The sequence below is a fragment of the Rhea americana genome, unplaced genomic scaffold (genome assembly GCF_003343005.1).
Source record: "Rhea americana isolate MKP2758 unplaced genomic scaffold, rheAme1 scaffold_30, whole genome shotgun sequence".
Classification (NCBI taxonomy): Eukaryota; Metazoa; Chordata; class Aves; order Rheiformes; family Rheidae; genus Rhea; species Rhea americana.
Window position 1 is genome coordinate 3,980,511 of NW_028186424.1, and position 72,089 is coordinate 4,052,599.

A 72,089-nucleotide genomic window follows, 5' to 3' on the forward strand; every position below is an offset into this window, starting at 1 on the left:
TCAGTGAAAGAAAGAAGAAAAGGCTTTTGGTACGTTTATAGTCCCACTGTATAACTTTACCAAAATATAGAGACTGAAATTGTAAGAGATACATTTGGCACCAAATATTTTTCTAGTCTTATCCTTAGTATAACCCTGAATTGTGAATTACAGAAACGTTCCTCATTTCTGTATGCATTTGTTACCTTTATTGCTCTGTGATGTTCATCATAGGAAAGACTCATGTTTTTATGTTATAAAGGTTACCAAAGAATATACACATGAAGCTTTTATCTAAGAAGAAATGACAGAAACACAGAATTGCTGGACAGYTCTGGAAAAAGATTTGTTAGGCTAAAGCTAGAAGCAATATGTGTTCTCTGTAAGTTAGAAGTCAAAACCATTAAGTTTACACTGGAATTGGAAGAAACTGAAGTAGTCACCAGAACACCTGGAATAGATATATTTCCTAGGACACTTTATTCCTATTTTAAATGGTCAAGTCATCAGTCTGGAGTGTTACTATGTAAAAAYGTCCAGTGGATTTGGCTGCCAATCTGCACAAAACATTTAAAAGACTCAGTAATAATTTAAGGGTCCTTAGCCCTGAAATGCTGTGAGAATTAGTGGAAAACTAAATTCTCAATAGTGATGAGGGGTATTGGAACAGTCATTTTAACTTAGTACAATAAAAACTGAAGGTAGTTCTATATGTATCACAGACTCCAACAAAAATGGCATGTTAATATACTCAATTAGAAATGGAATCTTTGGCCTCAGTCCATAGATTTAAAAAGCTTCATTTCTATATTTATAGGAGGCTCATTTTAGCAGAAAATGRCTATTAAGCATATATTACCATTGTCAACTGAGATAAATATCCACTAGAATATAAACATTTTTCTCTTCAGTTCCAATTATACAWTTTATAAATTAAATACATATCCACTAAGATCAATAATGCTATATGGTGGCTAMTTATTAACCACGGTTTACGATCATCCCAGTTTCTCAAATAAAACAAATATAAGGTGGCCTATGTCTTTGATGCTTCTTAAATTTGTATACTGATGATTAGATTGATGTGATCCTGTTATTTTATTTGTTTCATGTCTACAGTATTCTGTAGACACAAAGCCTGACTCAAAAGTCTATTTTAAATGTCCCACTTACACATTGTAAGATCTGAAAAATAGGTGTTTGGCTTCTTGCAAGGTSTTTCAGATCCTGAGACTCCTCTGACTCCGGAGGAAGGAGAACKCAGGGAACGCAGCCTGGGTGAGGCAGCGCGCTACCTTGGCCAAGCTGCTAGAAAACACCAGGTAGCAAAGATGGGGCAACGCTGGGCTACTCACCTGCAGCCTTCCTCACATGGGCCTTGCAAGACCTAACCATCTTCTGAAGGCAAATGCACGACTGAGCAGGATGATGTACTTTTGAAATGAAGCTGGCTCCGTTTCTTGGATACAAAGTTTGGCAGCTTCTGAAGTCAGCTTCAACACTGGTTCAGACGGTAGCTTCTCCAAGGAGTTTTTTGCTGCCTCAGGTTTCGTAGCAACCCTGAGCTCAGGGGTGTCATGTGTCACATTCTGTCACTGCAGCAGGAGTGTCCAGTCCTCATCCATCAAAGCTAGTGTTTTCATTTCCCTGSGATAAGAAGTACCAAACACATGAGCGCTAAAAAAAGAAGTGTGAGAATGTTGTGACAGAGGTGAATCTCAGTTAGTAAGAACAGAAAAGCAGGTACACAGCCACTGCGTGTGATTTTCTCCACTTCTAGGAAATGGGATGAAACAACTAGCTTACCTGTTCTCAGCTTGTGTGTTTAACATGTTAGCAGTCGTCACATATTTGGTGGCTTGTTTGGGATATATCAGCTTAGACTAGAAATGCCTTTAATTACTTGCGAATGGGGAACGCAGAGCTATAACGAACTGCATCATGGAAATGTGTACAACTTGGGCATCAACTGCATCAACAGTGTAGGGGAGGTGAAGCACCCCAGCATCCTGGCTCTGGGCGAGCAGGTGGGATCCCATCACCACACACACACATCTGCTTGCGCCTCCACTCTCCTGATCATGAGCAAGGAAGGAGAGAAGAAAACTGGAGCAGAAGCCCCTTGTACACTGCTGGGGGCGGCACAGGAATAAAAAACATTTAAAGTCTACCTCATTTTTTTCCAGGTGAAATCTCTTCCCTCTCCACTCAGAAAARATGACTTCTAGATCCTTGCACTTCCAGATCCTGAAGCTCAGCATGGTCATAAAGTTCAGAAGAAGTTCAGTTCTAAAGATGATTTTAGCATGCAAAATTAGTGCAATATTTAATGTGAACATCACAAGTGTAAAGCTATTACAGTTCTAAAATTTTGGTGGGTGTTTTTTTTTCACTTTGTGGACATGCCTATCTCAAAGTTTGAAGATTCCTACCTTATTTTTTCTGAATATTGATGACTTCAGCTACTTAATTAGTTTCTGCCTAAAAGTCTTGGCTTGAGTATGTACATTATATAGCTGTATTTAAACTATKGCCAGAGAAATGAGATTCCTTACATTTAATTTCCAGTATTTTGAACTGAGGTAAGCAAACAGCAAAATCTATCAAAAAGAAAAAAAAATCAGCACTCTAATGCTCATCTTATTTAACAGATAGCAGTAACTATCTTGAAAGTGATTGGCTTATTATGGATACTTTAAGTCTCTACCAAGAGCAGCTTTCCAAGCCCAGGGTAAGGTCATTAGTGAGGGAGGAAGGGAGAGAGTTAGCTGATACCACGGAAGTCTTTTCTACACAGACACTGAGCTGGAAGCTCCACATTTTCGCAGATTTCCCTCAAAATAAAGATTCTTGGCACTTTAAGGAAAGAAATGTTACTTGAAGGGGAAACAAAAGCAAGGCAAAATCCTAGCATTGAAGAACTGGTTAAATTTAGAGCCATGCATGTGTGGATTTAGCTCCCAATGCAAGAAGTTCAAAGAGATATATTGCTACTATGTATGACAGCAAAAGTAATATTGCCACTATGCTCCATTATCATTCTGTACAAAATCAATATCAAAACAACCCAAGTCTAGACACATAAATGTCAAACTATTTAACAAGAAGCAGTTAGTGCAGAAAAAAACACTTAAATGGCAATTGAGGTAGTCTGATGGGTCTTAAAGTAGCTTACCAGGATTTATGTAAGATAAAAACAGTTTAACTAAGCATGTAGAACAAAGCCTGAGGGCTTATGGCTAAGAACAATATCAGAAGAACATCTAAGCTCTTTATCGTACCTGTCAGGTTCTAGTATTCGGCTGTTTTGTCAAAGATGGAAGGCCCTTTAAATCTCCTAATTTCCTTCTTGTTTTTAAGTTTTAGGCTACTTAATAAAATTACCATTCACAACATAGAATACTTATTTATTATTAAAAAAGGGGGGGATTGGGTTATTCCTGCTACTCATACAAAATAATCTCTATCATTTTCAGAGTTCTTTCTCCACTTTTTGCATTTAATTTCCTTTTTGAGATTAACAATGATGTTGCTGGCAAATAATATATCCTGAGAAATGGTATTTTGGACAAGCAACTGAAATTAACAGTGAATTAAAACACTAAACTCAGAAACTCATTTCAGCCAGASACACAGGTGGGCTGAAAGAATTAAAAAAATACAGTCATTTTCACAATGAAACATTCACCTTAAAAATTACCAAATATTTGGGTCTTTGTATTTTAATGATCATCTTTTAATTTGCAGGTGGGTTTTTTTTGCTTCCAAACGACCTAAAATAAAATGAAGAAATGAAAAACAATTAGAGCTTATGTTGAGCACAACAATTTTACTTGGTTCATAATTCATTGCTGCTCTATGTGGAACCAAAAGTCATCTTAATTCTGACATGAACCAATTTTATTTTGGTGTGGTCACAAAACAAAACAAAAAAGCTATCATTTACCCATCTGTAATAGAACAAATCTGGGGTATTACAGATCTGAAAAACCAAGATGAGACATCCCTTCAATGCAAATAGAARTAAAGAGATTTCATTATTTAAGACATCTTTGTTTTCACAGCCCTCCGCAGGAGACATTAACAGGCGTGAGGCAGTACAATGAACTCCGTGCAGAAATTTGCTGCTGATTTCCCCAAGTACAGGAGAGGACCTAGGCTTTGCATAGGAAAATTCACCTAGTAACTAGAATAAATATGTACCTCAGGAGACAGCTGTGACAACCTCAACACTGGATTATGTATTCTTTGAGTAGTGTGCATAATTAAAGGCAATTAAGACAATTTACAATATTCAACTTAAATGTTTAAAGTATTCAACTTACCAAAAAGTAGGATGGAGTAACTCCTGAAATGGCTGTTTCTGGACCAGCACGATACCAGTACCTCATGATAGTGTTGCTATAACCTGCCCTTGCAGAGGAGATGTAGAGCTATAGTGGAAAAAAACAAATTGTTAGAAATTCAGAAGTATATTAAACCTGACGCTGGGCTAGTGCTCATATGGCCAGCTGTAAGAGCACCACAGGTCGCTGCAGATGAGAAATGGAAGGCTACCAGGTGTGATATGGTTGACGTAACTCCTCTCTGCATGTCATCTCTACAAGTAGATATTTCATATCCATACTCGGATGAGCTACTTGGCCTTGTGGCTGATTTAGGCCTTTTATGTCTGTTGGACTTTTATTTCCCTCAAACCCTACTACACTGCAAAAAAGACAATTTCATATAAAATATAGTAGATTTTTTTAAGAGTAACTACTAACTGTGGTGTCTATTCTAAGCAAAGGTCATGAAGATAACAGAAATCCCATTAGGTACGTGGAGTAATTACAGGCTTAATCTTAGGCAAAGATTTAAAGATTTTGCAATCACTGTATGGTTTCTGGTGTATGTTCTCACTGCTTAGGATGTTCTGGCATGTTGASATCCAAGTTACTAAATATGACCGAACTCTAGACTGTCAATCAGCTGGTATGACTACTGTTGGCGAGTGATTTTAGGKGGGAAAACAGCTCATTTTTAAATGAGATATACTTATCCAGAGAACAGGATTTGAGTGTTATGGTGGCTGCGTTTATATTGCTCAGGTGACAACTTACACCTGGACAAACAGGCTTCTAACTTCATGACAAGTCCTCTAAAAAACTGCAGTGTTCAATCCCTAAAGACAACTGCCCTGTATGAGAAATTTTGTTAATTTGAGGGGGATGTTGCAAGTCACTAGAAAAGAGCTAGTTTGCAGCTTTGCAATTCTTGGGTGGAAAAAGGCCTGTGTGTAAGAAAAACTGTAATCTTTTCCTACTGCTTTTGCTAATGTCCTTCCGTTAGGGTTCAGTCCATGTCTTGTACCACAGAGACAGAAGTGACACTGAAGGGAACAACAGAGAAGGTAATRCGATTCATTCAGAAAGCCATCACCAATCCTTCCTGCTCATCCCTTGGAAAATTTATGYGGGTAATCAGCACAGACTGTGTTTGATGCTTCCTCCTCTACCCCATACCCTCAATTATTTCTACAAATAAGCAGGATCTCAGCTCAGGCAGAAATCCATTAGAGCAAGGAAGCGGGCTCCCCATCTGTCTCCTGCACAAACCTGGCATGAATTCTTCCAGAGCTGGGTGGCTGGCGGCAGAGTATTCAAGTAGTACAAGTATTACCACTCTGCTGGAGAAATGCTGAAACAGCGAGCTGCTAAATGATACCCATCTTCATCATACTGTGTTCAGATTGGGATTTTCAATTCTACCCATCAAATGGGGGAATAATCTTAATTCCTATCAGTTATTTTTTTTTTAATGTTAATCTTGATTAATCACAGGTATTTATTAGTAGACCAAAGCTGTAACTTGCTTTAAACAGTAGTCTCTGCTTGCACCCTCTGCACTTCTGTAAAAGCTTAGTAGCAGGCAGCTTAAGGTGGCACCATCTTCTGTGCCATGGCTTTGCATTACTATTTGCTTTGATCATAAGCCCCTTTGGGTAAAACCTTAGTAAAAGGTTATAACTGACTGTAAGAAGTTGCGGTGTTACAACATGGATGCACTTAATGTCATCTAGAAGCAGAGTTTGCTAAAGCCAGAAGTTTGGAATTAGCACTGAAAGTTAAATGTACTGAATATTTCTAAGTGAAACCAATCCTCTAAGCACTTACGAACATGCTTAATTTTCAGCATATGCCACAGACTTCAAAGGAAGGTCAAAGTCCAATAGTCTGAAGTAATGACAAGCAAGAAAAGCTCTGGAATATTGGCTAAAGAAGAAACTACTATTATGGCAAACGTTTCTAGGTGATACTTTTACATTTAGTCTTCTCGGTTTTTAGCACATGTGTAAATTCAATTCAAGAAGACATGTCAYACCCCTTTTACAGAGTCTGGAAAAAGGTTGAGGACTCTGGTATTTGTTATGTCCTTTCTTCTTTGATTAAATATTAATAATTGAGATAATTATTTTCTGACAAATAAACATGGGTGTTACGCAAATATTCCTTAAMGAAAGGATTGCCCAAAGTGTTGTTTTACCACTTCCAGGCCTGGTTTATATGTGTAAACAAAACAATTTATACTTAGAAAATCCCCAGACATTGTGTCACTGGTTTCTCCTTCCCTGCAAAGCTGACTTACAGAGCCTCAGGCTTATGCTATTGCTCTGTGCAAAGACATTTTTGTCAGAATGGGATATTTGTGTCAGAAGGGGCAATGATACATTGTCATTACTGTAAATGTAAGTCAGAATAAAAGCAACAGAAAAAGTAAAAACGAGTTCAAATGTCTTCCTTTCTGTACCAGGCAGTCATATTTTTACATATAGGAGAGAAACAGGCATGACTGGAATAGCTAAGGAAAGGTCAAGGATTACACAAAATCAYTTCATGAGGTCACTGATTTGTAACACATGCATCATATTCGCTCTATGTTTGTGGTCGGGTCTGTGCTTTTATATATCTTTATGTTTTATCATTTATTTGGTGCAAGATCTTGAGTCAGAGAGTTGGGCAGATGAAAGGAGATTGAAGGAAGATGTGAACAAAGCAAAGGCAGGATGAGATGAAAAATTGAAATAGCTCAAGGAAGCAACCTGAGCCTTGTCATAACCTTGTGGAAGTGCTTGAAAGAATATGGCAAGAGGATGGAGAAGTGATGACTCTGGAAATATCTTTTGTATGAGGGATCCATCACTCTGAAATATCACTCTGGGTCACCTCTATTTTCTGTATTAAAATCATGCCTTTTAATCCCAAACAYATTTTGTAAATGACTTTGACCTTGACAGAAACCTTAGAAAGAAAGAGAGAGAGAGAGAAAATCAGATCTCCTGTACTTTTTTTCCTGAGCTGACAGCATCCTGAATTACAATCATTTTTCTTTGCAATATTTTTTCTTGGGTAAATAGTCCATTTTAGCCTGTTCCTTTTACTCCTAAAAGACTGGAGACAAATTCCATATCAAATTAGTAAAAATTGCAGTATATTTCTTATGAAAAGTTACGAACAAAATATATCAAAAAACAAAGTACRAATTATTAACCAAATCTCCTATTTCCTGCCAAACCATACCTTCCTTGCCATAACCCCTGAAATGTGAACAACAGATTAGAGGTCTTTGATTCAGGAATATTGTCAATAGAGTTGTTTGTCAATCAACAAAGCAGAAAAAAAACCAAAAAAACAAAAACCAGGAACCTCAAAAGTCATCAGAGAGATCTTGCTTAGGACTCTCTTCATATCAGTCATAGTCTCAGTGTCCTCTCAATGAGGGAATAAAATGCTGGGATATTTCACCTTTCCAGATGACCGGACCCCTTTACTTTCAAGAATGTCTAAGTGAGAATATATTGCAGCTGGTTGCACTATTGAGAACAGTTGGGTAATCTTTCATTCTCAAGCATTGACAGAGTAGCTTCAAAGCATTCTCTTTCTATCTCTCATCCTTGTATGTCAGATCGTGCTGTAGATGAAGTGACAGCTGAACAAATGCGGCAGAGGTAAGAACATAGATGGCAGAAATTGGGTTCTGTCTCAATGAATTTCCGCACAGATTTGTGAATACTCGTACATACATACACATACACACACGTTTTTCAAAGTCATGAGCGTTTTGAAGAAATAGAAAGCATTCCTCTGTTGTTCCAACCACAAATGTTATAAGGAAAGATAGAGTTTTTAAACTTCTTTCCTTAAATCTTTGGTTCTGTATGGGCTATTCTGACATTCACAAGATTTTCTGATTTTGAAACCATGRTTTCTTTGTTTAGATCAATTTAGTTGTGAGCTGCAAGGGTAACTCCTGACTTAAAACTTCAGGAGTTACCTGGCCCAGGTAAATCCTGAAGTTTTAAGGTCTAAATGAATTCTAGTCTGTGTGAGTAGCATTTGACATCTGTGTGAGTTCAATGAGTTGAGCCTCCCTCAACTCTGGACATCTGTTGAGCAGGAGGAAGAGAGGGCATGGGTGGATCCAACTCTAGGATACCATTGCTTCTGATTTTTGCATGTTCACAAATAGAAATAATACAATAACATCCTACCAGAGCAAGGTGAAAACAAGTTCCTAAGAAACTGTATGTAAGACCAAGTTCCTTTTAGGAATACCCCTGCAATAATAGCAATACTTCAAGAGTGTTTCTAAATAAAAGAGACTATTTTTGCTAACTCGGAAGCCCTGTCAAATTATTCTTGGTATCTGCTATTCACAAGACTGATCTTGGTTTCTAAAGATGGACCTCTTTTAGACATCAGTGAATCAGATTAGCTCTACTAATACTCATGAACTTCCTTCAGACTCACACGGATGAAAAGGAGATTAGAACCTGGCATCACTTTCTTTATCTCATAATACTTTCCCCTTGCAGAATTCCAGTGATTCGGTGGTGGTATCTCACTGTATCTCAGATGTATAAAGAATAATGCAAAAAAAAAAAGGTAATGCTGCACTCCCTGTAATTACTCATAGTATGTGCAAAAAGACCTCCATTAATTCTTGTGCTTCATACTATTTCTGCCTTTGTAAGAAGCTGGATATGATTTTTTTCATCAGTAATAGCTGAAAATGTGGTGGTCATGGCATATATGCTAGAAAGTTCCCAATATACTTTCTGGAGTGCAACAAAACAAAACGAAATTCATGACGGATTCAGAGATTCAGCTTGAGGGTCTGTTCAAATACACAACATAAACAGCTCTCTGTACTGCCAGTACAGTTACCACAACAATCCTAGCACACCTTTCACCCATATGTTGTCAGGCTACACCATTTTGAATGTACTATTAAAAAAAAAAAANAAAAAAAAAAAAAAAAAAAAAAAAAAAAAAAAAAAAACATTTCTGAAACAGTGCTCTCATTTTGAAGTGTTACAAGGAAATATTACTTCTTCAAAAACACCCTTTAAAATTGTTTAGCTATCTCAGGAACCCAGGACAAGAGTCAGTCACACACGACAGCAGATCTGCTCAGTGGATGTTCTAGCTTAGGGGCAAGCAAAAGGATTGACTCCAGACTACAAGAATTTCTATGACCACTTATAGGGTCATACTAGGGTGTCTTTGCACTAAGGTGTGAACACGGCCTCTTAAAAATAAAAAATAACCTATGATGAAAGTTAGTGTGGTTATGTGAGGACTGTGGAGAGATAATGTGCTGTGCTTGATGCTGTGCTAGGGAGGACTGGGGAGAAGGAGGTGCAGAGGCACGTGGGTCAGGTGCAGAGCCAAGAACTTCTAAAGTTTTCTGGACCATGAAAATAGGCAGGACACTCAGTACGGAAGTGGCAACTCTGGGACATTTGGTCAAAGGAAAAGGGATCAGAGTCTGAAAAAAATTACTGAGGCAGTACAGCTACAGCCAAGGAAATTTAGCTAAACTGCACAAACTCACTGTTGGGTTGGGCAAAGTGCATGTAGGGGAATAGGGATGCTGGTTTTGCTGATATGCAGTAATTTAAGCTGGTGAAACAATACTGACATTAATCAAGTGCCTGTAGCATCTATTTACTTTAGTATTCCTATTCATTTTTTCCAGTTTACTGGAAAATCCTTTACTTCTTCATAGGAAATTATTGCTAATCTGCCACTTATCTGAATAAACCCACAAAAGCTGATCTCAGAAAAGTTTACTATTTGTATTTTGAACAGATGATAATGTTACACTTGAATTACATTTAGGGAAGTCAGAATACTGAGATAAACTGAACTACTAGTGTGAAACAAAAGCTTCTTTTGCCACAAAAGTCTAGTGTATCCTTCACTGCTTTGTCTAGTCTAATTTCTGAAGTCCCAGGTGATGGGTTCTCCATTTTCCTTAGAACTTTCCGCAGTTTAATATATTACTTTTGCTTAGATTAAGCTATCTTTTTCCTTTTCTCTATACGGAGTTTAGAGAATGTTATAAAAATGGGCTGGCTAACCTTTTTTAATTCAACGTATCTGATCCTTCCTTGTATATTCACATTCCACAAATGTTATACCAAACAAGAACTTTTAAATTAATTATATATATAAAATAATTAGATACATAATAGTTAGTTATAATAATAATTAGATAATATTGTAATTAGAATATTAGCAAATACTACATATCATTAGGAAAATGTTGATTCTATCTCTGAATCATACTGAAGGAATGATATCAAAAGTTTCTCCTGACAATCCAGAAGGAAGAACAATACTGTGATTTATATGTCCAATGTGATAAACTCTTCAATTATTTTGTTATTCCATCTGGATAAAGAGGAAAAAAGTGTTATTTTTGTTATATTTTATCACTGATAGAAAGGTAGGGAGTGAAGCTACTTTTAAAATGACTTTTTTAACTTTCCTTTTTCGCTTGTAAATGGAAAAAGAGGAAACAAGAGAACAGCAATAATTCCTCTCACTTCTATGCTTTCAGGGTAATAAAAATAAATAGGAAAAAATTGTAGAATTCCAACAATACAATCATTTGACATAATTGGCTTGTTTTTGGACTGCTCATGAATAGAAAAATAAGGAAAATTTGTTCTTACAAGTGATTCATACAATCCATCCTTTATCTTGCAATATCGTAACCACCAAGTTCTCTGGAAATACAGACAACTATTTTCCATTGTAATACTTATTCAACTAGCTACTTTGTATAGCTAAAAGTTGTTTATAAAAATGTTCACAAGCATCTACTTCAAAAAAGAATGAGGGATAAGACTAGATTAAGATTTTGCATACCAGAATAGAGTGCTCCAGTGAAGGAAAGAAATTAGAAGGTTAATAAAAATCCTGGCAGATTGAGGGAAATTAGGGCTAACCAGACAAAACAGGAAGTGAAGGAGCCTTCCAAGAGAGGGATTGCTATGTATTGGCATTAGTTCCTCCAGTCCGTGTCAAAAAGTCATGTTCTTATTCCTATCTTCTCCATAGGGAATACCTCTGGCTCAGAAATACCCCAAGCTCCAAATTACTGGAGGCTGAGTGGGTGTTCAGAGGAGCCTCACTGTGCTTTCCTCCTCTCTTACTCTTCTGTAGGCATCTGTTTTGGATCTTTCCCCTATAAATAGATTTTATTGCTCTGAACACTTGTGCAAGCACTTCTTGACCCTCTGCAAAGAATGAGAGGGCAGGAACTTGGTGTTCACCCTAGAAGGCCAGGTCCTGAGACCTGGCCCTGTCTCTCCATCCCCCTGGTGAGGACAGAACACGCATGGGCACTCATGCACAGCTGGTAAAGTGAGGAGATATCAGGACCAGTAATGGAGCAGGTTGCTCAAGACAGAGGAGGAAGCATTCAGGTCAGGAGCATGGAGCTCCGCAAGTGCCACAGCTGGACCACCTCCTCTCACAGTCTTTGCCCAGCCTGTTTGTTGATTTTGATGAAAGTTCAGTCCCACCTCCTGCAGGTCACTGTTGTCCCTCAGCAGATGCAGATGTCTTGCACTGCCCAGTGTTCCTGCACAACCCTTCCAGAAAAGGCCACTTTGTGGCAGAAAAACTCTGTAGTAGGACTTCAGCTTGTCTGTTCCTAAGAATTCAGATCCCTGTCTTCTCTGACACCAAGAGGAATGGGAAAAGTAATCTCCAGCCCAGAAAAGAGTTGCCATGTCTCACTGGCCAGGGCTGCTGGGCCCTGAATGGGCTGGACCTTCCTGGAGCAATCTGGGACAGGGCCTGTCCAGTAGCAGGATAGTCCTACAGCAACCACTCTTGGTGCTCTTTGGAACAGGCAGGGGACCCTCAACTCCAGGAAATCCAGTGCAGCTGAGGGTATCCAGGCTCCATCTCACTGAACATCTCTTAGGTAATGGAAGAACTTTTCAAAACCTAAAATATTTCATGAAAATTAATTCTGTTAGGACTGGACCAAAATCCAAAGTCACTCCAAATCCAAAACCACAGCCCCAAAATACCCCAGTATTTGCCACAGTCATCTTTGTCCTGAGCAATGCCCCTAAAGAAAGGCCTCTCCCTTTCTTCTAGGGAAGTAGAAAAAGTCCATGAACAGGTAACAAAACCTCACTAAACACAAATTAAATGGACTCTTGGTCTGAAACTCATCCCAGTCCTAATTAAGGTCTTACACCTTGCTCACATAAAATTGCCTTTGGCAGGTCTGTCCTCTTTCCTCCAGGAAGTGCTTCACAACCCCACGGCACACGATTGCTCCCTTCCCTTCTCTGGGCTCACTATCTGCTTCTTCTCCACATCTCTTTTCCCTGTTGGGAGACTAGCACTGCCTCCCTACCAACATCTGCCCAGCAGCCAGTCTGCAGGGGCCACAGGCAGGAGTTGCAGTGCTCTGCAGCCCCAGCCCTCTGGGCACGGAGCCCATCGAGGCAGCACATGAACATCACGAGGGGAGAGTGACAGATGCCAGGTGTATTTGTGCGTTCATATATCATGTGAAACATTCCCTTCCACCTTGTTTCTTTCTTTTTTTTTTTTTCCTTTTTTTTTTGTACCCATTGCTCAGACAGTAGTAATGATGCTTGGTTTTGTTACATCTGCAGCGTTGAGCTCTTCCGCCCCATCAGAGCCAGGTGCCAATCGGTATTTACAATATGCAGGCTGTCCTAACCTCTGCCTCACAAACACAGAACATGGTTATAAGAGTTCGCAAGAAAATCTGGAAARTGCCCAGAGGAATAGGAAGATGTTGTTATACTAATCTCTTTTGCTTTCAAGTGAAATTAAACAGCATTTGGGAATTTTGTAGGGCTGAAAGGATATTTTTCTGTGTGTTACTTAATGCTTTTTAAAACTTTCTTTAAAGACATGTCCATGTCTTGTTTCTAGACTTCAGCTTCACGACACTGCATACACTTCTGCTGATTGATTGCTTAGAAAAACTACAGCAGCACCCGTCTTTCTTTCCCTCCTTTGAATTATACAGACCTAATTCATGAGCTGTCTAAAACCAGGGAGGTCTTTGCCAAAAAGCTTAAAGTGTTTGCCAGATTTCTCAAAGTGCTCTGATGCCAGCATTGCACGGACAGTGCCCTGACAACTGATATTGACCACACTTGTTAACCAGGTATGAAAAACTGGAGCATTCCCGTTGATTTCACTGAGGCTGGGATTTCTCCCCCAGACATGAATGTGCCCAGATGAGAACTATTACACACAGAGCATCTTTGAGATTATTAACTCTATGCTGTGTGAAGTGTGGGTTGGGACGCTAACACAGCAGTATGGGACATAATAAGCAACTCAGAGTAAACCCGGCTTGCAAGTGGGAACTCTTTCCATCATTGTCAAAACATTCAGGAGACCCAAGTTCCCATCTCAGAATGAGTGACTTCCTAGACAAAACTCCTGCTTAAGATCTAATGATGAATTTATCTTGGGGAGCCAAGTGTGGAGTGGATGCAAGCAGAAAGTCCCCTCTTTGCACCAGTGTTTCCGACAGAGCACTTGCAGCAGGTTGGCAGCTTGCATAAGCAGTCACAGTTCAGCAGCTCTTACTGCAGAAGCAGAAGTTTACCACCAGCTGTGGATGTGCTCTTTGGTGGATAGAGGTTGGTATTTGTCTACAGAGAAAATTCTGCCTGATAGAGCGCTAAATTTCAGAAGAAAATTTGCTTTGCAAATACTACAGAGCACCTGCAAAATACTGTTAAGGGCTCCCTTTAATACAATCTGTAAATATTTTTTTGTTACTTTTAGAATTTTCCTGCCTATTTAGAAATAGCTTCAATTGTCAGAAGAGTTATTTGCCTCCTAGAAGCACAAAAACATTGATTCTAGCCACTCTTAGGGAGTTAGAAAGTATTATCTTTACATCATGGGTACAAATCTGAAGTACAGGAATAACAACTAAATCAATCGTGTTCATATGATAAGTCTGAGAGAAACAATGAGAATTCATTACAGATTTCCTGAATATCAGTCCCCGAAATTAAATGTCATTGCAGCTGTAGACAAGCAGGTGGGCAGAAATCTTYACTTTAGAAAATGCAACTCAAGAAAATGTAACCTGATCCGTCCAAGGAATTGTGTGTAGGCTTCAGAAGTCATATGAGAGAGAAAGAATGTGAGTTCACCTCACTGCTCTGCCCTCTTCTGCCTCAAGCATGAATTGAAAACATTAGGTATGTAGAAGACCAACTAGGTAAGAGAAAGGAACTCTAWGACCTAATGACCAGAGAAGAGTCTGTGCAGGTGTTGGAAACCTATGTTCAAATCCCTGCTCCAACGAATGCTTATTCACACAAACAGAACTCTAAGAAAGASTCCAGAATAAACGTTAGCCCTAGGACAAACCTCTGGCCGTGGAATTGTAAAGTTTAGGACTGCGCCGCAGATGAGCCTGAGAAGATGTGATCTTSGTCTTCCCCTATCCCACAGGGACAATGTGACCAGTGGGCCACTAACTCATTGGCAGCCACTTTCTGGACCTGAGAACACTTCCACCACTGTGGAGGCTGACGTTTCCCTAGAGGTTATATCAGAATCTGGTTCCTCTTGCATACTGCATCAAAACTTCAGGAAAGTCCCTAGGGAAAAGTAATTTYAGGCCAAGTCTTCAGTAACTCTGTGTATTTTTGCTGATAATATCAACTATCCTGCATTCTACCATTGCCTTCTCGTGCCCGATCTCACATGAACATCAATTTTTTTTGCTGTCTCTTAAACAAGCACTTACTTTTCATGTTTTATTGGTTCAGCGAGCAGATGAAGAGAGTTTTCTGGGCCTAGCAGGACCATCGATGGGCAGAGGGCTCATTGTAGGTTGGGTTAAGAGATCCATAGGCCTATTTACTCCTAACGCCTTCCATTCATTGTTACAGAAGTAGCTGCAATTTTCCATTCCTGATTATAAATATTCCTCTCTCAAAGTCATCTTCCTACAGACTTCCTACAGAAAGAAATATAAGAAATACATTCTGTTTTTAAGAATATACTCCAAATATCACCCAATTACCAAGACAATGGTCTTTGACAGTTTAAGTGAAGGTGTCTTAACATTCAAAAACAATTTTTATGGGATATATATAGTTTTTGGATAAATCAAGGGAATAACAAAGAYGACTGTTTTTCATTTCACACATTCAGTAAATTGAGCTTATATGATAACTTTCATAGGATAAATGTTAGTTTAAATTATCTGCATTTGACCTTTAAGCTAGTATTAAAACGCTAAACCAATTTATGCTGTTAAAATGCATTGAACAAATTATATGACAATAACTCTTATACAATGTGAAGCAATTTTGATGATCTTTAAAGATAGTGGATGGTATTTATGATAACAGCTCTAAGCGCCTTTATATCACAGCTGTGGTGAGGCTTAATGTGGCAGGAACTGTCAGACTGGATCAATACATGCTTTTCAGGCTTCTTTTGGTGCCATAATCCAGCCCCTGCAAGAAGTGACCTCATGAGCTGCCTAAGCTCTTGTTGTTCTTGTTCTGTTTTGTTAATTGAAGAATATCTAGGCTTATGAAAATGACAAAGCTGAGCAAAAGCTAATTATGAAAGAAAAACAATAAAGCCAGGGGTGAGTCTAGGTCAGCTTTCAGTGGGAGTCCAGTGTCTACTATATTTTTTCTGCCATCTGTCTACTGGTGTTTGAGAGAAGAAACTAACATTTCTTGCATAATAAATTAGTGAGCAAAATCAGAAGAACTGTTTCAGTTTTTGCAGGGAGGTCCTTGTTCCTCTACAGTGAAAGCCTTCAGCTYCCTAAGAAGTAGCTTTAGGAGATAATGAGCAAGTTTCAGACATTAAACCATTCACCCATTCCATCTATTTACCTCTCATTTTACCTGCAGTSCCCTCTGACCACTCAGCTCCCCTGCCGATTTGCATTGCAGGCGTAAGGGCTGTGGGACTGGGCCCTTCCGCAACGTGAAGTCACTGCCACCTTGACTCATTCGGTCTAGCAAGGGCTGTTAGGATAACAAAAAGAAAAGCTTTTAACGTGAAGGCGGAAACATCCTCAGCAGTGAGAGTGAACAGTGTTAGAAATCTCAAGGGAAAACATAACCCTGCTGTTAAAATGAATTTTTACTTTAATTTAAAAGCTTTTGTATGAAAGCAGTAGGGCAGACAGCTTAGCACATTCATCTGCTCAGGATTCAGTTGACTGTAAGCAAAAATATGATAGATCCCTAAGCCAGTTGGTAAAAGGTTGTCTAATACCTGCCTAGAGTCACCAAGTGGCAGCTGCAAATAATTAGTTGCGCCTTTTCTTAAGCATTTTAGCAATACACTATGGGTTGTTAGCCATAAAAAAGCTCTCACTAGGACCCCAGTCCTCATGCAAGTCCTAATACTCTAGCAAGAATCCCTTCCTTCCTTTGGGTCTCAAGTTTAATTATCACAGCAATTTCTCTGCCTTTGGGAAAGCTCTGCTACACCAAAGCCAGATGTATTTCTTATTGGATAATAGCTCCTTTCTCATTTCATAGAAAATATTGTGCCGAGTCCAGCTGTACATTATACATTTGATATGCAGGCACTAAATTAGAATATAAATGGACTATGCAAGTGACATGTGGTTGATGTTAATGTTAAAAAAAACTAGAAATGAGATTAAAAATCTAACTTAACCATAGCAAAAATACTTTATATTTTTCTAGAAAAAGATTTCACAGTAGAGGATTTTAAGTGAATGTTTTTAAACATAGTTTACTAATATTTTTAAACAATCCGTTCAAGTTTCTATAAATATATTTCAACATGATCTTTTTTACAACTGAAGTATACAGATGTCACTACTGACACATGAGCACAGCTTCCACTTTCTTCCCCTTAAAAATAAGTTTGCAAATGGAGCTCGCTTTTGTCTATTTAAGCACCAGAAACTCACAGTAAAAGCTTATCATACCAGTGAGATGTCTCAACAGACAAGTATATTTAAATGAGGATTTTTCAATATTGTACATAATGATATATTTCTMCTTTATAATAAAAATAATCTAGTATTGACAGGTCATTACCAAAAGCTGCTTAAATCACAGTGATCTACAAAGACACTCTGAAAGGTATTTAAAAAACAAGCTGAATGTGGTAGTTGGGTCCTGTCTGATAGGAAATGYGAGTACTTTAAGAATCAAGAGAAAAAAACTGGCCTGCAAAGGATTTCTTGCCAGAAAGATTGACTATGGCTAGTTTTAGAAATTAGGAGTAGAACTTCTGTTTTAAAATGCATTTATTTTAAAACGCATTTTAAAATGCATTTATTTCATTTTTTTTTCAAGGTACGTGTGTTTCTGAAAACAACCGGAGCCCTCAGAGGAGAATTCCCCCCAGGGAGAATTTCCCCCTGCGCGACCCTTCTGAATGGATGGTCCTCTGCGCTCGTTGGTGGAAACCTTGGCTTGATGGCCTGTTTGAACGAAACCCGTAAAGCCTAGGATGATATTAAAAGAAAATAAAATAYAAGGGTAAAGGACAGGAGAAGAACGCACAAGCACCAAGGCAACCACCCCATGAACCCAGGAAATGCCTATCTAACCCTGCTCTCCTTTGGGCAACGGCAGCCCCTGGCCTTGCCWTAGTTTCATGGGATGTGCAAGCGGCACCAAGCCATAGTCTACCCGCTTTGGGGCTCTATGAGTATCTCGGCACACAACCAAACTCAGCAGCTCCCTCAGACTAACCAGAGAGGGAAAACTGTACTCGACGTTCCTTCCAGTGAGCTTTGTGGATCTGACTATCCTCAGGTGCGAGCGAGGAACGGTGCCTGCTCCGCTCCGTCCCCGGCCGCGACTGTACACTCAAGAGCGTCACCATCCTCGTGGCCTCTCGCTAGGACGTGGCTGCAGCAACCACCTTCTATGGTATCATCCACTGCAAGGCAGACAGACAACTCCTCAGCCTGCACCACAGTGAAGTCTGGGGTCCCCAAACCTGAGTCTTACCTCAGGCATCAGGCAAAATTTATTTTGGGGAAAAAACAGGTACTTGCAGCACGCTGGCTGAGCAGGAGGAGGCCGTTTGGCAGCCGACCCGTGCGGGGAGGTGGTRTGCACCTTCCCGCTCCTCCTTTGGCTGGTCCTTGGCCAACTGACTTTTTCTAGCTGCATCTTGTGATGATAATTGACTGGGGGAGGGGGGAGTTTCCCAGCTGCAACRGGGAAACCCAGTGGAGCCAGTCCTCTGAAGATCACAGAGACTCTGCCTGGCAGGGCGCTACTTTTGGGGAAGCTTGCTTGTTTTTTTTTTCCTTTCCTCTCTTAACCCAGCCAGGAGAAGCAAAAAGGCTGAGTTTGCTGCTGCTGCTTCGTCTTTGTTCCCTTATCTCCTCCTCTTTCCCGTTCCCCTCGGCGCTCCCCAGCAGCCTACTTGGGCTGGACACACGTGTCTGAGGAGTCCCAGCCAAGTGCAGGCAATCCTGTCTAGGAATTTCGGTCAGGCTTTTGGCGCAGAACCTAATTCTCTTCTCTGGGCGAACTCCCACTGATTCCCTCAGTCTCCGGCACGCAGGTTAAGCAGCAGGCTCAGCCTTGCATTTCCAGCTGCTGCCTCTCTGCTGCAATCTGTCTGTGGGAGCTTCCTCCACATGCYTGAGGAAATGAATGCCTTTTTTCTAAAGGGTTACAGATTATTAGTAATAATGCTGATTATTAGTAGGATTGGAAGGGAGTCCCGTCATGCATCAGAGCCCTTTTTTTTAGCAAGCATTGCCCACGTTCGTAACTGGAAGTCCCTCTTCCACATCCACAGTCTCAGTGGTGCTATTGCCTGCTCTGCATGGACTGAAGACAAATTACTTCCAAACTAAACACATCTTTAATCTGAAATCTAATATTACTTCATGAATCCAATACTGATCACATCTTTTTCCAACATGACAGCAACTGAAGTCAGACGGACTTTTTTCTGGGCTTATTAAGAAATTCTTTGAAGCTGGTGATGATCTCTCAGAGAGTTTATGCAAAATAGCCCTGCTTAAGGAAATCACATTATTGTCTGATAAATAGGCACATCTTAATTTCAGTTCATTTATCTTTGATAAACAAAGCAGTGGAGACTACCCAGCAAAATAAGACTGTAGAAGTGCTGTAAGTAAAAGCTTTTTTTTTCAATGCAACAAATAGTCAAATGCATCAATTAAGGAAGCTCCAGGAAAGAGCAGAAAAGAGCATTAAGCAGACAGAGAAGAACACCAAGAGGGAGAGCGCAACATGTTAAAGCATGTAAAGAACTGCAGAGAAAAAGATGTGTCAAATGAAATATACTTAGTGATGTGAAACGTACAGTCACCAAACATTGCTTTGCATTATAAAACCTAGAAGATGGCCAAAGAGGAATTTAAGATCATGTAAAATGGAAAGGAATTTATAAAGAACAGGAACTTCTGAAGCATGAAAAGCAGTGTGCGAAAAAGGACTCAGTATGCACGTATGTACTCGGTACGCCAAGACTTCTTCTCGGCGCTCATACTTACACCAAAAATTAAAACCTGCCTTCCATGCAGAATCTTGGGCCCTGATTGCATGCTGCAATTAATAACACAACCTTAGCCTACATCTTAGTCTGAGAGCAGAGCTCGTAGCCCTCCTCTGCGCATCCAGAAACTGTTTTTCTGGAAAYGCTTGAATGATCCAGTGCAAGTGCGCGAGCGCTGCGGAGTTATAATCCTAACGTCTGACTTGCGTGCGATCACATCGAATTGCGCCCGACGGGGCTCACACCATGCGTGCGTAACACAGCGAAGGAGAGGAGGGACGTGGCAGAAAGCGGGGAAAGGTGGATACATAAATAAAGTAGTGGAGGCTGTCTCATCTCATCTCTGTCCACAGCAGGTCTTTCTTTTTCCAGACCCTGATTTTCAGGGTTGGAAAGCTAAGAAGAAATATAGCAATCTTATTCTGAAGCTGGAAAATCAGACCCAAGATGTCTCGGTGTTTGGTAACTGTGTGCCTTTCCCTTCATGCAGTTCTTTTAGAAGAACACCCCATGGTAATCATCTGGAATTTATTTTCTCATATTGGTTGTATTGCCTCCACAATCAGCTGTTTTCCTATAAGTAATATGTATTTATTAAATATATATATATATATGCAATATTATATTATGTTATGAATATATAATAATATGAAAAAAGCCCTGAAAACTATATACAATGGTAGTGCTATATGCTATTAATCTAGTCTTAATTAACACATTTTTATTTTTGGGCTAAGTCTTATATTACAATCACTCCAGTTTTTATTAAAAGGAGTGATATTTTCTGATGTGTCCAACATTAAACACCTTTCCATTAAATTACACTTTCTTTTCCTGTCTCTGCAGACACTGAAAAATAAGCTACAATATGGGCAGGAATTTTAATATATTCATAGCAAATTTTAGTTCTTTTCTGAGCCTAAGCTCTTTGTACAGATAAGGTCTGTAAAAAGTTAAAAGTAAAAAGTTCTTTCTGGTCATTTGTATGCAATTGGTTATTTGTACTGATAACCAGAATACCAGATTAGCCACTTCTAGTAGACTTTGAGCTCCCCTATCTTAAGCTGACTACTACTAAAATTTCTACTCTCAGCTGGCTAGCTAAGCTCCCTCTGCAGTCAGTGGAGTCACCTGCAGAGGACAATTCCTCTAGCGTGTTCTGGACACTTTTTTATAGTCCACTGACTATAGAGAAGGCCTAAATAGCTATCTTAGGTTTGACACCTAACTTTTCCAAGTCAATGGTTAAGCAAGACGAAGCCCTCCCTTGCTGCATGAATTTCTCTGAACACATAAGAGACTGGAGGCACACTAATAAAGGGGAAAGGCAAAACACGCACATATATCCCGTAAATTTCTTTGATAATGCTTTACATGGGAAATATTACTGTGAGGAAGAGATGTTTCTCTCAGATATACTTTCAACTTCACATGCACTTATCCCGTCAGGGATATTTTTCAGGAAAATAACAAAGATAAATAATACATCATTTTTCTATGACTAGGAAAGAAAATGAAGATTTGTATGGCTGAATTCGCACTGGCTTACTGCCTATGGATCCCTATAGATGTCAATACCACTCGGCTTGGTTATAAGCCACAGATCTGGGTTTTAAAAACATACTCTTGCTGCATATGTTTTCACACAAGAATATTTTTCTTCATGATCCTTATTCTTGTGTTTGTGCTTAGACCCTCTTTAACAGCAAACTGTAACAGCAGCAACCAATTGCAGAAGAGAAGGAGAAAGCAGTTTATTATTTTTTTTCTTTTGCCCTCTTCTTCATACRTAAAAGCTGGGAGGATGGAGTGTTATTCAGAGCTGGTTATTCCGATGTAAATGCTTACAAGTAAAGATGTACCCAGACAAAATAAATACATTTGTAAACTGCTCATGGATACGCCACAAATAATGTACTTGCCTTTTACACAAGTAACCCTTCATAGCGCATTTGTTCCCCGCGTCTCATAYGAGCAATAACACTGTGAGCCATACCTTTTCATGACTTTATTATTGGGAATCTTTGTTAGCCTGTCTCTCTTCATCCGCAATGTCAAAGTCACACCATGCACGAAGCTGCCAGCCTCCCAAGTCACACCTGGCCCTCAGAACATATCACACCTAYGTGCTCGGATTTAAACTGGCTTCTTGTCACATTTTTGCCTGGACTTTCACAATGTTTCTTCCAACCTATGAAGCTTAGTACAGAGTCACCATTTTTGTGCAGCAAACCATTTCCACCTTACTGCCCTGTTTGCTCTTTAGCAGTAGCTGATAAAGGTCACCTGGGGTCAAATCTCCCCAAACTGCCTCATGAGCAAGACCTCTCTTTGCTTCAAAATTTTAGAAACGAGGGAGAGGAAAGACAGATAACCTTCAAAATGTGATCATAGATCCAGGTTAAAATTCTGCAAGTCATTTTTATAATACCACAGACTTGGTGCCCAGAATTAAATTTTGCAGTCTGGGATCAATTAGAAGGATCTAAAACCTGCAGCTCTGGAATTGAGTTTCGGGGCATCTAGAGATATTCCATTTAGACACATTACCTGCATAAACATAGTAAAGAGCTATCTGGACAAATGTAGCCATGTGAGTTGATTCAATGCTGGCGCTAGGGTAAAGATCTTTTCAAATAAAAATAACTGACATCTATCTTGGTCTACACCTTATTAAAACTTGTTTTAAGAATCAAAAATAATGTAGACTATAAGATGTGCTTTCTTCTCTGCTGAACAGTCTTGAAATAGCAACTGAATATCTGTACCAATAATTTCTGGTGTTTTTTGCTGAATAAAGAGTAAGAAAGAAAGTATGTAGATTGCACACATTCGAAGTTTTTCTGTGCCTTGATAACATCAGGCAATTGGTCTGCATGTGGGAATTTTCCATGGAATCAATTATTTCTTCAAGGGAATCTATGATTTCTTCAAGACCAGGAATAGTAATAGGAATGAGAATGTTCTGCTATGCTAATGTCTGTGCTGCCTGTGCCTCAGTATTTGAGAGGGCAAAAGTCAGTAACCAAGCCAGAAACAGCTGCAATCTGTCTCTCATATTTAACTACCTAAATATCACTGTACAGTAACAGGAAGCATGCGGATTCTGAAACACTCTCCCTTCACAAAAGAACAAGGTTTGGGGATTTGCTTGCTTTGCTTTTCCTGGATCAGAGTGGAGCAGAGCCAGGAGCACCAAGACACAGGTGGCAAGACCTAATCTTGAAAAATGTCTCTTCTTACTGTTTTCCAGGTTGCCTGTTCCTGGCCAGGCAGAACGAGGTTCCTGCAGACTTGCTTGCCAGACTGCAAGCAATTATCTTCCAGATTTTGCAGCCTGAAGAGGTTTCGTCTAGGTAATCACCAGCACTGGGCTGGTTATTTCCAACTTTGGCCACTTTTGAGAGTTTCCTGCCATGACTTTGGGGCTAGTCCAGAGAATTATGGAATCACAGGAAACATCTRCCTGACCAGAACTTTTTGGTGCATCCTTAAGCAAAAGCTATGCYTGATTCCTGAGAAGGAACAAATTCAACAGCACCGAGGTTTTATATGACCATATGCATCAGCTGTACATATTACACAAATGATAACTTGAAGCACAGAGCTATGTCCCTGCTGCTGCTAGCAGACCTCAGACGTGTGGTCTCATATTGCTTTGCTGCAACAGCAAGATTTGCCAACTACTTTGAAGCAATGAAAAACAACAAAAAAAATGCTCCTACAAAAACCAGAGATTCATTTGACTAAAGTCAAAGCCTTCAAATTTCAAAGGTGATAAGAACAGGCTATGATTGGTCTGTCACTCATCTTGGTAGACAGAAACCTCCTGTTACTCTGGGCTCTGACCTTACTGCCCTGCTCGTTCTTCCAGATCTGGAGTAATAGCAAAAAAATCAAAGGAAGAAAAAAATCAGAATTTTTTCTTTCTCACCAGATTTGAGCTCCCTTAAGTGAGGAGTATACTGGTTTCTTCACTCCTAGCTGTTGAAGATCATCGTAATTTGCAGAGCTGAGACTATGTTCATTAAGAAAAATACAGTCAAAAACAAAGTCAGGCACTCAATAGTTTAGTCATTTCACCCCAAAAGAGAAAATGATTATTTTTCAATTGTGGCTTTACAGATGTACTTAGTTCACAGCTTTAACTACAGTCCCACACCTGTAATTCATTTTCCTGAAGAAGAGTTGTATCAATGCTGTATGAACTGCTGTGGAAATGAACTGTGGGAACTAAGAACAGGACTAATAGGATTTTTGCCTCCTCTTTGCTTCAGAGATTTCTGAAGCTATTGAATGAAATGAAAGCCAGCTCTCGGATAAGGAAAATGGTTAATGTTCCCCTGAAGTCCACAGGCCTATGGAGGCTTTACTTGATTTTGAAACTACATATGGTAAGGAAAGTCTGTGTATTTGTCATGGAGACTGCTACTGTTGATGCAGTTTAAATAAAATGAATGGTACACACAGACCMCATGCTGAATCAAATGATTACCCATCCCGGAAAGGTCAAAGTCTATTAAGTGCTACACACATACCTGTATTTTTCTTATTAGAAAAATAAGTATTTTTCTAATACTTAAAAGGCCAACATGATGACTCTGCTCTCCCCAAAAATGGTTAGACTGTACAAACAGGGCTTGCGGTAGCATAAATACCTGGTTTTGCAGTTTGAGCACATTCTGCCCAATTTCCTACACTAAAGATAGTTTATGGGCCTTAACCCATGGCGTGTGGTCGGCATCCGGTTCTCTTCGTGACAGGAGATACCTGGGAGGGGACAAGTCTGCCGTCAGAGGCGGCTGCCTCGTGCCCAGCTGATCCTTTGATCTCTGTTTATTATGCTAGGGCCGTGTCCTTTGGAGGGCAGCTCTGTGTTACTGTACACCTATATCTGTTTTCGATTTGAGTTAGSCAGCATTGCTTTATGAAAAGGGATTATTTTTCAAAGTTTCACAGGCCCCCAGGACATCTCAGTTCACTAAGAAAAGGAATATCCCCCTTTCGCTGCTTTCCAAGCAAGTTCCCACTTGAGCCATTTTTCTCAGTTGTAATTCATTATCAGGGGCCTCCGCACACGCTGCATCCACTTAACAGCTCTGTCTCATAAGGTTACTGCAAAARACACCCTCCCCCTGCAAGGCCCTCTCCTCTGTATATGGCATGAATTACTAGCGAGGAGGTTATAGGGAAAAAAGTGAAGAGGGGTAGAAGGCTTTTTGCTACTCTGAGGAAATAGCTCAYGAACAAAATGCTTTTCTCCTCTGCTTGGGATGACTAGGGAGCCTCRTGGACCCTGGTTTGTTGATGCTCATGTGAACATGGTAATCCCTAAAGGCTGATTGCGCTCCTTAATTTGCCCGACAATACACTTGCTGCCAACGGTGAAGATTTTGCCTTTCCCTCCCCATTGCCCTCAACAAAGCAGAGAAAATTACTCTATTAATTGCCAAGCACGTATGGGGGCTGCCTGAAAAAGCAGGGGGATTGCCCTTTTACGACAAGCTAAGGATATAAAATTTTCACTGCGAGCAGAGCACATTACTGCRCTGTGCTTTGAGGCAGGAAAGTGCATGCATGCATGTAATAGGCAGCTGATCATTCCCATGACAGCTGCTGCGGGGGGAGCGGGGAAAAGGTGTGCCCGCTTCGCCTCCRAGCCCTCTCTGCTGCTACCTCCGATTTCATGTGATCCGGGGAGCGAGTCACCCAGGCGACCCTGGATGTGGGGGATTTCTGGGCAGATGACTTGTTTTCGAATGAGAACTTCCTCTGATAGACGCCTATATTCAAGGCAGCTAGTCATGTGCTTTGTTAATTTGAACTGTTAGGTTAACCAGATCTGTGATGGCTGGCTACTTAAAAGCACATTATGTTTCAAGCTCTGCAGCACAGGGAAGCTATCATTTAATTTTAGCTCTTTGTCAGAAAAAAAAATTGTAAGCAGGTTAGATATGACTGGATAATTACATACGATTTTGAATGAATAGAAAAGTCACTGTTAAGTACAGCCACAGCATACTCCAAAATATTAAATACTCTTGGCCTTGTACTCAAGATGCAGATAAATATTTGCAAGTATTTCCATGCATTCAGTCCATCAGAATGGGGGTTAAGAAACATATATGCAAACCAGTAATTCTCAAGATTGTCACATTCCTGAAACCACAAGCCCAATACAACAGGTATCTATCACCAAGTACCCTCTCCACTTCCCTCTCCTGTTTTTGATTACAGATGAAAGTAYTTTGGCCTCTAAGATAAACAGGGCCAAGTAGCTTTTAGCACTGGAGCTAAACGTGCAGGCTGAACTCAGCTGCTTGGGACCCTGAGCAGGTACGTCCTTGCCAATGGTTCAATTGCAAGACTGCTGCCAAGAGCTCCTGAACGCATGCTTACAAATCAGAAATAGTTATATTTACTTTTACAGTTATGTGTAGGAGGAGTTAGTTGTAGGAGWTCCTAAATCTATGACTGAGTTTTAAACCAAATTAACCCCTTTGCTTTAAAATAAATGCTTTATGTTAATGTTGGAGTGGAAAAGCTTTCCTTTTCCGTATCAGCTACTRTTACTGTGGCCATTTTTCTAATCCATTTCTATGGGAAATGCTGTCAAAAGGCTTTCTAGTATTTTTCCTGGGAGAAGCTGCAAAATAAAGCTGTACAAAATGCTTGCAACATAAGTCCCTACCAAAACTGTAGGGACTTTTTGTCATTCCAAGAATTGTTTCTGAAGGACAGATGGAAGAAGCATTTGCCTGAAAAATGGTAGCAGCCATAAAGGCTTTTCAGTTGTCTCAAATTTAACGGAATTCATCTCAACAGATTCCATTCTGAAAGCTTTATAATTCTTAAAATCAGACCCTAGATATAACAGAAATATCCTAAACCGATTTATTTTTAATTTAAGTGAAAAGATAAATGAATTAATCTCTCACCACTATTAGCTGGCTACTTACTAAAAAAAAAGAAACAGAACCATGCTCACTGACTTGTAGCCTCATGTATTTTTATTTCAAATAGTAATTTTCTGATACAATTTCTTGCTTGAGTTCCTGTCATTGCAACTTCAAATTCACAAGGAGCTGCGTTCGAGTTGCAGAAAGACTCCCTGTACAGACAGACRCAGTCTCTGCTCACAATATAATTTGAAACAAGATGCAGCATGTAGGTTTTTAATTTCATTTGTACTCATTAAAGCATAAGCAGTTGCTCATTTGCTGTATCTTGGCACACAAGACGGATGTATAAATTATTCTGAGAATAGGGAAATTAGGCAAATAATAGTAGCTGTAAGCAAATACTCATTTTGAAAAAGAGACTACTATATCTAAGTMATTCCTATCTACAGTTCAAGGATGGAGCTTTCGAAATGGGATGTCTTTGTTTTGAAGTGAGGAAAAAAAAGAGATGCAAAATTTTGATTTGTTTCAGTACAAAACAAACCTAATACTTTCAGTGTTATTTATTTACATTTTATGAAGAAGAAAGAAAGCATTCTGAAATAGGCAATGAGAGCACATCACAGGAGAAGGAAAACCTGGCTGAGGCTGTGTTGTGCCTGGTGGATTTGAACCAAATTCTCCTGCTGCCCCAGCTCCTCCTGGGTTATTCAGAGTGGAGCAGACTCTGAGCTCYGTAGAGGACTTTCCTACCAGATTTCTGAGGCTCCAGGAAAAAGGGAAGAAGTGGTCCCCCCACTTCTCCAGATGTATTTCCCCAATGCTTCAGTAGAGACATGACTCTCTGGCCATCACTGCCAGATATGGGATATAAAGCTTTCCATTGGCTTTGGCAGGCTCTGGACAGGCGCTTAATGCGTGGGACCACTCATGTTTCAATGGTAGCAATCCTGTCCTTCAGTGATTCAGAGGGGAAAAAAAAGCAGAAGCTGCCAGATTATATTAAATACAGAACCATCCTCTTTAGGCCCTTTTTTCACTGCAGCAAACAATGCCATCTAAAATAATTTCCAAATCTCAATTTAGGGGAAAAAAAAATCTTTTTTAGCTCTTATACTCCCTCACAAAGGAAAGCTGTCTCAGAGCATGTTCCATTTCAGAGGAGTCTGTGAGATTTTGTTTTAATGTGAGGCTAAATGAAATGTTTAAATTTCAAATCAACAACAGAACATGTTCAAAGAACTGTATTTATAGGGTTTAAGTGAAAAATGCTCTGGCACTGCTTTTAAATAATGCTGGCAAGCAACGCAGAGAAGAACACCACTCACTGATTCTGTGCATGGCTTAGTCCACAGCCTTATTCAAGGCTCACGTATAATGTGAGTTGTTGGCTGTGATACTTTAGTTGTAGAACTAGTGGAATTCACTGTAGGCAAAGGCTCGTGATGCTAAACAAAGTGGACAAAAGGCTTTTACAGAATAATAAAAACAAGTCCCCATTTATAACTTAGAAGTTAAATGTCCTCAGTGAAGACATTACTTGGTAAATAACTCTGTGGGAAAACTGGTAAAATATAAATGCCTTGGCAAGCTGGAGAAAACACTGAGGGTGATAGAAAAGCTTAAAGAGTCAAGAAGGTGAAGGAGGACATTGTGCCTTGCTCCAAGCATAGCGCTCTTTGAATCACTTCTCTTACAGCTCTCAGTCCTAGTATAGCTCAAGTTGTTTGGGTGGAGGATTTCCATTTTCWAGTCTGTTGAAACTCTGTTGGTTTGTACATTCAGCTAAATATTGAGCTTGTGTTTCTAGGGGTGAACATATGGAAAATGGCTTAGAAAAGAAACAAATGTAGTGAGACGGTAGGAAAAGGAACAGGATGGGAAGAAAGAAACCAGCCAAYGCAAAATTAAGGACAGAAACTGCACAACACAACCTAACTTTTTAGGCACGTTTATCTCCTGGGCTTAGTGTGAAAYGCTGCAGGAAGGTTCACACTGGCAAAGTCGGGCGTGAATCACCTCGCCGAGAGAAGGGGAATGCTGAAATGGGTCCTGTTAGGAGGAGTGTGGGCTCCCAGCCGGCCAGGGCCTCCATGGCGGTGCAGGACTCGTGTCCCTGAGCAGAGGTATCCCAGGCGGCTGGTCAGCCTGTGGCTGGGGTTGTGCTATAACCGCATAGTCGCATCTTTACTTGGGGCAGGAATGAAACCTGTTCCTGGTGATTGGTCTGCTGCTGCAAGTGGGCAAGATCCTTCAGAGCTGCCTGAAGCTCCTAACGCCACAAGTGATGCATCTGCACTGTGGTTTAAAGGTGAAGGTTAGAATATCTGCACCCAGATATTGGTGGAGAGGGCTAAAGGATGAGAAAAAGGCAGGGTTTGGTCAAGGGAAAGCAAAATATAGATTTTTCTAGCTAAAATCCGTATGGAAGACTGCTATTTCTGACTCTGGTAAGACCTCATAAGCTGAAACTCCYTTTTGGTTTTTTCGAATTTTAATTCCATGTTGCCTAGAGTGAGTTTTCAGAACCTTCATCCACTCTGTTCAGGCACGAGTCTCATCTGCTTTCAGGCAATTTAAACTACTTTCATTTCCTACCCAGTTTCCACCTATATTGTTTGTCCTACAGTTATTTATATTTTCTATCCCTATTTTTCTACTAGAATATATAAAAGGTACACAGAAATCTAAAGAAATGGTTTAATAAGAGTCAAATGAAGAGCTGATGCAAAGYTGACCGTCATCAACATAAGAGGCAAAAGTGTGGCAAGTCTTTTGGTAGAAGATTTGAGAGCATTTGTTTTGCAAAATTTCAAGAAGAATCAATTTTTTGGAGACATTTCATGTTTTCCTTATCTTTTCTACATTTTTTTACCCAAAATTGTCTTCCAAATAGCTTTTAGGATTCTTATAATTACCACTAGAAGTGTGGTTTTAAAAAACAATAAAGTAAAAAAATATGGGAAAATTTGGAAAAGGGGTGAAATTTTGATAACATTGCCAATTTTTAAAAATGTTTTTTTCTTTTTATAAGAACTGGAAAACAGAAATTACCTTACCAAGGTTAGTTTGTGGACACGAACACTTTTTAGTGTTTTTTGCCTGTTCTATAAGATCTGCCTTGCTCTGACCATAAGAYCTCTAGGTTTAGAACACAAGTAAATGTGATTTAAGCTTTATTCTCTACRGTGTTTGATAAATTGGTATGTTTGTTGCTTGCTTTGATTGTAAAAGTATGTTTTTGCCAGCAGAAGGCAAACGACCTGAATGCTCTCTCAGTTCTTTGCCAGAACTCATTTTCYTGGACCATATTCTCAGCAGTGCTTGGTGCTGTAAGGTTGCTGCATGTCCCACTCCTGCCACCCTGAAAAGCATGGAAGCTCTCACGTGCCCTCCAAATGCAGTCAGTATAAACACAGAATCAGGCACAAAGGCCCAGCACTGAGATTTTAGAGATTTAGATCTGTCCTTTCTGGGGTTCAGCTCGGCAGGAACTTTTACCTCTATTCGTAGCTGAACTACAACTGCACCGTGTCCAGCCTGAGCGAGTTCGATGCCAGCGTGGACATGCCCTTAAGGACCATCTTTCAGAGGCGCTACTAAGCGCTGGCGTTTTCCCCTGCCAGCTGTTAAAATTTTTTCCAATCTACATGCAAAACTCCTTTAGGGAAAGGTATTTATTAGGCTAATGTGAAGATCATTTCTAATTAAAGATTACATTTCTTTCTTCTATGCAAGAGGAGCCTAATTCATTCTCTCCATGGTGTTGTTCCATAATCACCTTTTCTTTTACATTCTTGGTGTTATTTTCTTTATAGGCTTATGTGCAACACAAGCTCTGATGCTCTGTCAGTATGTCACAGATGCTAGACCCCAAGCACAAGAGCTAAAATGAGCACAGTAACACAATAAATGCATGACAAATATGATACTGAAATTTGTAGCCAAGCTTCAAAGGTACTAAACTGATCTTCACGTACCTATCTCATGAGAAGTAATGCACCAGGGCAAGGATTTCTTACAATTTGGGTTGTAAAAGCAGGGGAAAAAAAAAGAAAATTATAAATGAACAGATGAGTTGATGAGTTCTGAATAGAGAAATACAGAAATTACATGAGAAAACTGTATTCAGGAATACATCTGCTAAAAGATTAGGGTCACGTCAGAGAYTATGATATCTCCCTCTGTCATTCACATTATGGTACTGTTACCCACAGGGATAGTATTTAATTTGAAGATCACCTTCGCTAACAATTTCATACAGAATCTGTCACAAGGTAAATTGAACATCCAGACATATAATAAGACAGAATCRCACACTAAAATAATTAAATACAGGCAGCCCCAGGATGCTCTCTGCTTAATGTAGAATGTTAATTGGTATCCGAATACCACACGGTGTGTGTTGAAGAAAGACAGTGTAACTAATGTACCTGTAWGTTGTGTGTAATAATACAGAATGAGACCTTGAGGGTACATCATCTCTTGAGGATTTCGTACTGCCAACAGCTGATACCAATAACAACAGAGAAATGTGTTTCCCTTGATATTTTCCTGACATATTCTATCCAAGTCCCTGCCTCACTGCGATCTGTGAGAAGCTTAAAGAGCAGCACTGTATGTCAAAACTAAATGCAATTTAGTAAGTACCTATGCTATCTTTTCAGTAGAGAAACAATCCTATGATTCTATGAACTTTGATGCCATATTCTTTATAAATCCCTGTTTCGTTGTTTTCAGWCAGTTGATTAAAAAATAAATCAACCTTATTTTCACATTTTTGTTTCAAAGTAGCGTAATGACAAATGCTGTATTTATTTTCTTTTGTCAATATTCTCAAACTTTAATAAAATATTTTAAGGAAAAATATATTTAATGTATATTCAGTACAAGGCCAAATTATTTAAAGTAGATGTGGAAAATATTTGCATTTAAAATGTGAAAAACATTTCTAAAACAAACAACTCCATCCCTGTCCAGAAAAAGCAAGCTCAAAATTACTGTCTTGAAAGTCTAGATACAGTATATGCTTTTGTGTAAATATCGTGGTTCTGAGTATATATGCGTTGGATGGTATTACCTGTACTCATGACAAATAGTATTTCGCTGTACTAGTTCTTTTACTAGATAAAAGAAGTATTTGTRAAGTAAAGTGCTAGTGAGTATGAACAGATAGAAAAACTGGGTCAATATGYCTATGGAGTTATTTGAGATGTTGCTCTCTATAATAAAAAATATCTCTTAAATGGTATTCTTCTTTAAAACATCACTTTGAGCGTGAGCACCACATGCCTAAATAAATGAAATATGCCTGAAAAATAGGCACACTACACTGGAAATAGAGTTCTGCAAGATTTTTGTTTTGTCCTCCTCCTACAAGATTTCCAATGAGAGACCAAAAATCCAGTTTGCATCCTTAAGATTTGTTTTAGTTGACACCAAAGGAAGCCATCTTGTGACTTCTCCTTACAGAAGGAGAGGGAGGCCAAAGAAAATATTGCTACATTACAGATGTAGTGAAGGTAGATTAACTAAGGCTTTTGCAAACTGGACCCCAAAGCTAGCACAAGGCATACAGAATCATTGAGGTTCGAAGGGTCCTCTGGAGATCTCCTCATCACACCTCCATGCTCAAAACAGGTTCAACTAGAACAGGTTGCCCAAGGCTGTGCCCAATTAGATTTTGAATATCTCCAAGGATGCAGACTCCACAACCTCTCTGGCCAACCTGTTGCAGTGTTTTACCATCCTCGCAATAAAAAAGTTTTTCTTTTGCTTAAATGGAATTTCTTATATYTCAGTTTGTGCCTGTTGCCTCTTGCTCTGTTACTGGGCACCACTGAGAAGGGCCTGGCTCATTTTTCTTTACTCAACTCCATCAGGTATTTATACACATTGATGAGGACCTCCCCAAACCTTCTCTTCTCCAAGCTGAACAACCCCAGCTCCCTTAACCTTTCCTCCTACAAAAAATACTCCGAACCCTTAATCATCTTTGCGGCCCTTGGGTAGACTCATTCCAGTATGTCCATGTCTCTCTTGTACTGGGAAGCCCACGACAGGAGATAGAACTGCAGGTGTGTCTCACTAGTGCTGAGCAGAGGGGAAGGATCACCTCCCTCAAGCTACTGACAATGCTCTTCCTAATGCAGCACAGGATGCTGTTGGGGCTTTCTTCACTGCCAAGACACACTGCTGGCTCATGGTCAGCTTTCACACCAGGACCCCCAGGGTCTTTCCTGCCAAGCTGCTTCCCAGCCTGTCTGCCCCCAGCCTGTATAAGCACATGGAGTTATTCCTCAGAGATGAATCACCCTTTGGAAGAGCCTTCCTTTCTTCTTRACCAAGCAGGTAGGTGATGGCAACTAGGTCTTCTGTTACAGGCACCGGTTCCAGATGCATCAAGGTAGGGGTATGACCATCCTACGCTGTCTCTGGCCAGAGACTATATGGATTGACTAGTACTGAACCAAAAGTTGGGAGAGGAGAACTCAGAGGGCAACTGTGGGGCATAGATGCCAAAGCACACATGGAGAACAGTGCTTGGAGTTGCAGTTGTGTGGAGCAGTGCTGATCCACAGTGAGTTTGGAAGTAATAGGGACTCCCTTCCACCAAGAGGACATCTCCAAATGWTGGAGATGTGGAGTATCATTACTGAGTTCAGTGACATGGAAGTGGTGAAAACCAAGGAAAAAGTAGCTGTCCAGTCCAGMGCAGATAGTCATTTACTTACTTATTTTTACAAAGAGATGTTCCGAGTTGCTTTTGCCTGCATTTATCATTATCTTTTTCTGAATTCATGGAATCACAGAACGGTTGAGGTTGAGGACCTCTGGAGATTATCTAGTCCAATCCCCCTGGTCAACCAGGGTCACCTAGAGCATGTTAGACAGGATCATGTCCAGGCRGGTTTTGAAKATCTCTGGAGAAGGAGACTCCATCACTTCTCTAGGCAACCTGTTCCACTGCTCCGTCATTCTCACAGGGAAGAAATTCCCCCTCATGGTCAGGAGGAACTTCCTGTGCTTCAGTTTCTGCCMATTGCCTCCTGTCCTGTCACATGGGACAACTGAARAGARTTTGTCCCTGTCCCCYTGACACCCTCCCTTCAGGTACTTAYASACATTGATCAGATCCCCCCTCAGTCTTYTCTTCCCCAGGCYGAAGAGGCCCAGCTCTCACAGCCGTTCCTCATAGGGCAGGTGCTCCAGCCCTCTGATCATCCTCATAGCCCTATGCTGGACTCTCTCCAGTAGCTCCATGTCTCTCTYGTACTGGGGAGCCCAGAACTGGACGCAGTACTCGAGATGAGGCCTCMCCAGGGCTGAGTAGAGGGGCAGGATCACCTTCCTCGACCTGCTGGCTACACTATTCCTAATGCAGCCCAGGASACCATWGGCCTTCTTRGCTACAATGGCATATCCAGAATTCTTCTGCTGACAGTGAAAAAAATCAGTCTAATGAGATGTAGTTACCAATGTCAAAATAGATGTTGTCCCAATTAAGACGAAAATTTCATTTTAAAGTAATGTTACCATTTCCTGTAGTAGGGTTAAAGATGGTAAAACTTTATAGATGAACCTGGCATTTTGAGAGCACTTCATAAATTAGTCTTGTAATATGACAGATATGTCAGCAGTTTTTCAAATTCAGTGTTATCAAATATTTATGAAACTAGTGCAGTGAGTTCCAGCTACAGTGGYTGAGGGGCTGGGTTTTTTATAAACTAAAAATGGAAATTCTCTGAGCTGGTCTCCTATAGTTTAACACCATGTGCAATTAATTTCCTCTAATTCTGTTTGAATGGCTAAAAAGAAACGAGAAAAAGAAGAGAAAATAAAAGAAGGATAAAAAAGAAGTTCTTCTGAATGACTCTGAAGCAGAAATTTTTCACTGTCTTAAAAGAAAGGAAGAAAAAGACTTCAGTGTTCCAACAATCCACACTTTCTATATTAAGAACTTCCTCAGACTGTGAGGAGAAGAGCTCTGTCCAGAAGGCTTACGGGTTGGACTAGAAATCCTTAAGTACCAAAAGCCTGAAAAGACATTAAGATACATAGTTTTTACAAGTATCAAAGAGAGCAGAGCTGAGCACATGTGAATTTGACAATCTAAGTTAAGATAGGTGATGCCACTACCAAACAGCAATATTCTCTTAAATTATTTCCATTACCGGCACCCCAGTACAGCTGATCTGCAGAGGAGGTGGTTGCTTCTGTACCTACTTTAGAAAGTTTGGCATTTAAATTTCAGTACTAGTCGTTTTGGCTCATATGTATCCCACATTTGTTCCTTACAGATGATGAAAAAATAGTAGTTCAAAATGAACTCTTCCTTCATCACTACTTATGACATCTCTCATGTTCACATCCCAGCTGCTAAAGCATTTTCAGCTTACAAATGCTGGTAGTATTTCCAGCAAGAACAGCTAGAAATAGAAAATGTTGAATGGAAGGCCCTGCATTGAAGGGGGAAGAAGAAGGGATTCAGATGTGTTCATTCTAATGAATAACAATTATTGTTTTAAAGTTTATTTACTGAACAAATAGTAATGCCCAACAGGCATTTTAGGAACTGGCAACAATGACTATAATCTGCTTCCCAAAACTCAGAACAACTTGTATTCTCATTGAAACAATAACAATTTTCATAATGGATCGGCCTGTCTAGTAGAAAGGAAAAGAACGATTCAAATGATGGTGACTACAATATGCACCAGACATGAGCAGATAATGTCTCATACATAAATTCTCTTCCAACTTTTTACAGCTATTCCCTTTACTGTTATTATCTCATGACAAATTCTACTCATATTCTCTTACTTTAAACCTATTTACTGAAAAGTCTCAAAATGTAATACAATACATTTGGAGATCCTTAGTAATCAAAGATTGTTGCCAATTCTTTGCATACAGCAGGAGAAGCGAAGGCAAAACTCTGAGAAACCTCTGATCCCCATGAATGCTTCATGCGATAGTCATAGATGTGAGCACAAGAACTGCTTTTCAGTCACTTTCCAGAGAGGACTGAAAAGAGCAGCCTGCTTTAGGCATCTGTTGACTTGGCTGAATTGCTGCACCAAGGGATGACGCGCAATTTCTGAATCACCATCTGCCGCAGCCTTCCACAGGGATATATTAGTCCAAGTCAGAGCTGACTTAGAGATGTTTAAGCGCAGGATTCATTAGCCTAAATGTAATCGCCCACTACAACCTTCAAGACACTTTGTGCGACCCGAGACACGCGTAGGGAGCTGACAGATACGACGCTGTGCTCAGAAGAGACCCGCATCCTGCCGGAGGCCGGCCAGCACGGCCCACCAAGCCCGTATCAGCACTACATGCCCCGTGCTCGAACCACAGAAAACTGCCCCAACCGGCCAACCGCAAGAAACTATTGTAAGTTCACTCCAAAAAAGTTTGACTGACCTTACCAGCCTAGGATATATTCTGCATATTACTGAGCACTCTGTGTCAGCTGGTTTATTAACAATTCATATGTAGTCCAAGAGAAAGAGAGAGAATGAGCACTGGTAGGCAACAGACATAAAACTCTCCAAAGAGAATTAGAACAGAAAGCACAGAGCATGGAGTTCACATAGCTCTGCARGTCAATTATACTTCTCGTGAATCAGACCCAAAGCAAAGACAGCAACCCAAACACCTCATCTATATTAGTTTCCTTTAGAAAAAAAAATAGTTCCATGTTGTTTAGCGAAAAAATGAGGAAGTTTGTCTTTAAATACAACATAACATAAACACCAACATAACATAAACATCTTTCAACTCCAAGAGTTAAAACATATAAAAATAAAAGTGGCCAAGAGTCACCTAATAAACCTTGTTTTGACATCAAATATGTAACTACACCGTGGCCCACTAGTCTGAGAGTCAAGCCAACTTTAAACCAATATAGATTTAGTTTGGAGTTTACTTGTAAGTAGATATTCTGCACAAAAATCTGAAAGCACAGAAGATAGATTTAACCCTAAAATATAAAATGTTACTCAAAATGCATGACCTCAGTTTACTTCAGAAAAATATTTTTAATCCRTATCTAGTCCCTTTACTACCTTTGCCTCCAGCAACAAGGTCGATGGTTGCTCTTTTTTTAATCAAGCAGATAATACAAAAGAAAAGATAACTTTGAAGCATATGTGYAGTGAAATATTTAGACAAACAAAGAATATACTAGATTACTTATGAGTAGAAAATATTGCTTAAAGGAAAAATAAAAATATGCCCTAAGAGATTTTTCAATGCATTGCAAAAATCTACTGTGTTCCTTTTTCTGCTTTCTCTTTCACTATTCTCGTTTCTAATATACTATTAAAATATTTAGAAGTTCTTCCCTGAAGGCCCTTCTGGCTTCTCAGACTTTTATAATTCTTACAAATTTGGAACTTTCTCCTGCTATATAATAGCATCATATCACAGATTATATACATTTCAGCTATCACTGGTAATTGTATCAGACTGTATGTGATTTAAAGAATCATACATTACATTCATTCTTCGTTTTTATTCTAATAAGACATTTACAGTGTTTTAGAAAGATAATTTCACTTACCTTATCTTTGCACATTCAAGTTAGGAGCCCCATAGGAAAAAAATTAGTTTTCTGACAGTGATAAATGAGGATCAACTCTAAGTTGTAATTTTACATCTTGTAAAACTCTGAAAATCAACATACAGAGGTGTTGTTCTGYGGCTATGTCCCAGCTGAAGTCAAGACCATGAGTAGATTCTGTTTCAACAGCAGAATTCAAGATTGTTTTCTACCACTGTAAGTTGTAGCTGCCATGTGTTGCCAAAAAGATGATGTTCAACAGCACAACTTTGCAGAACATAACGGAGAAGTGCACAAGCTCTTTTCATGCGAGTTTTTAAGACTCTTATAATTTTCAATGTAATAGCAGAACCACTAGAGAAGTTTATCATAGTTTTAGAAATGTTGTCTTTCTTCACCGAGCAATTTTATGATTCAAAGTTAATTTTCAGTATGAAACTGAAACTCTTGTCAGCATTTTTTTTGTCACTTTTGGAAGGAGAAATATTATCCTGTACATGCTTCATGTAATTCCCCTCAAACCAGAAGGAATTATCTGTGCTCTGCAGGGAGATAATTTGACTGTAAACCTTGCAAACTGCAGAACAAAGGAATGGAAAAGTAATAGCCACGCTCAAGATAAAATCTGCCTTTGTACACAATGCTCTGTGAATTCCATCTTGTATTAYAGTACCTTAATAAAGATGGATCTTCTGCAGAAAATCTAGCTTAGATAATCACCTTGCAATTCAGAGATTTAAAGGAACAACCTCTACTTAACACCACTGAGGACACAGATCCTCTCTATCGCCTGTTTAAATGCTCAGAAGTGAGCTGGAACAGGAATCCCACTTCTCTGGCCTTTTATCTGCTGAAGTACACTGTAACCCCACCTGGGTTATATTTACCAGCTTTCTTCCAATAGAAACTGGGAGCAGGAGGTGGCTGGTGCCTGCTCAGATGTTAAGTCAGCTAGAAGCACCTGGAGTCTGCACCTGCAGCTGGGCGCTCAGAAGTGCTTCCCTCACTCACACCCATCTGAGCACAATTTAGGGGCTATGCAGGTCATCAGAGAGCACCCAAGCTCTCACTTATTCTCCAGCAGTCTTTAATCCCAGAAATACCTAARTTCACTCAGCACTTACTGGAGAATACTTCAGCTGCTTGGCCCTGGGAGCCCTCATGCAGGCACCTGCACTGCAGCACATGCAGGTGGGTGCCTTGTTTCTGCCCTAGCAGCTGCAAACACTGACACTAGGAAACATCTCTAGAGAAGCAGGAGCGGCTCAGCTTTGCTGAACAGCCCTAATCCACAGTGTAAATTAAGGATCAACAGCCTTCTTACCCCAAGGAATTCTAAGCCCATCTTTCCACCAMAGGATATTAACCCTTATGCTATCAGCTGGGTGGTGGGATAGCGACTCTTAACCCTCCTGCTGAATCCAACCCACTRTTTTCTCTAGCGTTCAAAAGCCAAAGAAATGTCCTGCTCAGCTAGACAGCTATCTTCATAAGATCTGCTGCTGTTTTGAAATCTGAGCAGGTAAAACTTGTATTCCTCGATAAGGAGCCCGAACTCAGTCAAGGGAGAGTAGAGAAATACACCTGCATTTGTTACTTTTTATGGACAAGGTGCTGGCAACTCACCATGCAGTGTGTGGGAGCGCTGATTGGCCCTTTAGAGGCACTTGAATGTTAATTAGTCCTATAGGAAATAAACATGTCTAATTTAAGAACTCTGAATCCCCCTACTAGCCTTCTGCTTCCACTAGTCTGCCTTATCTGCTGGGTTAATGTAATGTAAATTATTTTGTGTAAAGGCAGTGTCAGTCTCGGCTACCCTCTGAGCAAATCATTTTATTAACATACTCGGAAAGTAATGTCATTACGTAGTCAGATATGCTGTACGCATACTTGACAAGTAGCTGAGTTTCCCTAATCTATACTTTTGTGTTTAGAATTTTCTTCATAGAAAATAAAATCTGCAGTCTTCTGTGATGGTGAATTTTCATCTTTGCTGTGCCATAAATGCAATGTGTAATACAGTCCTGGCATCTCTCTGCATCTCCTGCCATCTCCCATTATTCATGAACCTGCACTTAAAGAGCAGAAGACCTGCCTCAGTTGCACCATTTTTGTGTATCTAAACTCACTGCATATGCAGGGMAGAGGGTTTGCCTATGCTGTGGCGTGCTGTAAACCTCTCTGATTTCTATAATACTTTGACAACTATAACAAGCAGGCTCTCTTGGTAGCCTTTTCCAGACTCAATTTTAAAGCTACTGTATGTGTGAAATTAGAAGGAAGAGATTGGTTAGTATTATTCCTTCTTTGACAGAAATTCAGGCTAATGATTTCAGTTARGAAACTCATAGTAATGTGACAGTCAGAAACTCACTCGTTAGAGAAGTTTGTTTTTCAGACAAACACTGTGCAGGAGGYCATTGAATCATTTCAGATATTTTCTTCGTTTTAAAGTAAAAGCACTATAGCAAACTGTGGACATATGGATATGAACTGATCTAAAGTGAATAGATTGCAGACAAAATTCTTCTCTCATCTGGAGTAGATTCATTTGCTTTAGTGGAACTATTCTGGATTTACAGTGATGTAATTTAGAACAGCATCTGGCTTTGGATATATCAGAAAGCTTGTTGTAATGGTTTATATCACTGACTACTTATTGCATGCTACTTCTATGCTTTTCTTAGCTCTTATTAGCTACACATAATTGCTGGGTTTACATATTTCTCTTGTATTGGACATWAGACCTATAAGCCTTGCAGAATCGGGAAAGTATACATTTCCTTCAGATCACCACTGTGTGGCATCTCTCGTAACTTAGTTAAAGACAATCTACAATTATCTTCTCTTTTTGTATTGCATATTATATTATGGAAGTCAAATAAAGAAAAAGCCTTCTCTGTTATGTCTGCTCTTCACATAGAGAGATTCGGTATTACAAGCCAATGGCACTGACCGGGCAAACACTTTAATTCATGTAACTTTAACCTGAAAGCCTCCTCATTCCTTTAGACAGAAGTATGTTGTGTTGACTATAATCCCTTCCAGTCGCTTTAACACAAGTTCTTTATTATTCTCTGTAAACAAATACACACGCCACAGAACCTGCCTCATCTCAAATCTGCAGCCAGACCTATACTCACCTTTGTTTGAACAGCACACGCACTTGATATCGCTGCAGGGGAGAAAGGAGAGGAGGGCTGGAGCACCTGCCCTACGAGGAACGGCTGCGAGAGCTGGGCCTCTTCAGCCTGGGGAAGAGGAGACTGAGGGGGGATCTGATCAATGTGTGTAAGTACCTGAAGGGAGGGTGTCAAGGGGAYGGGGACAAACTCTTTTCAGTTGTCCCATGTGACAGGACAAGAGGCAATGGGTAGAAGATGAAGCACAGGAAGTTCCGCCTGACCGTGAGGGGGAATTTCTTCCCTGTGAGAGTGACGGAGCACTGGATCAGGCTGCCCAGAGAGGTGATGGAGTCTCCTTCTCTGGAGATCTTCAAGGGCCGCCTGGATGCAACCCTGTCTAACATGCTCTAGGTGACCCTGCCGAGCTGAGAGGTAGGACTAGATGATCTCCAGAGGTCCCTTCCAACCTCAACTMTTCTATGATTCTAAGACTAAAAGTTGTTGTTCTCCTGTCACCCTTCAGGTATCTTTGGTATGTCATTTTTTTCCTTGCCAGTCTTTCAACATCACACTGTGTGTGCTCTGGCCTTGAGCTCATGGTACAATCTTTTCTGCCTTCAGAATCTATGAATATGATGTTTTGAATTTTAATGCAGAATGGTTTAATAGAACTACAAGGTAAAGGCAAATAAATATGTAAATACACTAAGTGCCATGAAGAGATCAACTTCTGCTATTATACTACACGTGCAACAGTGTTTTTTGTTAGATACTGCAAAACCATAGCATCTGAGCTTTTAAGGGCAAATCCTGTCCTTTGCAAATATGTTCAGAAATATTCACACAGATGTTTCTGTTTAATCTTACAACACTTTTTTAATATTTTGAAGGCTTAATTCCAAGATCATAGCTTACTTACTGTTAGATACGTAACTAGTATATTGTTTTAGCCTAGTAGTCCAAATGGCTACAAGAATGGTTGCAGTAGCCAAAAGCAATATTTGTATCATTTGCTTGTCTTTGAACTTCTAATTAAGTGACACTTGCTTTAATAAAAACTAAATATTACAGTTGACTCTATTTACTTTAGTCTATTACAGCTGGCTTCCTTTTAGATAAATTTTTAACATAATTGGTCGCAGAGAAAATATAAATGATATACCATTATCTTTTTAAGGACAGCTCCATCCAACATAATGGATTACAAATTTGTCACCTTGAATCAATTTTTGTTCACAAGTTCAAAAGGAAATATAAGTGCTTGAGGGCCTAGAAATATTTATTGTACATGTGGATATTATTAAGGTTTATTGGAATCCTTCACCAATGARAATTGTTTCTGTTTTGTTTTGCAACACGTACAGCAGTAATGTTAAAAAGCCAATGCCTTTATTGTCTTGAAAATGAACTGGCAACACCGTGATGACTTTGAAGACTACTGATTCTGATTAGAGATACTAACATATTTATGCAAGTATTCATTTAATTAAGCCATGACAACTTTGGCTTGCCTAATTTAGTAAAAATGTGTTTCGACATAGTTTCCTGTATGACATTTTCCCATGATGATGCCTGTTTTCAAATAAAAACTACTTCTGCTAGCGACATCACCATTAATTCACTTAGACTCTTTTCCTTGTAACAGAGCGGATAGAGAAAATGGAAACTTAGGATGCATGAGAGTCTTGGTTTAAGACTTAGTGACAAGACTACATCTGGTATCAATACACTTCTCCAGAATCCTGACCACATCTTTCACAATGTGGTAAGTTCCGCCAAAAGGCGGAACATCGTGCTGGCCGCTAACTACAATCTCCAAAACTATGAGCTTGTTCAAGAGAGGAATGCAATAACACTCTGCTGGAGGGGAAAATGCAACTACATTTCTAATTACATTTTTATTAGTGGTGTTAATGGGAAGCTGAGCTCTTAAAGCCTCTAGTAAGACATGCTTTCTTTGAAATTGTATAGCACAGTGTCAGGAGTTAATGTGAGAGAGGGTTTTTTCCCCCTATTTTGGGCTAATTTAATGTTATGCTAAGTTAATTACGCCCTTGGAAACATTTCCACTTTTAAGGAAGATTTGTAAAGTCAGAAGGAAAAAAAAAAAACAGATTGGTTGTTGCAGGCAGAAAGATAGATACCACAGTGGCAATCAAATGTGACTTTTCAATTGGTGAGAAAAGCTGGCTTGCAAATGCTGCAGGCAGGGCTGACGCCGGAGCAGGCAGCAGCGTACACATTTCACTGCTTCCCATATAGTACTTGTTTTGTTAAAGAGCTGGATRTATTCATATCTAATGAGTTTCCACTGGGGTGCTGGGCATGTTTTTGTATTTTTCTAACATAGACAGTTCTAGGGATTATCTTTCCTAGGAATCATATATTCTAGTAAGAATGAATATTGCATGATTTCACATGTTTGGGAGCAGAGCACTGGTAGGACTACCTGTGAAAGCATTTTACTTAGAAGCAGAAATGACTAGAAATGAGGAACAGATTTGCATGACTAATGATGATTAAGTTGTGATTTCACAGTCTTACCGGTAGCTTTGTCAAAAATCTTTCTTCCCRAATACACATGACAAAAAGTGTTTTTGCTTTATTCCAAAGAACTTTAGCCAGATGAATCTGATATATGTGCTGTAAAATGACATTYAATTTGAAGCCTTTAAGTTCCAGTAAGGGTATTTCATGTGGCTTTCACAGAAATGTCAGTCTTAAATCTGTTTTAGTTGTTCAGGGTAGATTTCATCTGCAAGGATCTTTTATTCATAAGGCTGCTATCCTAACTCYTGCTCCATTTGTCAAAGGTTATTAAAATGAGGCTGTAAAGACATTTAAACACACATATTGTCAGATATCAGAATACCCCCAGGTGTCTCCAACAATTTAACTAAAATAGAGCAACCTATAGTTTGTAAAGCCTGTGGGAGTATATAAGCTCTTTGCCTTGCCCAGGCTGTGGGAACGTACTGGTTACCCAGAGTTTTTCTCTGTTCTCTAGAATTTAGCCTACCTTGCCTTACACCAGGTCTATGCTGTGAAGTTTGCCTGGAATAGGCACTGTTTAAGCATAAAAAATCCCCCACCTCCATTAGCATGTCTCAGCCTAGCTCCTGGTGTGAGGCAGCCCTGCCAAGAGAGAGGGTCCAAGCTTGGCGTGATGACCTCACCTCCAGGGTCCAAGCAGGAGGTGAGGTCATCCCCCCAGCAGAAATCTCCTTCTATCAAAATACAACAAGCCTATGGGAAAGGCGTCTCCCTCCATGATAAATCAGCAAAGCTTAACAGCAGAGGCTTGGTAGTACAGCCAAAACTTTGAATCTACTTAATATACTAGGATTTGATTCCATTAAAAGAAACTTTTCTGAACTCTGAAGTCAGTCTGGAGGTGTATTTCTTGCTGAGGCAAGTCTACACTGGGATGAATGCTTATGCCAAAGTTATCACCAAATTACCTTTCAACAAGCAAATCCGAGCTCATTTAAGAGCTCTTAACATTTTTGTTGTGCCCAGACTGGTGCCCCTCTCCCCCGTCATYGCAGATGAGCCTCTAGTAAGTCTGCAGTGAGTTCAATCTCTTGGCACTGTTTGTGCAATGACCTCTGTACGATTTAATTTTCAAGCTGACCCTTGAGACCAAGGCCTGGCTTTGCAAAGTGACCTCAGTTTCCACTGATAGGGCTCAGGCTTTGCAGGTTATATGAAGGGTCTGTTTGCCTGGTTTTTTTTTCCCCTCTACGCAGCCTTATCGCATGTAACTGTGCAGGTTTGTAGAATTTGTACAGTGCAATTTTCCTAATATTGATCCAAATGTGGAAGTTTATTAGACACTAGTCAAAGAATAAAGCAAATACTTTTACAGTTATGGTCAYATCATTAAATGTGGATATATTTTCAACTGCCGTTTTCAGCCAATGCTGAGATAGCAAATAGCATTAACTAACCAAGTTATTTGAAAATGTTCACATAATTTCCCAGCCTTTAATCCACAAGGCATATTTTTCCTTGTATAGAGTCAACTGAATATCTCAAAGTATAAATCAAATAATGTGTTAAATAATTCAGAGATGAACAAACCCCACATAGCCTAGCTTATGAGTAAGCAGACAGAGTAGGAGGATTTATCCACAAGAAATCCACCTTTCTCTGAAGCTATGTTGTACACAAACACACAAGCACAGGGTGATTAGAACAACGCATAAAGCTGCATCTAGAGTCTCACTCTAAACAGACTTTTAAATAATAAAAATATTTTTCTGTATAAAATTCTTGGAAAATGTGAAGTTTGCCTGACTGAGAATAACTAGGAACTGAACAGGCTGTTTTTTATATGCATGTACATATGCATATAGATGTGCATATATGCTTGTATATGCATATATACACGTATATATACAGAAATTGTTGCACATAGGTRTATAAATATGTGTATGTGTATAAATACATAAAAGTTTAATAGATAATTGAAATGTGGGTTACATATACTACCCTAGAGCAGATTTATAGCTTCCTTTTACTTCCTTGGCAAACTAGCTAATTATATTCGTTCTTCATGTATTACAAAAATATTTGAACAGAAAAAAAAAGAAAATGTATAAACACATTGATCCCCAAAGTAGCCATGTCGTATGTTGTTTTATGTGTGTTACTCTGTCGGGGTGGACCCACGGACAGTTTTAGTTCTGTACTCTCATTCAGTGTTACTGAATAGCTGCACACACAAAAAGTCCTCTTATGGAGCTGACTACAAACACTTGCACTGAGTAGTGCCTACGTCACATTTAATTGAATTAGCATTAAAGTATCCAGTCTACATATGGATCACTTCAGAGTTTAAATGATGCTTTAAGGAAACATCAGACCAAAGTGTGAATGTGTATGTGTATACATATCATATGGCAAGAACCTCTGATGTTTAATGACCACAGTTTGGTTGAACAAAACATGTCTATATAGTATTTTTAGATTTATAAAATAAATGGAATGGTACATTTGAGTGGGTGCATATATGGCTCCTCTGTGTACACATAAACAGATATAACTCATGATGAACTTTCATATGCTGTGACTAAAATCTGTTCATTAAAAATCAATGCTTCTACAGTTCTAGTTAGTAGGATATGACCCATTAAATATATAAATTATGCATCTGGAATGTTTATAAAGTTTACATACCAGGGGRGAGAAAATTATTGGTATAATAAGGGGGAAATGTAATAAAATGATTAAGCTTATCTCCTGTTTCCACTAGCTGTTTTTTAATTGCTGTCAACTGAGTTCAAAGTGTTAAAGGAACCAACATTTTCTCCTGTGGCATTTTTTTCTTTAGATTTCTCATGCATTCCCTTTTCCGTGAAACTCTGCTTAGTAAATATTAATTTACCCTCAATTACTAATGACATGTGAAAGAAACCCTCGCATTCATCAGTGCCACAGCCTTAGGAAAAACGTTTGTCCTTCAAAGCGTTCAACCGTTCGACAATTAGAACTAATAGTTACTCCAGGCTATCGCGGCTGAGACATGCGGGGCTGTCCTAACGCGGATCTCTTGGCGGAGGCAGTCCTGGTGGTCTTACAACCTATTGACTTCATCAGAGAAAGTTGGGAAAGTGATTTGCAAAGTGGACAAATTAGACCCAGAGTGCTGGTGTAAAATGTGAGAACACTTACGGATCGGGGATTGTAACCAGTCAATTAGTTCCCTAATAACCGTCGGCTATGTAAAAGCTTCCTGGCCTTTAGTCAGGACAAAACTTAAAAAGCTGTGGGTTTTGCTAAGCAAAAGGGAGATAAAATAATTAAATAAATAGAGTACGCTTCGTTAGAAGCGTAAAGAATTGGTRTTTACACATAACACCCAGAAACCTTAAATGGGCGGCTTGTGCCCGTAACGCTTTGCTTTGTGGGAGCTGCAGTTTTACGTAAAGTCCCCCCCGGCCTCGCGCAGCGCCAGCTGCGGGGCCGCGCTCGGACGCGGCCTGCTGCGAGCGCACGCACGCACGCACGCACGCACACGTGTTTTTAATGGATACTTGACTTCGCGGCTCTCGCAATGTGACGGAAAGGCCGCTCTGCTCAAACAGCTCTGGCTGCTTTTCTCTGCAGAACCGTAACGCTAGAGTTCAGTTTCTTTTGTCTTGTGCTTCCGCTATTTAATAGCGAGTAAATGCTTTCATTATGGTAAGCAGAAGGGAAAGAACATATAGYGAAAGCCTGATTTTACTGAAATGATTGGGAACTTCGCGGCTAAACGCAATGTGATATAAGGTTTTCGTGAATATACAGATTTTGTCCTTTAAAAATAACTGAAAAATTTACTTATATCTCCCTTCTCCATACAGTTTTGGAATGATACATGTTGGGTTTTTTCTTTCATTTTCAATCTCAAAATATAACCTTGAGCTTTGGAATTCATTCCTTTTCCCTATTGCTTTTAAGCCTTTCAATCTCCCTCTCTACTGTTTTGCTGTATTTATGAAATAAAGTACACAGAAAAAGAGAGCAAGCTCAAAAWGCAAATAAAGTAAAAGTTTACTAAATTGTAAATTATACTCAATAGGATCCCTTAAAAAATCTGAAAAAAAAGAAAAACTTTTGGTTGGAGTTTTTATACATTAAATTTGCAAAGAAGGTGTTCTTTTTAGCCAGACAACTGCTTTTATTCATTTTAATGCTCTAGATGAATGTCTAGAGCATCCTTACTAGTGTCACCAGTGTCTTATGTCTCACCTGTGCAAAGTGTACACAAACAAGGGGATAAATAACAGTCCTAAAATTATGTTTACCAAGAATTAAAGCTCTACAAAGTAGGCACATGCTCATAAGTACACATCAGAACTGCTTTTGCACTGCTTCCTGCACCTACGCTGTGATGGGCAATGAACAAAAATAAACATCAGGCCCCTRCCCAAAACAATTTGCAGTGGAAGGAAAAGTCAAGAGACAGCCAGTACCTGGGCATGACAAATGGCAGGAGGAACACAGCAATACATTACTGGATCAGGACACTGTACCTGGCAAAATGAATGGGAAAAAGGACCTCTAATCTGTGAGAGGCCAKAAAATGTTGACATTTTAGCTAATTTCTAAGGAAACAGAAACATATTTAAGTAGTTGAGAAAAAAAGTAAAGCCACAGCATTATTTCCAAGAAGTTACAACAAAAATGAAAGATGCTTTAGCAGCAGTGCTGTTTTTGAGAATGTCTTCCCAACGAGCCTTCTGGCAATTGAAGATATCTGGATTGTAAGTGGTTACACCCAAACCACAACTTAGTTTTCCCTGGACATTTTTCATCACCAGGCACTGATAGCTGGAGGTCAAAAAGGACCAGCTTTGAAGCCTACAAGTCACCCCAGGATACCACTGCCAATGAAGTCTAGCGGTTACCAAACTTCTACTGAATTAAATAAGAGACAACGACAAAAATTTTTACTTATTTAAAAAATTCTATGCAGTTAACTATGCAGACCACTGTTAACATCTATTGGGCAGAAAAACAATAACATAATATTAACTACAGCTTTTTCATATGCTGTAAATATGAGAAAACGTGAAGTGATTCAGCTTTATAGGGTATATTTCCAATATGCATTACCTATGATGTCCCATATGTTACACATAATTTCACAGATGATAGAAGAAAATAAAGAGGAATTAGATGATACAATATTGCTTTGGCAAAATGGAGCTAATCTCTAGCACAAGAAGGCAACAAGCAGATTTCTAGCAGTTGGGATTTTCTGAGCCTTGTAAACTGGGTATCTATGGAATGTAAAAGAATGAAATTACAGTGGACTGCAATGTAAAACATAGATATCAGCATACGCCTGTTGAAAAAAATGGCAGTAAAGGCTAATTTTAACAGTGGTAGTGGTGTAAAGTGATGAAACTGTAAACATAAACAGTYAGTAAGCATCTCCAGAGTACTGAAGGATGTAATATTAAGGCACTTCTGAGGTGAATTTCTTCCCCATGAAGAAAATATTCCCTGTTCTCCAAAATGCTAATAGTACCTCTATGCACCACTGAATTTAAATGAATGAAATGAAAGTACACAGAGAGGGAAAGGAGGCTTTTTCCRGAGGAATGGATTCCAGTCTAAATGAAGAAAAAAAAACGTAACAATATTAGAGTTTGGAGAAATTCCACTTCGACATTCATCCTAGCTTTTTAAAGCAAGTAATGGCATTTATTCTGTCAGTTTTCTAACAATTAGGCAGCTGGAAGAATCAGATTCTTTGAGTCCAACATGGGAATCAGGAAAGCAKGGGTAATGGCAATTGCAGCAGGCTAGGGAAAAAGACAGAAAATAGTGCAGAGAGAAAGGTAGAGGAAGAAGCCAAATAAAAGAGAAAAGAAGACAYGCAGGGAGATAAAGATTTATGATAACTCTTACCATTTCAAAAATCTTTATAAAGGCAGAAAGAGACAAAAGTGTGGTGTCAGGTCTAAGAAAAAAAGGGCAGACTGTTGGGAGGATGAGCTTGTAAAAAAGAACTGATTCGAGGTAAAATATACCATGTGCATCTMAGCTTGTAAATAGTAGAGGGTAGTTAAGGGGAGAATTCAAACATCACGAAATGAGTTTCCTAAATTTCTGCACTATATGTTTTGAAAAATAACATACCTTAAATTTGCTGAGAAAAAGTTTTATTCCCGCTTGGCAGCTCTGCTCAGAAAACTTTCATAAATCCTAAATATAGCAAAAATGCTTGTTCTGTTAAAACTATCTCATTCTTAAAATGGATTCATGTTTGCAATCAGTTTTGAAAGACWTAAAATTAGTTTAGTCTCTTCTTCCAAAAAAATCTCAGAAAATGATTTCTGTAGTCTGGTCTTATTTTCGGCTATCTTTTCTTAGGCTGATTGGGGRAAAATGAAATACAGTCTCCCCGAGATTTTTTTTCTGACAAAAACCACTGCCTGTAGAGCCAGTCACCCTRCTCTACTCATGCCGAGGAGAGCCTAATCGGCAGGTGTTTTTCCTGATAGCTGTACACTTCCAAACTAGCAGAACTTCTTGGAATGTCCATGTCCCAAGACATGGATGYTGTCCTTCATGTCTTTCGCTCTCTTCTTGAATCACAATATCATTACGGCTTTTGATTTTTTACTGCAGATCTCAAGTTTGCTTGGAAACCAGGAAGCATGTTTAGCTTCCTAAACCAGGCGTCTGTTACTCTCCTGCCTCTGATCTTCAGCCACCTGATTTGATGGCTTAGTGCTCTTTTTCTGTCCTAGTTCCCTAAAATCATATATTGATATTCTCTATTCAGTCAAAGAACTGTTCTGAAATACAAGAGTCAAATCAAGAATCAAAATGTTTAAATAAATGACACCTTCAGAGTATATCTATGCTACTTGCATAGCCATAAATATATATTCTCTGAATTAAATACTTGGCCGTAAGTACATCTRTAATTCACAACTACTTATTGACATGGAACATCATCTGGTATCCTCAGCTCAGTGATGTAATATTAGACAGCCACACATTTCTCTGATGTAATCAGACTCTTAAATATCTCAACAGATATAATTCAGATTAATAGGGTATTCAGAATAAGATTAGAGGGAATGGATCATAGGGAAGACATTTTGAGGACCATTTCTTCTGCCAGATACATAAAGATAATTGTGAAGGAGTATTTTTATTCCCTAAAATAATTTGAGATAAACTAAAAAATATATATTTTTCATATGYAACTGTCCATTTCTTTGACAAAAATAGATACTTTTCTTTAGCGTTAAGAAAGAACTGCAAATGAGCTCCACATGCTCTCCAAAGTATTCATGAGTGATTTTGCATACACCAGATTTAGACGTATCATTCCTAATATACATGCACAAATAAAAATGGTATCTGTGCACCCAACTGCACTGATGTCATAGATTTTCATGTAAAGTCAGATAGGCAAAGAAAAAATCAACTTGTAGGGATATGCATCTAGAGTTTCAGACCACATTGTGGCTAATGACTTTATTGTGAAATGTTTCCTTTAACTGGGATCATTGTCAGCAAGACTGCTTGTGTTGCTAAGCAGAGTGTAAACTCAGCAGTTTGATACATCTAGCATTGTTTTCTTTCCTTTTTGCATTAAGCAAATAAAACACTACTGTGGGAGAGCAGAGGAGAACAGAAGAGAGGAAAAAGGAGAGAGAGAAAGGGAACAGAAGGGAAAGACCGTACTGTCACTGACTTTTGTTAGAAAGGTTGCTTTTGCAAATGAACATTATGGTTTGATTACTTTAGCAATGTAGAGACTTACATGACAATTATTATGGTTCCCAAAAGTGTGCTAGGCACCTTGTAGGCTATAAAGACAACATATTTGCTTCCAAAAGAATGTGTAATCTAACTACAGACTTGGCACAAGAAATATTGCAGTTGATAATTAAAAGGATGAAAGCAAGGATTACAATTACGAGATTGTGCAATTCTGGCATATACCATGAGTACTTTGCACAGCCCCAGCTCTCTTCATCCCATACTTTGTCTGGGCTGTTACATGTCGGAGAAAATTCTGTCCTCACCTTACTACAGTTGGCAGCTACCCATTCAGCCCTCTTGCCCATTTTTATTTCTCAGCCCTTMAACAGCACATAGCTCTTTTCCGAAAAACAAAATGCAACTTTAACTCATATTTCTAATAAGGCYGTAGCTGCTGAGTTTTCTTTTTCTTTGTAAAAAAAGTTAAGATTGATCTTGCTTTTAACTAGAAATACTTMTTTTTTTCAATTATCTTCTTAAAATCCCCACTGCTATTTTACTGACAGGACTGGTGGTTAGTACATAGCCACAGAAAAATCATTCAAAACTGATCTGTCACACAATGAAGAAAACTGCAAAGGCTCTCTGCTGTCCAACGACTGGCAAGTCCTCTTATCACTGATGTAGAAAGAGGACTGGGACTTCTTGAGCTTTTCTAACACTTGCAATCTTAAAATTTGCTGGCTTCTCCCTCARATGGGAGAGTTACAGCATGCAGCCCCCCTTGAGTTTGGCACACGATTTTCAGTGGGATGTTCCACTTCTGGTTGCAGCACACAAGTGGGGCTCATTGCCCCTTTGCCTGGTTACAACTGCGCGCAGCCTCTTCACACTCTGGAGCTATTGGGGGATTTTCGACTGGCATGTCATTAATGCTTTGGTATATTCAGAYGATTTACTACCGTATGATTCTGATTCTAAAATCTGTCTTCCCCTTATTTTGGAGACCAGAATTATATTTATATTATTTAAATTTTCGTTTACATGTGCCCATAGAAATACATTTCTGTAACATCTCAACCAGGGTACTGCAAGCTCTAGGACTCTGACAGGTTCACAACATTTTCTTCAGGCTTCAGGCTGTTCAGAAATGCTGAATTCCTTTAAGAGAGTATGTAAGCTGCTTATGAGGAATGGTTCTATATTTAAATTCAAGTCTTCTGTCATACTTCCACAGGTTACTGCTATTGCCTGTTACTAACCATTAAGGTCCATATCCTTTCTTTTACCCCTTCAGAGGCTGTTATCAGGCTTTGGATGAGATCTTTTCGGTGCAATTCCTCCTACTACTGACTGACCAGCTATGATGAAGAGAGAATTCAATGAAAAAGACACTAGGAGCACTCTGGAATTTGGACTAAATGCAGCAGAAATGTATCTACAATCAGAGTTCATGAAACTGAGGTAAAATCTTCCATCATTGTGACTCTGTGGTCAGTGGCATGTTTGCCCAGGGTATGTGTTCCCTTCGTAGCCATGTAGGTCCTTCAGCAACAGCTGCTAGGACTAATTCAGGACAGGTCAAGGACAAGGACAGGAATTTTTATTTCCTCTAGTAAAAGGAGGAAGAGGGAAGAGTGGAGCCARCATGTAAAGGTTACTCATTTCTCAGGTCAGGGCTCACCTAAGACTGGAAGCATCTCAGAACAGCTTTACCTGTGACAGATACTTCCTAGTCCTTTGAAACTGAGAAGCACGTATGTATACATATGTGTATACGTATATGTACATATATATATTTGCTTGTGTATAAAGAATGTGTACTCATTTGCACATCTGYTTGTATGTACTAAATACAGAATATAGCTTAATCATTTCCAGTTTTGAGGGAATTTTGGCTACAATTCTAGTTTTAAGTATTTGGAACAGTTCTGACTTTACATTARTTTAATGGATTTGCCGGTTTCTACTGAGCATGTTTAGTGAGACATTACGGTCACTCAGTAGAATGTAAGTTGTTTTCTTGCACATCATGTTGCAGGCCAGATTCTGRCTGATTACTGTATTGCAGGTGTCAGCCAGAATACCAAAGGACGAAGTGGAGAGTAAAGGGCRAAGCCACGCGCTTTCCCTGGCTTTCTGCTCCAAGCTGGGGTTGCAGGAGCCACTCTGCAAGGCTTGGAAAGAGACTGCTCAGGAACGCAGCCCTAGGAACTGCTCTTCTATCATCCCTTCCATCTGCATGAATTRTTCGCACTCTTGGCAGATGCAAATCCGGGCAAAGAGGCCCTTTATGAAGCTGCTACCAGCCACAGTGCAGATTCCCATTAAAACTAGGCTTGCACCTGCTGACRTGTTTCCTGAGTACGGCTGTCTCTCTACACAAACAAACATGAATCTGTGAAGGTTTGTGTAGTAGCTAAGGTAAATGTTGTATATAGTTTTACTGTTTGATTAAATCTTGTCTGAATTATCAGTTATATAATAAGAGAAGAGCTGGCTTGCCCCGAGGTGCTAGCTGTCAATGGTTATTGTTAATCATAATCTAACAAATACCAGATACAGCTATTTGGCAATTGAGAACTAACATTTTTCTTATTTAAGGTGATAGGAATGAAGGAAACATAAATCATAACATACTTATTTCCCTCTGTCTGAAAGTGCTTTAATACTTAACATTTGTCCACATTTCAAGACAACCAATTCATGCTTATTACCAGAAAATGTACATTTTGAATTGTTACTAAAGTTAGCATTTCAGAACGCATGGACTATTTCCCTTCCCTGGGATAAATCCACTGAAGACAGTACTGTTATACCAGTGAAAAAAAGAGCTAGTTCAACYTAACAAGGGAAATTTGTTAAAAACATAATAGACCACCTTACAAATTATGTAGACACTAATATCAATGTTTTTATGCCAGTTTACACTTCTGAAGGGTATGCTGGCTAATCTTTCAACTGCATATCTCCATGTCAATATAACAAATTTTAGTTCTTTTAATAAGCTCTTTTTACAAAAAGCTTTCTGAAATATTTTATTAAAATAAGTCCTGATACTGTAAATCATGTCAAGTACCTAAAGAAACCATGTGATAACCATTAAATAAAAATGAAGACAAGCTCAGACCTTGAAAAGTTAATTTCTTTGGGACTGCAAACATCCTGAAAATTAGGTACATAGGCTAAACTAAGTGTATAGGCTTCCACTCACAAGGGGCCTCGTCATGGTTTAAATCACAACACAGTGCTGCTGGCTAGACAGAGCTGCTTATCCCATCTGGAGGTGTTTTGACAGAGTCACAGTTTCTTCTGAATAGATCTAATGACTCTTCATAGTATGTAATATAACCACATGCTTGCATGTTAGTATGGACAGTGTAAAGGAGATTGACCTCCTTCTGTTCTCCTTGGGGACCAAAGAAATCCATTCTGAGGTACAGTGAAGGCCTGGCATAATAAAACTTTTCTGAGTCAGTTATGAAAATGGACCTTTTCTGCTCTCTCTTAACTTTTTCAGAACCTGCCCTAGCTCATACTCTTCATTATAGCCTAGAGAAGCATGAGGTATTCAGCAGCTACTGAAAACCAAGCAACTCAGGAAGACACCYAATTTGAATCAATCAAACTAAAAATATTAATACATATATAAGCACTAAATTCTGGACTGTAGCCAGGGAGGACACCTGGGATCAGAAAGACTTCTTTCTTCCTGCTGATAACCTAAAATGACTAAGCAATGCCTTTCTCTACCTGAGACCATCTCACTGCGAGCAGTAACTCAGGGACAGCAAAACAGAGCCACTTCTTCAGTGACATTTTTTTGATATAGTTTCAGTTCCTGACTGTTACTGGGGAAGCTATGAACCAAAAATACCATCTGCAGGTCCACCATAGGCAAGTTATCCTACAGGCACCTGGGAAGGAAATTGTTCAATTGTGCGATTGATGATGCCCCATCATTACACATATGCCACTCCATTGCATTGTGAAACATCATACAAAGCCACTAGGAGAAGGTCACCAAGCAGCTGATCCCAAACTACCCTTCCAGCATCCAGTAAGTGAGATTGACTAGGGCTTAAGCACCAGCCTGTGCTCCCAGAGCTCAGCTCAGGGAGGTCAGAGAGATTTACTTGGTGGACCTCTTCGAGAACAATCTGTGTGCAACCCGCACCAAGACAGTGACCACTATGTCCAAAGACATCCAGCTGGCCCACCAGTCTTGTGGGATGGGAGCTTAGAAAGCTGCTCCAGCATTTTCTGGCAACTACAACATCATTGCTCTTGAAAAGGCTCTAGTTGAGAAGCAGCTACTTTCCAATACCCCTTATAAATTAATATGCCCATCATGAAATGGTGTCAAGAAAGAGGCTAGACATCCATACATGACATCACTGACAGCTCAGCATTTTGAAAGAAGACATATCACTCCCAAGAATCCATAGAAACAATTTTTTTTACCTGCACTTTGGGGAACAGTAGAATAAGTCCTCCAAATCTGTGATAGAGAATATTTTCCTGACTTAAAATCATGTAAATTGACATTYCAGGAAGATTCTAAAGATAGAAAAGACTTTAATGATGTGTGATAATAATGGATTCTATGATAAAGGAGTTAGGAATATGGAGGCTCATTTCTCTGCATTGATGAATAGGATCAATACCRTTAAACTCAACCTGTGTGTGAAGCTAGCCCAAATCAGTAGAGCTGAAATGAGTTCGATTACATTGCACTGACTTTCATCAATTACATTATACAAGGATTAACGTGATATAAATGAAATTAGAATGAATACCAAGATCTCTGYTAGTGACTGTCCTGTAATCACCAGTATATAGCATATAACATTCAATAACTTTTTCAATAACATTCAAGGTAAATATGAATGAATATATTTCTGTGATGCAAATCTAAATTGCTGCCAACCACTTCTATTTGATTACTACACTTCAGTGTTTTGCCTCACTAAACTCTGGCATGCTTTGGACTTGACAGATTAACACATATATGAAGAAATTTGCATATTTATTTTAAACCAGATGTTCTTCAAGTAGTACAGCCAAATTCCCATCATCACTATAATCACATCGTGTGTTGTTAACATAATGGAGCTATTAAAATTCCACTGCATGCTTCTTTGTTAGGAAGAAAGGGTTATTGAAGAACTTTTCAGGTGAATTAAAAGTGAATCCTAATTAAAAAGAAAGAGCCATATCCATAGCTAGTGTTAATTGTCTCCATAAGAAATAGCTAATTTACACCACTTTAAGGATCTGGCATATATTATACTATGGACATGTTTTTTCCCAGTTGCTAGCATGTATTTTACAGAAGAGGTATTTGGAACAAAGCTGTATTATATTAACGGCAATCAGTAACCAGTGAGTAAATTGTATTATGAATTATAAAGTTTATTATCTTTATTATTAATAACCACAGACTTCTATTTGGTTTGGGTTTTTTAAATAAGATTTCTGAAATTGTTTGACCTGTATAGCATTTGGGTTTTTTTCTATGGAGATCAATATTTGGTAATATTTAGTTCAATTAATCACTGTTAGATCAGTTAACCCAAAGCTYTGGAAATGCAAAGAAGAGTGCCATTATTTTGTCTAAACTATAAAGCAAAATTCCACTCATGAAATGATAGAGAAAACAATAATTATCAAATAAGAAGGAAAGATTTACTTTCTAAGAAATAAGCCAAGGGAAAGAGGAACTGGGTGAAGTTGGAGACTGCAATTAAATAGACCTTTTTGGTTCAATGTGACATTGGTTTTCTAAAACAAAATTTCCAGACAGTCAGAAAGCAGAGGAAAAGCAGATACCCAGGAAAAACATAYATTTGGAAAGTGCTACTTTATATTGTAAAATAAATAATGTCTTGGGGCCAGGAGCTGCCCTTTGAATTGTGGCACTGAGAAGTGAGCACAGAAGTGAAAAAATGACACACCTTTTCACTTAGCTTTTCTTAAATGATTAAGTCATCATTTCGCAGATGACTGGGAGAACTGCAGGCAGCAGAGGAGTCTCTCAGTGGCTGAGACCCTGAACATCTCATTACAGGTATCCTAAGACACCAGAGCAAGGGATGAGATTATTGATATTATTTGTGTTTCAGTGTTGCCTAGAGGTAATCAGGACTATCAGGGTCTGAACAGCAACAGTCCAGAAAGAGGGAAGGAGGGAAGTATAACCATGGATGTGGCTAGTGACAGAGTACTTATAAGTTATTATACTCTGGCCAAAAAAAGGAAAGGATGAGAGACGTTGAGAGAAGGAAGGAGACAAAGATTGATCCAAGTAAGACCACGGATCAGAAATGGGACAATTATGCTAYTCTGGTCTCCACCACCATGTTCGCTGAGGGAGAAAGGAACTAAATGGGCTCTGTCAAAACCTGCCCAAAAGTCAGCAGAAAACTCAGATATGATCCAAAGCCAGCCCTTGGCTATGGTCAGAAGAACTCTGCACTCAGAGCRTGCACCATTAGACAAATCTCAGCTGCGGACACATAATCTGCTGTTGCAAAACATTGTTGGACGTTTCTGAAAAAATGCCTGGCAAATCATGGTCTCAGAGAATTTGACTAGATAAGATCTATGGTATTTCATTAGGTTGTTTCTGAAAAAGCTGTGTCTAAAATGTTTGAAAAGCTCAGTATAGATATGAATGCTCTACTTTAATAAGTACTAAGCTTTGGCTGTAATTAAATCAGTCTAAGTCATGGTAAAGTTGACTTAAGCACAGGAACACTTAGACACTTCTGAGCAGTCCCAGCCTAAACTAGACACAACTTCAGTGATAGGAAATACTAACCTGCAATGTAATCAAAATGTTTAAAAAGTCCCTTTTTGGGGCATCATACCATTCATGCAGTTTTAGCATTCAAAAGAGAAATCATCTGGAAGAACATTTTGTTGTCCCAGCAAGAAGCAAATATTCTCTTATTTGAATAAATATAAAAGTTTTCAGACCTCCGAATTCTAAGATAACTTCTAAGAAAGGTTTGACCACTGGAAGTTCCTTATAAATCAATTTACTAACTGCTTTTGTGATTTGTTGCATGGGTATCACTCCCTTGTTATATATGATGGCAAGGAGCTGATGTGTAAAACTACTAACTCATGAAACATGGATTGTGAAGATTTTGCTTGGTAAAAGTCTTCCAGACTTCCAGACAGCAGATAATCACTCAAACGGTTCGAAGAGAGTCTCAGTTCTGCTTACACTCACTTCACCAGTGAAATACTGAGGAAACCAGTAATTTAGAGGACATTATTATTTGAAATATTTCTTTCTGATCACTGAATTTACAAGAGAAGACTTTGAAGATTTCCTTCGGTGTAAGCACTTCTATACCAGCAGCTCACAGGCAGACTTGTAAAAAAAAGTTTTTGAAACTTCTTCAACAACCTAAGATCTTTGGCACTTGCTTTTTTATATGCTACCTAAAAATTCTCTTCTAATGATTCTAAACCAGAAATGTCTCCATATCTGTGATAGATCAGAAATAAAATGGGTTAAAGCAGAACAACTGGGAATGAGATAAAGAGGAACACATTTTTAGAAACTTTACCAGTCTGCCTAGTTCGTGACATTTTGTTAGAAATGCCAAATTTTGCTTTAACCTTTTATATTACTTTGACCCTCAAAATGCAAACCATAATAGTCAACTTTTAGCAGGGAGGTAATAGCAATAATATATTATTAAATTTCAATAACATGGGCCTATGTGAAATTTAGCAGTGGATTTAGGTTCGTAAATATTGTGTTTGGATGCACAGAGTTATATTCACAAATGCAAATATCCCATGTTTTTGGTGTGGGCAGACACACATAATCCTGAAATCCAGGAATATAAATCAGGTACACGACTTTAAAATGATTTCCTATATAATCTCATCCCTAACTTTTGTAATTAAAAAAAATGTAAATTWAAAAAGTACATTAAAAAAAGGCTGAAATGCTAGAAACTATACTCATTCAGCAATTTTCTCTGARTGAACTGCACTGATTATTCACCAAAATGATGTGACCGATCACAGCTACTAAATGAGTCCCTGAAGGCGCTGGAGTCCAAAGAGAGCACAGCCTCAGCTGAGCTTGCTGTGTAGACCACTGTCCCGTGAACCTGCACACCAGCTCTGCACCCTGCCGGGGACACTTCCGAGCCTTACGCGTAAAACCTCCTGTTCTGCGCGCTGATGGTGTGAGCCTTTTGGTTGTACAGTTTCTCTCTTCAGGAGCTCCATGGTAGGCACACACATGGCACACAGACCTTAACACTGCTTTGCTCTTCCCTTAATATCACAAGATACTGATGCTTTAGAGAAACCAATGTCCCCAAAACAGTTCCTTTTATTTTAGCGTGGTTAGTCTGTTCTTGGAGAGCCACCTTTATTCAGACAAGTAGGGACTCACACCTGGAGCTGACGAAGGTGGGTTAAGGCTTTATGTGTCTTATCCAAGCCATAGTCCGTTTCTCTTTAATGAGCTATTTGACCCTGGCTGCCACCTTACCTGTTCCTCAGGATCCTCCTTGATTGTTTGGAAAACTAGATTTTCCAGTTCAAGCCGTAACACTGGTCCAGACAACATCTTTCAAGTAAATGCCTTCTTTTTTCTCTAGTCCAGTGGATGCTTATGGAGTTCTTACTAGTAGTGGTGTATGTATCCTCAGAAAGATATCATGAAGGAAACATGAGTCAGTGAGGGTCTCAGTGGCAGTATTAAACTAAAACCTACCTACACAAGAACACTGCACTGCTAGGTCTCGTACTGGTGCGGAAGTCACTAGGTCTTCTGGTATCTCAGTGACAGCGACAGAGGAGTGATTTTCAACCCTACAGGTCTGCAGATCACTTCTACTAGCATTAGCAGGGGACCTTCTGTCACTTGGCTTATATCGTCACTATCAAGCGGTCCACAATCTCAGTGGAATCTGTGGGATCTTCTAAAAGAAGAATAAGTAMCACAGGGGCATCACTGCAAGGAAAACTGCCGGATCTCTCTCCTCTGTCTTCTTTCCCTCACAGCCTTGCCTCTCTTSCTGGTTACTTCTGTGAGCATCAGGCAATGGAATCAGGTCATTTAAGAAACAAAGCAAACACAAACTAAAAGGGCAGACAACATAGGCCACATCTGCAGCTCTTGCGGACTGGTAATTTGGTAGTTTATAGTAATTTGGTAATTTGCACCAGCTGAACATGAGGCTTTTTTTCTGAGTAAACATAGTCTTGTGTTTTCACATTAGGGGTTGTAGTGAAACCATTTGAATATTCCGAATCCCATGATTTAGTACAACAGTTCGTGAGTGCCAAATAGCCTTATATAAAGACACACAGAACATACGGAATGCATAGAGAAATTCAGATGGGTAAAAAGTGAAGCTGTTCTCTCCAATCTTAAAAAACAACTTCAGCAATATTATAAATGAAATACACCATTAAAGCAAAAGTCATGATTATGCAAGAAAATAAAACTGCAATGCTGTCAGGAAGGTCATATTCTGACCTTCCTGAGCTATAGGATACTTCAAAATTTATTTCACAAGCTTTTACTCTCTGGAACACAAAAAGTTGACTCCAGAGCTCAAGCTGCAAAGAGCAATTGCTATAGCTGAAAGTATTTGTTTCAAAGCACTGTGGAAGTAAATGAAAGTGTCATCTTGCACTAATGTGATAGGCAGCTACTCTGCCTTGTCAGAACAAGCAAAGTCCTGTAAGCTTTATCCCATTGCCACAGGCGCTCGGGCACCTCTCTGGAAATCAATCACAGATTGGCCTGAAGAAGAGCAGAGCTGAAACAATGGCACCAGAGTAGAGGACCCCTAATGAAATCCATTTGCTAGTCCACACCTAGGCTGTCTAGACAGCACCTCCTGTGCTTTGATCACTGATAAAACATTCTAAATGTTACCAGTGCCCCTTTTTTGTTTCTGTTTACAGGCAATCAGCGGGCCTCTGGCCATCGCCTCTATTTCAAAGCAGCGCTTTTCATCTGACTGCAATCAAATAAAAAAGAACAAAGAGATAGACAGTTTGGATATGAGATACTTATTTTCCTGTGATTTATACAATTCCAAATGAAGAGCGAAAACAAAAAAAGCAATTCTGAATGTACATGTGATAAATGTTTCTAATTAAATGAGCCCTCTTAATCAATTTGAAAGCAGATTTCCCTCCCAAACAAACACAAATGCAGTTTAACTCTGTGTGTGTCTGCATGTGCACTCATGCACAGCGCACAAGTCTAGTCCCGAGAACACTTTTCATCTGAGTTTGAGACACATTTGATGATGCTATTTTGTGCTATTTACCAGTAAAGCCAACAGTTCCACTCTGAAAACCCCACATGAAATATGCAGGTATTTTTCCAAGTGTCTCGGTTTTATAATTCAATCACAGTAAAACTAGGTCTGTAGTAACTGAAAAAATTACCAGAAAATCCTTGTGAAGCTCAGTTCCTAGCTTGACACATATATTATGTTGTCCCCTCACTCATTATGTTGTCCTATAAATAGTTCAGACTTTTTAGTTATATGTACTGAACTTCTATCTAAATATTTGTCTAAATGTGGTTTTGTACATGGATTCAGACCTACTCTGCCYGAACTCAAGCCCACAAATAGCCATGCAGATGCTAACAGCTGAATGTCAATGCTGAACTCTAAGATTTCATCTTATATCTTTAGAAGCTTGAATATTCTGCTTGAACTCAGTSTTTGAAACCTTCTCTCAGCCCTTCCTTGTGTCAGTCATGTGAGTTCAGGTATCTTAAGCCCCAATCATGTACATTCCTTAAGAAAACATAAAATATCATAAAGTTACAAGGAGATTTAATCTCACCTCTACCTTCGGCTCAAAGAAGATATAAGTTTAAAATATTGTATATCTTATAAGGAGCCAGGAGCTATTTGGATGCAGCTTAGCAACGTTGAAAAAAAAGTCATTGTTGTAGGATTATGCATTTTTGTACTATATATGTGAAAATTTGTCTATTTCAAATGTCAGGATTAAGGCCAACTCTTCTTGGCTCATCTGTAATCTGTTAAAATTGTGGATTTCTTTGCTATTTTCTCTTCTTTGTTTTCCTCTGTGGAGAGAATGAAGTTTAATTAGGTGGTTTAAAAACTGACAACCTGATGGGAAAAGACACAGATATACTTTTTCTACTGTATACCATACTTAAACCTCTGAAGATGACATACATTGTATYCCTGATTAGCTAAGTCTTCTACTGCAGCTGCTGTGAGATACAACAACAGCATATCTACCCTTGCCGCAAGACAGGCACAGTATTTTCAGTCCCTATAAAAATCCTGTTAAACTAATCAAGATTTACCCTGTAGTGAGAGTGGAAGGGATAATAATTGCATTTTTTTTTCCATAAAAACATGACGTAGCATTCAAAAACATCTCCAAAATATCCAAAATAAATATATGTCAGAGTTAGTAGGAAAAAAGAGACACAAGAAACAAGAGACACAAAAAAGAACACAACTGAGGAAGAACAGAGAAACTAACTCTGTTTCCCAGAGCTAKGTGCATACTACTTATTTGCTAAAGCTATCTTGATGCTGTTTATCCAGGTCCCTTAGAGGACACACAACGCGCAGAGTTTCGGTCAGGTTCCGACATGGTATCACATGTTCACATCACATCATATTCACAAAAGAAAGGATATATTATAGAAACAATTTTGTACAGTGTCTTGAGTTTCATTCCTTCAGTAACATATGCTTTCACACTGACACATTTTAAAGTGAGAGATCCTAAGGTTTGCAAGACAAGGTGATTGGTATGCATAAGAAAATCAATCAATATTTAAAGCTTTACTTGTTCATCTACACTGCTCTTGATGAGATGGAGGAGATGAGTTTTGTCTGAATAAAACAACAGGACTGGACCTACTGAAAATGATTTTCTACTCTATCATGGCAATTTTACCCAAGAGCAATTCTATCAGTTCAAGTGATGTCCTTTTAAGATAAAACTTCAGTAATGCAGGAGAAAAAAGAGCCAATGACATAGTTCTAAACACACTGTTCATTCTTACACGGTGGCTCAACACTGCAGGGGTCTCCACYCATGATCCACTTGCTTATTCCAGCTTAGTTCAGGAACTTTTTCTTTTCCTTAAAGTCAAAAGAGTTAACTGGGTGTAAATCTCCCAGGGGAACAAAAAAAAAAAAAGGTGGAAAAAGGTGGGGGGGAATGAAACAGTGCCTCTCAGGATAACACCAAACAGCTTTCGTAGAAAGAAAAAAAATCCTTCCTGAAATCCTACAAGTATCCACATAGCTTTATGGACACACTGAAGATCTGAGCCAAAAGACGGTAAAAACAACAGAACTCCTCCTGACTCCAGCTTGCTTTGAATAAGGTTTTTAATTATCTGTGCCTTCAAACTATATATATAAACACTCAGAATAACTGGAAAAAAATAGAGAACAAGGAGAGAGATTGGAATTTTTTGTTCTGTAGCAGCCTTTCTTCTTCTAGCTGCAGTTAGCTATCAGATCTGTCATGTGTCATTTTTCAGCTCGTTAGGTGGGATTTTGGCAATTTCTGTGTACAGTAAGAGGTATTGAGCAGTTGAAACTGGGAAGGTCAAATATTAAGAGCAATGTCATCATCCCTCATCACTTTCAATGAAAAATTCTTGCATAATTGTTTAATGCCATGAGCTGCTTTCAGTTGGACATACTCGCTTTTGCCAATTTTCATTAACTCTTGAGTCTCACAGCTAGAAGCTGTATGAACAAGGAAACATATGCGGTTTGGGTCAAGCTGTGGTTTTGCTAAGATCACTGCTGCTCCATATTAACATCATGAGACCCCTACAGTGAGCGAGAAGCCTCAGAGAGGGATGCAGTGTATGATCCAGTAAGACTCCAGAACGCGCATCCTTTTGCASCTGCAAACTGTGTAAATTGTGCACAGGGCAATGCTCATAGTAACATTTCACATGCTTTGGCCCCAACTCACAAACCTGCACATGCGTTTTACTCAAGCAAGTAGTCCTCTTGAGTTTAACAGTGTGACCATGTGTCACTGTGACCAGYGTGGAGGCCTCTCTTGGAACAAACATCTATGACTGCAAACAGGAGGTCGAATACTTATCTGGTGTAAATCAGCATGCTTCTAGTGTTGGCTGCTAGCCCTCTATGCATTATGCCAGCAATCGAGAGAAGGGGTTTTTTCACAACATAGGTAATGCTTCAGAATCCTGACTCTTTCTTCTAATGTGCTATTTCTTGGTAAAGTTGTTTCAAGAAAATGCAAAATAYATTTGAGAATATTCCAATGCTAAAGGCAGAACTGACTTTCAAGCCTCATCAGTACAAAGTGATTAACTGTAATAACTCAAGCGGAATACATYGTCCCAGGGAAGCTCTCTGGTATACTTGTATAGACCCTCTCATCCAGAATAAGTGAGTTAGTCCAGTTACAGTGTCTTCATAAACCTAAGGGAATTACCCTGCAAAAATTTAGTCTCCCTGTTCAGCTTTGCTCTTAAACCACTATTATTAAATTGGTGCCAGAAAATACAATAATATTGTTATTTAGCAGAAGAATATTTCAGTTCAGATTAGCTAAACTTTATAGTATAAACTACTTAGGTTTACTTTGCACTGAAATACCCGATCATGGCTGAGGGGCAGTAATTTCCAGCTGAAGGATGGAAATCAACAGTGGAAGAGCAATAACTTCTTAAACCACTGAAATTGTTTAGGAAGTTTTCATCTGCCTGCGTCCTTTGTCTTGCACTTGCTGAATGTGTGTACACAGATTTTTACATGATCTCTGCTGATGAACAATATCATCATGTGATTGTAAAGCTGGTGCCTGTGAATCCACTCAGATTTTTGCAATGGCTTAAATCTCTCAGTTCAGTTTTCAATTATAACAACACAACTCTCATTCTAGACAAAATCTTTAGGATCCAAGTTACTTTACCTCTTCAAAGACTGTTTCTCTTTCTTGCTCACTATTCACCTATTTATTYTAATAATTGTCTTTTCTGCTACTCCAGCAAAGCTTTGGTAAGCTGTTTGCTAAGATAAAAAGTGATATCTGAAACCAAGTTAAAGTTTACCAGTTTTAGTGAAAGCAGATTTGTAGAAACTATAGTTTTTTCTATCTAAGAATAATACAAATAACTTCTATATATATAAAACRTAAAAGACAAATAATATCAATGTTCTTCAGTCAGCATAAGTTTCCACAAAGATKATACCTTACAAAGGTCCAGGCAGAGAAACACAGTCCTATCAAAGAAAAAAAAATCTGGATTGGTGAAAAAAAAAATCTATGCATCTTTAAGTCTGGAGAGGAAAATTTATGCATGAGGTTTTCAGCTTTCCAAAAGGTATTCTTGCATGACAATTAGCACCAAATTCTCTAAAGGTACTGGATTTCAAATTTCTGGTAACCTGAGACAATCCTTTGTATAGTGAGTGATTCATGAACTGGTATCCTTGATCTTCTGATAACAAAAGCRGCTGCATTTGTAGGCAGGAGGGGGAGAATATCTTATTAAAATATCTAAACTCTCTAAGTTTACTTCAGCCCTAYTTTATGCCTCCAAAGAAAATGAAACTATACAAACCTGGGCCAAAATTCTGGATGATGAGATGTCAGTGGGGAGCTTACTATTGATTTCAACTGGGGCCAAGATTTTATCTTAAGATTTTCTCCTTTTTTCAATTGCTAAAAGATAATGTGAGATATTGGTATTTTCCTATGTCACGAAGACGTAGAAGTAAACTTAACTTACATAGAGGACTGGAGCACTTTGAGTCCATGACCGTGGACCAGCAGCACCTCTGAGAGGAGAGCTGCAGGAAAAGTTACAATGACTGACCCCCAAATATGCTGCACCTTACATCTACATCAGCCTTCTGATAGGGGAGGTGGTAGCAGGCAGGGTTAGCATTAGGTGTTTTTCTTCATGTGCGAGCCAGATAATAAGCTCAGAGTCCCAAATAATGCATATTTGTGCACTGACACACACTTATATGCATATGTATATACACAAAGGCAATATTTAGTGTCACAACATATTAATGAGGGAGAAACCAATATATCTTACTTTGCCTATAAAATTGCCAAAAAATAATTTATCTTATACAAAATCTCATAACTATAAACACACTCAATGCTCACATTATCAAAGKTAATAGGTGATTTAAAAAATACATCAGTTTGGCTGTTCCCACTCAAGGCAAATCTGTGTCTGAATGAAGTGTGGTTTTGGTTGAAAAATGTAACAAATGCTTTCTTTGTTGGAGAAGCTTAATTAAAAACAGATAAAAATCAAGAAAATATTTCTTGCATTCTTTCAAAGTAGAACAAAATGTGCCTGCAATTGTGTGCTGAAAAGGAGTTGTCTGTCTGTTCGTTAAGGAGAGACTGAAGATGCATTGTGCAGCCTTATCTGTATCTACCCCATCTGTCACATAATCCTGTTAAAAACAGGGATGCTTATTCATCTCAAGCCCCTTCCAACAAAAACTCACTATCTTACACATAAATGAGCTAGTACTTTTGCACACTCCTTTTTATAGCACAGGTAATAACAGCATACACCAATAAATGGTTGAGAAGATAATACGATTTTAGCATTAAAAGATAATCAYATCATCCCAAAGGAATAAGAATTACAGGAAGAACCTGCCCCCCATGACATTCACTTGCTCAAGAGAGGTACCCACAAGATACTTAAGGGAAACAACAAAAAACCCTGGCAATATAAATTATGCACCAGTGACCACGTTTCCAAGGTGTTCTAAAACTACGAAGTYAAATAAGAAGCTGCATCACTGAATTTATCTCTTCATATCTGTTCCCACAGAGCCATGGCACAAATCTTGTAGACAAGCTTAGAAAGAAGTGGTTATAMTGCCTAAAACTACTATCATGGATTCTGAAGTTACTTGTTTTACACTTTTCTACACAATGATTTCGGAGTATTTGATAGAATGAGACATTGCTCCCAGCTGTAATACACACAACCCTGCGTTCCGCAGTATTACACTTAAATGCTTAGCTGGAGTAACAGGTTAACAAAGCATTGGCAAATGGTTTCTTTGTTCACACAATAGTGCAAAAATAGGCAGACAAGGAAATTGGGGCAGGGGGCTGGTTTAAGTTCTGTAACACATAGAACAATTTCTCATTAATTAATTCAGTCATTAGTATCAGTTTCCCTAGGGTAGTGTAACCTGAACAGGATATCACAATTACAGCGCTCTTTCTTTTTTAAGCTTGTCAGCRCTTGACATGAAGAATTTATCAAAAAAGACATCTCTGTTCAGCAAACTCTTAAGCAGCTCCTCCTCACTTCCTTCATAAATTAATTCTCATTTATCCTCCTGGTAGACAAGATCTGTAAGAGCATCAAGAGCCACAGTATCCTTCTCTCTTCACAAACTGTCATGTATCTACTCTCACCACACCTCTTGTAGAAAAGAAGCTCTATTTAATGGCTACATTTTCAAAAGTATTTAGACCTCGGAAATCAAAGATACTGAAATACTTTAAAAACCTGACTGCATGACTGAGTGATACAAGAAGTCAATAACCAAGCAGGAGCTGGAACCACAAGGCAGGTTTTTTCTGCTGTTATACTTGGCCTTCAGGGGTGGGTTCTGTGTGTGAGCATTTGGTGCACAGCTGCAGAGATTGGTTTACACAGAGCCATGAGTCCCTGCTCCATGTTGTGCCCGAGTCCAAAGCCCAGCGGAAAAATCCACCTAAGCAGGAATAGCTAGAATTAGGCAATACTGGGCCATGTTCTTGAAAGGTGGGAAGTGGTTCCAGAAAGAAATTGCTGGGAGTGTGCCCTAGGACAAGCTAAAAATGCTCAGTCCTATGCGGAGGGTACTCTGTACCTCCAAAGACCAAATGAGAAGAGGAAGAAAATCAGTATTTGGTTGCCAAGCTCAACAGGAGAAGGTGTCTCATATCCCCTGTGAAACGTCTTCACGTTTGTCCAAAGTCTTCATGACAATTTCTGCCATCCCACACGTGATTCATTTGAAAACACGACTCTCCTAAACCAGAAAAGGTGCACAGCACATGCCACCTTCACTACTGAATAGATGCTGAAAAGGTAAGTTTGACTTCAGTGTAATGCACTTAATGTCTCAGGCATCTTTTGGCATTTCTGCACAAGAGAATAAATCACTTCTTTGTAATGTGTCTTGGATTTCAGAAGACACTATTCTATAGCCAAAGGGTATCACATATTTCCACTATGTTGTAACATTAGATATGCAGTGGAAAATACTGTTTTCACAGGAAAAATGCTGTTTCAAGAAGCAGATTATAGTACATGCACAGAGCCTAGATGCATCAAATTCTTTCCCACAGCCCTGGACTATTTTTTTTTCTGATTCAGCAATGGAGGTGAAAAGAAAAGGACTGGGGAGACTACAGGCAGTTCTATGACATCTAGGGGTGACCTAGCCTATCCTTGAAACAGAATGAGTGAAACCCAAATCGTGCGTCAAATTCCTTATGGTTGGTAGTAGACGATAAAGAAAGACATGAAAGACAGAGGTGTTTAACTCAATATTTTTAGAGTCACTTTAGAGCAGCCATTATAAACTATAACGTTCTGCCTCAAACCAGGTAAGAAAATCTGCTCCTGCGCAGTATCTGCTGCTAATGGCTATGGAGAAAACTGAAGAAGCTTTTTGCATCCACATTTTACAGTTTCTCTCTAATTCTCAAATGTCCTACGAATAGTTGTTCTAATCATCCATCTGTGACATTTTAAAAAGCTCTTTTAACTACTAAAAATATATCTTTCTTAATATAAATCTTTTTCTAAAAATTATTAAGGCTACAGATAGATAAAACAAACCTCTTCACTCTAACTGTCCATTTCTTCCTGAGCAAAACAGCAAACTACCAAGCTCAAAGCCTTCCTCTTATAAAAGGTCAAATGCTATATGTATATATACAGGGATTTTGGCTGAACTCTGTGAAACTAGTCATGTGAATGTTCACTGGGTCATGCATTTAATTTGCAAGTGCAGCAAATTCCCATAGTACATAAGGAAAAAATGTATATATATGTATCATTCTAAGACAAAGTATTTCATCTGAGGTTTGGGGAAGAGTTTCTTTTATAGAAATGCCACAGTCACATTTGTCATCTTAAGAAAAAGAGGGAAACCTCAGGATGATCAGGGGAATGTTACATTTCCCAGGCTGTCRTCATATCCTTTAGTTGCATAGAGGTATGAAAAGGCTTTCAAATAAGACTCAATAAGTCAGACTTAGCTAGCTGTAAACTGAGCATGGTCATATGATGTGGCAAAAAATCATTTCTGGTCAAGTCTTGTCAGGGCAAGACTCTGTTTCACTAGCTCCTTGCTAGTGAAACAGAAGGAAGTCACTGAAAGCCACAAACATTATACAAATTACACTTACTTTGCCTTACCTTTTCTTAGGAATGACACCACCAAACTTGGCTCTGAAAATCTCTTGAATTCGTGTGTCCTGCCCGTCATAAAGGTATCCCAAATCGTCAAGGTTTGCTATTTTATTGGTAAGTGATCTTTAAGATAACCCTTAGAGTCCTCCTACAGAAAATGGTGATTATGGTGGCACTCAAAGGCACAGTAAGGTTTGAAAAGTTATGCCATTGATTTTACCACGAATACACTTAGTGTGGCTGCACGGAATTTGTATACTCTTTTCAAGAGCCTCCAACTCAGCCTGTTAATCGGTAGTATCATCACCTTTACACAAGCAGTGACTACTGCTCTTGTAGATTACATCTGACTCTGTCTGATGATGTTGAGGAATCTTCCTAAAAATATGTGGTCAAAGCTTCGATGAAAAACTTTCTGACCGCATTTTATAATGATAATGACCAACATGGCCAGTCTAGATTATAGATGTGTATAACAATTTAACCAGAGAATTTTATCCAATGGAAAAATCAATATAGTTTACAATGAGTGCACATCTTAATAGCCACAGGGCAGCCGCTAATACTGTCATTAAAAACATTCTGGCCTTTATTAATTTATGTTTTTCCTCTTAAAGAAAAATCTATGTGAGCAATAATCATAAGGGAACACCTTTACATTCATTTGCTTTTCAAATGTGCCTAAATTATTTAGTTTGTCTAATGAATTTGTCTTGTACTAAGATCTCAGCTGCTGGTCCTTGCCCTGCAGCCCTAACTCGCATTGCTGTCAGTGGTAGTGTTGACTGAGTGAGGACTGAGCATTTGGGGATAACACTAATGGGAAAATTCTAAAAGTGAACAGCTGAACTAAATCTGCATGTTGACTGCAAAAACAATAAAGTAACAGAAAGCCATCTATYTATATAATTATGAAGAGTTATTTATAATGTCTCAGAATTCACATACCAAAGAACTTTGACGGCTGAGGCTTCTGTATGGATTGGAGCTTTACGTGTGCAATTCCTTTAAAAACAGAAGGAAGCAGAAATGGAAACTCACTTGAGTTCAGTTGAATAAAAATGATGTGTGTCTTTGGAAGAGCTGTATCCTAAACTGAAACTGAGTTTGCTCATTGAATGAGATAGACAAACTTTATCTCCAGAGTCTCTTAAAATTTGTACAGAACCGTGCATTAGGGAAACATTAAGATATATCAGCTATGTGACTCACCCATCCAATGCTTTTGAACAGTCGAATCACTTAAATTATATTTAATAGAAATCATAGTCATGAGTCATACTAATAATACTGCATTTGCAAATCATATTTCTAAAAACAGAACGTGAAAGTATTTCATTCTCAAGGAAATCTGTGCTAATATTCTGATATTCATTAGCATTTGCCATATCAGCAGTATATCTACCATAAAAAGATATTCTGGCATAGCCATCCAAAACTATTTGTTGCATGAAGCAGGGCAATCCTTCTTCAGAGAATGTTGTATGTTTTGGAGATTCTCAGGCCTCTAACAGCAGTAATTTCCTCTTCTGATTAATGGTAAAAAGTATCAGACCCAAAATGAGGACCCAGTGATGAGTTGTAAGCACACTGGCCATTAAAGGAAGTAATAGCAGGAATCTTGTGATGATAATGGYAAGTAAAGCATACTGTGTTCCTCATGCTCATCTCAGAAGGAGCTAACCTAGGCCTCCTTCACATATTTATCCGGGAACAAATAAGAATCAACAAGTTCCCAGGGAATGGTAGGACACTCGCTGGTGATGTTTTTTCTTAATGCCCCATGTCATGTTGTCATGTCCTTTGGAAATTTTTTCTGCAATTTGGTAGTTCCATTGTTTTTTTCCTCCCAGTGAAACTCAAAACAGGCCAATGAGGAAAAGATCTTGGTAGAAGAAAGGTGGCAAAACAATTCTCAAGAGAAATCATTCAGGTCACTTACTTTCCATGGCAGGAGAGATTTACTGGAGCTCCATATATCCAACAGGGGAGGGACAGGTTGTGCCTTTTCCTTATCCACAATCCAGCCATGTGCAGCCCTGTTACCACACATATCTGGAAGGTGATTTATCCAAACAGGAGGCCTGGAAGGCTAGGCAAACACAAAAATACACCTGATAGGCAAACAATATCAGGCAAATTTTTGTACTTCAGAAACATTACTTGGCATATATTCCTCAGTTGTATGGAAACAGCCTTCTTTCCTGTCCAGACTTAAAAACAGTCTTCAGTTTGCTAGACTAGATTTTTATGACATTTTTAATGGGAGTGGATGAAACTTTAGGTGTGGAAAGAATGATAYGTTTCCACAGAAGGATTTCTGCAAAACCAACATGGGACACYGATTGTGACAAACAGTATCAAACTCCTTGAGCATGATATGCAGAGATATAGGACTAGAGATCTTCCTAGATGCAATGACCACCTTACATTTCCTACATTGTCCAGTGAATCCCAGTACAGGTAGGATAGAATAATTTAAATCAAGTACATGCTCACTGATCAAGCTGTGTTTCTATTGGCCCACCTTGTTGGAAGTTATGAATACAAAAATCTTTATGAAAGACATATAGATCTTGGACTCCAAAACACAGTTAATCTCTCTGAAAAACTGCATGATACTATCCTATGAACTGCATTTGTATTGATTCAGCATCTTGGCAGAGGACTGGAAGAACAGGAAGGATGTCCTTATGGTGATTATTCATTTTATCAGCTTTAAGTAAGTCTACAAGTCTATTAGGGGATGAAGATAGCTTGTTCTAAAGAGCTCTGAGAGGAGTAGCTCTTCCCTCAGCATGAACTTCCTGCTCAAATTAATTCAGGCCAATTTGCAGTTTTGAAAGGCACCTGCTGAAAGGAAGGCTTAGTAGGGCTGGAATGAATGAATCCAAGCTGATACCTACCAGGTGGCCTGCAACCAGATAAGTTGAAATCAGATTCTTAAATAAGCAGAACTGCAGCTTGAACAGG